This window comes from Cupressus sempervirens, chromosome 11, assembly GCF_028749045.1.
Source record: "Cupressus sempervirens isolate cs-2001-9-10 chromosome 11, ASM2874904v1, whole genome shotgun sequence".
NCBI lineage: Eukaryota > Viridiplantae > Streptophyta > Pinopsida > Cupressales > Cupressaceae > Cupressus > Cupressus sempervirens.
Window position 1 is genome coordinate 646,315,496 of NC_143128.1, and position 72,089 is coordinate 646,387,584.

General features: G+C 33.0%; 1 pseudogene; it reads left to right on the plus strand.

The window, feature by feature from the left end:
- The first annotated feature begins 31,251 nt into the window (after positions 1-31,251).
- LOC149531420 (protein ABIL1-like) lies at positions 31,252-32,806 on the plus strand (annotated as a pseudogene).
- Positions 32,807-72,089: the final 39,283 nt, after the last annotated feature.

Consider the following 72,089-nt stretch of genomic DNA (forward strand, 5'->3'; position numbering starts at 1 on the left):
CATTGAATCTTACCTAATCCAAGCTAACCCTAAAATGGATGATGGAGGATGAACGACAAAAGATTTTAATTTTCTATTTATAGATATGATTGGTTAGAAGAAAAGGTTTTCATGTGTGAGAACCTAAGGAAGACAAGGAGTCTAAGGTATTACTTCATTTAGTGACCTAAGAGAAGAGACTGGTATTGACAAGCAATGCAAGAAGGCTTAAGGGTATGGATGCTTGAAGGGTGAACAAGCTATCAAAGTTGAAGTGTGTGAAAGCAAACCAAAATGGAGGACTAAAAATAGAGATCTATAATCTGCAAAATGGAGTTATAAGTTGTTATCAAATCAAGCCTTACTATTACTTTCTAATCATTGTATCAGTCTAGGGTAAATCCTTTGGATTAAGGTTGACCTAATAGTCATTTGTAAATCCTTTAACTAGGTGGCATTCCAAGTGAATGATGTAAAATCATCTAACAAGGCTCACTCCTAATAGGGTGATTGAAATCCTTTAACCAGGTCACATTTAACAGTGTGCATTGTAACTTTTAACAGGGTTGGCCTTTTACAGGGCATCACTTTAGAAGAGTGAGAATGAGTAGCATGTTCATGATGGTTTTTCTCAAATTGGGTTTCCACATTAAATCATTATGTCAAATGTATTGTTGAATCTATTATGTTTCATGCTTACATTTCTACAAAGTTGATTAGACAGTAACCTACAAGTTTAAGTGATTGTATGATTTAATGGATGCATGCATGATGAAAATGCTCCATGGATATGGGATCACTAGATTGTGAAAAGTTTTATGTGTACATCTGGACCACAGATAACTGATTCACCCCCCCACCCTTCCAGTTATTCTAAAGAATTTGAACAATTGGTATTAGAGCCTAGTTGCTTAAGTGGACTAGTTTGAAGGTACTAGAAGCAAAAAGATCAAGATGTCAAAAAGATAGGTACCCAAGCTTAATAAAGATAACTTTCCTGCATGGAAAAGTCTGATGAAGCTGCACCTAGGAGGTCTTGGAGATCATGCACAATCTACCATTACTAATGAGCATGTTGATCATGTTGGATCCCTAACTGCTAAAGATCTAAAAAAGAAGAAAGAACACAACCAAGCAATGTTGGAGATTGCATTTGTCCTAAGTTATGTCAATTTTGATGATATCAAGGGTTGTAATAGTGAAAAGAAAATGTGTGATGCTCTACACACCATCTATGGGGATGATGCAAATGTTTTGAGAGCCAAATCTGAAAGTCTTAGAGGTAAGTTCAATGATATGAGAATGCAAGAAGGTGATAAGATTGCTCAATATTTCTCTAGGATAAAAGATGTTGTCAATGCAATAAGGGCATCTATTGGTACAATAGATGATGAGACTGTACTAAGAAAAGTTTTGAGAACACTGCTACCCATTTATTCTATTAGAGTTTCCACAATACAAGAACTGAGATGTGTACCAAAATCTAATCTGACTCTTGAAGGTTTGGTAAGTAGGCTCATTGCTTTTGAGCTATCTAATTTTGATAATTTCAAACATGAAAATGTTGAATTTTCTTTCAAATCTAAGTTGTCATTGAAGGAACCTAATGAGAATAAGAAGAAAAAGGTAAAATATGTGTCCAGTGACATTGATACAAATGAGGAGGATGTAGAACAACTTGAAGCACTACTAGCAAGGAGATTTCACAGAGGAAAAGGAAAATTCAAAGGTAAAATACCTATCATGTGTTTCAATTGCAATGAGGTTGGTCATATTGCTTCTAGATGTCCAGAGAAGAAGAATTATAGAGGTTGAGAAAAGTACAAAAGTAAAAGAGATGATGACAACAAAGATTACAAAGATAAAGGTAAGAAGTCTTGCTACATTGTTGAAGATGAAACAAAAAATAGATTTGATGATCATGATGGTGAAGTGGTGTATGTTACAATGAAAGATGAATTTGATGAGGATGAGGCAACTATGCTGGTGTCTCGTGTGAACAAGAATGATAGATGAATCATTGATAGTGGGTGTTCAAATCACATGACTGCAGAAAAAAGTGAGTTCATTACCTTGAATTATTGTGATGGAAATAGTGTAAGGTTTAGTAATGATGCATCATGTCTGATAAAAGGAAAAGGTTCTATCAAACTCATAGAAAAGATTCTATGTGACAATGCTTATTATGTTGAAGGACTTAACTATATTTTGTTGAGTGTGTCACAACTAAATAATTCAGGTTGTAAGGTTGAGTTTGAGAACAAGACTACTAAGATATATGATACTAATGGAAAACTAATTAAAAAAAGTGATCAAACTAGAGTTAATCTATTCTACCTTGATATAGAGAATGATACTTATTTAGTTGTAGAATTTGATTATGTATGGCTATGGCACAAGAGGTTATATCATGTTAATTTTGATAACTTGGTTAGTATCAATAACATGAGAAGACTAAGAGGTTTTCCTAAGTTGAAGAAACTTGATAACATAATTTGCAAACAATGTCAGCTAGGCAAAATGACAAAGTCAAGTTTTAAGAGTAAGACTCATACCTCTAAAGGAATATTAGATATTGTTCATACTAACTTGTGTGGACTGATTGATGTGCAAAGCTACAAATGAGATAAGTACATTATGCTATTTGTTGATGATTATTCTAGAGTGATGGCAGTTATGTTTCTAAAACAAAAATCTAATGCTTTTCAAATGTTTAAGTGGTACTTAGAAAGAGTTGAGAATGAAACAGGTAAAAGTCTGAAATGTTTGAGATCTGACAAAGGGGGAGAATTTACGTCAAATGAGTTTGAGATGTTTTCTAATGACAAAAGAATCAAAACATAGACATCTACTCCTAGGACCCCTCCACAAAATGGAATTGTTGAAAGGAGGAATATATTTGTATTGGAATGCGCTAGGGCACTCATGATGGAGAAGAATGTTGCTTTGAAATATTGGAGAGAAGCTGTAAGTACAATTGTCTATACCTTGAACCATGTGCAAGTCAAGAAAGATACTCATTCAACACCTTTTAAACTATGGCATGGATACTCACCCAATGTAAAATATTTTAAGGCATTTGGAAGCAAGTTTTATATTCTCAAGGATTTTAGGAATGGTAAATTAGATGCAAAAAGTGAAGAAGGTATATTCCTTAGCTATTCGACAAGAAGTAAAGCTTATAAGTGTTTAAATACTAACACTAACAAAGTTGTGGAAAATGCAAATGTGAAATTTGATGAATATACAGAAGTACATAAAGCTAAACTTATGAATGAACCAGAGGAATACAAATTATTTGTATACTTTTATGAAGGTATGCCTGCAGATGACGATGTTGTAAATCAAGTTGCAAATCAACAGCAAGTTTCAGTGACTACCAAGTTACATACTATAAAATGTCGAGTTGCATTCAGGAACCGAGCTACATTGAAGTGTTGAACTACCTAATAGAGATGTACATAGTGATTTAGAATTTTAGATACCAAATGAGGAAAACATAATAGAACCAAGATTGTCAAATTATGTCAAGAGACATCACTCTACTACGCAAATCATTGGAGATAAAGATGCAAGACCAATGACAAGGAACAAGTTGAGAAATGATACTTGTTTTCTTAGCATGCAAGAACCTAAAATAGTGAAAGATTCCTTAGAAGATGTGGACTAGAGTAAAGCCATGAAATAAGAGATTGAACAAATTGAGAAAAATAAGACATGGACTCTAGTTCCTAAACCAGAAGATAAGAATGTGATTGGTACAAAGTGGGTATATAGAAAAAAGTTAGATGGAAATGGTGAAGTCACAAGAAACAAGGCAAGATTTTTTTGTAAAGGATATGCACAAGAAGAAGGGATAGACTATGGAGAAAAATTATCTCCTATTGCAAGATTGGAAGGAGTAAGAACTCTACTTGCTTACTCTATATACAAAGGTTTCAAATTTTATCAAATGGATGTTAAGTCTGCATTTTTGAATGGTATATTGGAGGAAGAAGTTTATATAGAACATCTAGAAGGATTTATTGATGCTGACAAAAAAAACATGGTATGTAGACTACACAAAGCTTTATATGGTTTGAAGCAAGCACCAAGAGCATGGTATGAAGGGCTTCATAATTATCTTGTCAAAATTGGATTTGAGAGGACTGGTGATAATAGCAAATCTATAATTGAAGACAGAGAAAGGCAAATGTATTTTACTATCTGAAATTTTTATTGATGATATCATATTTGGAGGTCAAGATACTTTATGTAAATCTTTTGAAAATGAAAGGAAGAAAGAATTTGAAATGTTTATGTTTGGAAGGATCAAGTTCTTTGTGGGTTTGCAAGTACATCAGATGAAATATGGTATATACATCACTCAATCAAAATATGTAAAGGAGCTACTAAAATTTTTTGGATTGGAAGATTCCAATCCAATAAGTACACCTATAGTGACATGACATAAATTGTCAAAGAATGATGATTCAACTAGGGTGAATCAAATATTGTATAGGTCTATGATTGACAAATTACAATATGTAGTACACATCAGACCTAATATTGCATTATTTGTTGGGATAGTTGCAAGTTTCTTTGCTAATCTTAAGGAGAATCATTTGATGTTTGTTAAGAGAATAATGAGATATCTAAAAAGAATAAAAGACTATGGTCTATACTATAAGAAAAATGAGAAATTTAAATTGAGAGCCTACATTGATGCTAATTGGGCTAGAAGTATTGATGATAGAAAGAGAACTAGTGGAGGAGCATTTTTCTTTGGCAAAAAGTCTAGTTACATGGACTAGAAAGAAATAAAGCTCAATAAATCAATCTACTATTGAAGCTCAATATGTTGTTGCTGCAATAAGTTATACAAACATTGTATGGATCAAACAATTATTCAAAGGTATGAAGGAGGAAATCATTGAACCTATGGTACTTTATTGTGATAATACAAGTGCTATAAATATATCAAAGAATCATGTAATGCATACAAAGACTAACCACATTGTAAACAAGTATCATTACTTGAGAGAGATAGTTCAAGATAAAGAGGTGAAGATGGAATATGTTAACACAAAATAGAAAATAGCTAATATCTTCACAAAAGAATTACTTAAGGATACTCATGAGCATCTAAGAGGTAAACTAGGGGTGATACCCCTATCAAAGGATATTTAAGAAGCATGAGAAGTGCCCTACATCAAACAAGATGATTGACATGAGTTACACATTGATGTAGTGGATCTTACTTTAGGAGCTTCCTAAAGTAATCAAAGAGTTGGAGCTACAAATCAGTCACAAGCTAAGTGACAGAGGGAGAAACTGAAAATCTTCATATCTGCGTATTAAGATGACAAGTCTTTGGCATTTTTGTCAAAAAGGGAGAAATCCTGATTGTAGGGAGATGAAAGAAAACATAAAAGAAACATGGAATACCTAGTAAGAGGGAGTTAATGTCAAAGGAGATATAAGAAGTGATCCAAAGGGAGTCATAAGGATGAGTTGATTGATTGTTTATTGATCAGAAAAAAATTTTGTAACCTATTCAGAAGATAAAAGTTGTTGATAGAGGGAGAGATTTCACTACAAGGAATTATTATTTTTGGTATTCTTGTTGGTTGTAGTGATTAATTTTGGTTTGCCATCAATGCCAAAGAGGGACACTAGTACATTTGACCCCATTTTAGACCAAAATTTTTGACCATCTATTAAAATGTTTTAGATTGGTTAGAATATGGAAGGAAAATGTCTTCTTCTTTTTTAAATCCATGCCCATGCTAGTCAAAATTTTGACCAACACTGAGTGGTAGTCAAAATTTCAACCAACACGAGCTTAACATGTTAAAATGAAAAAGGGTTTCAGCCTATTTCATTGTTACATTTAACACAGAGCATGCACGGGAGCTACAGAAGCACAAGAATTGGTGAATGTGATCAACTATTACTCGCAGCATGATCAACTGAACACTTTAACAATATCAAGGTAGGAGAAGAGGCAATAATTGAGGAAGAGGCCTCAATCTTGGGATTATTTTAGAATTTTTCTACATACTAATCGTGCTAAAAAAGGGTGGTCACGGTCGTCGATCAATTGCCTAACTCCTAGATCTACCTCTGCAACTGATCCCAAAGCCTCGCATCTATCGATCCTTCTCTAAAAGAAGTAGATATGAATCTTATAGGATGCTATAAAAAAAGTCACATCTTGGGCCCTCTATTCCTGTGGGATGATCAAAACCACTAGCTATTTTGGGATGATCAAAACCACCAGTAGCCCAAAAGATTAAGGGCATCCTCAACATCCTATATGCATTCTCTAGTTATTTTAATATTATGGTTTGTAATTAGATTACCTCTCATTGTCTCTAGGGTTTATGGTTTCCCCAACTTATGGCTTCTTTTGTACTTAGCACATTTTTCTGCCATTTTTGTTGTTAATTTAATGCAAGATTCACATAAAAGATATCCCACACTACCCTAGCAAAAAAATTCTTATCATATAATTACAAGTTCTTGTCAAAAATTTGATCTCACTGTTCTTCATTGTCCTCTTGTGGTTGATAAATTCCTAATTTAATCCCTTGAAATTTGTAGATTTATGATGGACTCATAATTTTTCTAACATAGTATCAACACTTTATTCAATAAAATTGCCTTCTTGATTAGAGAATTGAACATTCAACTAGAGATTGAACGTAATTTCTTTCACATAGAATTATTTTTAGATTTGACATCATTTTGACACTAAAGTTCTTTGGAATTTTAAGAAATCTCCTACATTCAATTTGTGATTTCACTCATAAAATTATCATTATTATATCTCCTCTCTTTGTATTATTCATGAAAAATTGAAATAAATACCTACCACAACTGAGGAAGTGAAAAATTTATTCATGTTCAAATACTAAAAGATACATCACTTTCCCATTGGATTTGAAGGAGCAATTGATTGTCTTACAAAGGAAGTGATATCATTGCCCATGAGCAATGATATTCTAATGTCATGCATGAATGGAAAATCACACTCAAAGAAGAATATACTCAACTATGAGCATTGATGTAGACATGCTCAAAATTCCATATATAAGGAAAAACTACATTAAGTCCTCAAAATTCTATTTATAAGGAAAAACTACATTAAGTTGTGTACCAAATATAGGCTTCTTTATTAGACAATTATGGCCAAGAAATGAATTTATTAGCTACATTAAAGAGTGCACTTAAAGATTAGACATGATTATGTACAATTTTAAATCTAGTTGTAGTAAGATCAATGCTAGATTTGTATGTTGTTTTTGGCCTTTAGAAGCACTTAAAGGTTCCATAATGTAATCTTTATGATGATTGATGTATCTATGTCAAAAATAGCCCATCTTTTGAAAGAATTCAAATCCTTTTCCATACTTCTCAGGGGTGATCTTAGTTTTCTTATCCTTTTTCCTTCATCTTCTTGCCTATAGATCCAAGCACAAATGGCTTTCTCTTCATTCTCTTTAGTAAGAGGAACAAAGGATTGTATGAATGAATGGATGGTCATTATTGATGAAGTATATTTTATAGCCTCATATTTCTTCCCATATGACTTAGGTGAAATGGGGAGAGACATTACAAAGTTTAATCTATACTTACTAATGCATGTGCTTAGTAGCTTAAGTTTATAATCATACTTTGCTAATGTATCATTGGAGTTTTTAGATTCTCTATTGTTTGGTACCAATGTGTCAGTTATCTATTGAAGATCATTGCAAGAACATGTGGTATCACCATGAATAGTAAAATCAACTCAATTGTAAGGAAACTTTATGTATTGATGATATGTTGATGGAACTACCTACATCTCATAAACCCATGGTCTACTTAGCAAGATATTATATTCTAGATGCAAGTCAAAGTGATAGACCATGTTCCTCTTGATGGGTCCCACTCTAATAGGTTATTTTATTATGAAACCTTTAGAAGATCACTCCTCTTTATTATATTCCTTGATTGTGATTTAACATCTTGGATCAACCACATGCCTAGAAAAACTAAGTTTTTGCATATATGTACACATGTTTAAAATTGCACCTCCATCTATAAAAATGAACTTGAAATGGTGTTTGTGGATGAGTACTTCAATGTGAAGGGTAAAATTATGGGGATGGTTAGACGATTCACCATAGTCTAGAATCACTTAGTGTTAATATCTTTGGGCACATTAGCTATGAGAAGTGACTATACTAGGATTTCTTGATGAGGAGGGGATATCTTCAGTAACTCAAAAATCTAGATTTGAATTGATGTTCTTTGAAACTAGTCCACAAGAATATGATTAGCTAATGAGGAAGTGGACATTTGTTTGAAATATCAATTCTTATCATTCTTGTCAAACATCAATTCTTAAGTTTGATACTATCATATAATTACAAGTTCTTGTCAAACATCAATTCTCAATTCTTATCATATAATTAGAAGTTCTAGTCAAACATAATTACATTGCCCTAGTAAAAAATTTCTTATCATATAATTACAAGTTCTTGTCAAACATTTGATTTCACTTTTCTTCATTGTCCTCTTGTGGTTGATAGATTCCTAATTTAATCCCTTGAAATTTGTAGCTTTATGATGGACTCATAAATTTTTTAACATAGTATCAACACTTTATTCAATAAAAATTATCACATTTTTCTGCCATTGTTGTTGTTAATTTAATGCAAGATTTACATAAAATATATCCCACACTACCCTAGCAAAAAAATTCTTATCATATAATTACAAGTTCTTGTCAAACATTTGATCTCACTATTCTTCATTTTCCTCTAGTGGTTGATAGATTCCTAATTTAATCCTTTGAAATTTCTCTGACACTACCCTAGCATTGGAAGAGTGGTTGCTATTGATTTCTCCTAGGTATCTCAATTTGATGCACCCTATAAAACTTGATTAGCTTATCTAGCTTGTTCATGTACTCTAATAGAGAAACTACTTTGTACTTGGCTCTTGCTATGCCATTTTGGGCCAAAAATCTTCAAGGTTATAAAGTTCCATGGTCGTATATGTAAGCTTCCACACTACTCATTCATTTTTTATTTTTAATAGATTCAAATGTGATTTCTCTTGATGACATTAAATTGGTATGTTTAGTTGTCATCCTTGTCTAGGGCTTAAAGCCCTCATTTTCCCAAGGTGATTTTTTATCAGGCTTGCATTTTGCACCTACTCACGAATATTATCAGCTTTGGTTTATTCTCTCAACTAGTTGTGTATGACATTTAAAAACTAGTATAACACCTGACCACAACCTATACACCTCTCATTGGGAACCATATCAAGTTAGCTCTTCACAAAGCTTGCATATTAGTAGGTCATTATGTTGGCTTTTTTCTTCAAAGTGCCTAAGGAATTTGTAATGGATTGATCATCCTCTATCAATGTCACCTTGAACTATACCTTTCCTCATTTAGTCATTAGAAGAATTTGATGCAACCTTTCTCTCTAGGGCTTGGAATTTTTTCATTTCTAATGTTTACCTGTTAACTCTGCATCATTTTGCAATGATATAATCTATATGCTTGTAGCCTTTTGAAAATAAATAAATTCTTTTATTGCAAAATCTGAAAATTATTTTTGTCTGTATTTTAGATTGAATTCATTATTATTACCTCTAAAAGTGTGCTTTCTTGTTCTGGCTCATACTAACTAGAAAATTATAATAAATGTGAGTTTCCTTGTAACATTTGAAATTTAAATAATTTCTACTCTTTTTAGTATTTACCTGAATGATTTCAACATGTTTAAATGGTGATTGCAAGGGGGAAGCCAAGGAATTGCCAAGATATAAAACAGTGAGGTTAGGAGGAAGCTAGTAAAAAAGTGTTAGTAGTAGGAGAGTTATTTTTATGCTAATTTTGTTTGTTGTCATTTTCTTGATTGTCAATAGTACCAAATTATTGCATAGGTGCACACACATCCCACATCATAATTATATTATGTTTGAAATATCAATTTCTAAATTTCTAAGTTTATGAGTATAAATATTATTTAATCTCATTATAATAACTTTGAGAAGGAAGCTGACATTCTATCATAAGGCCTTGTAAGATTTATGATGTTACCGAGCTATGTGGAATTTTATGATGTTACTTAGTTGTATGGAATTTTATGAGGTTACATGTATTTTAGGAATAGGTCGCGACCACTCATTTACTTATGGCTTAAAGTAAACTTCTTCTGGTCTTTGGCAGTTAAGCATTTTGTATATGTTTTTCCTCTCAGTCTCTGATATATGTGAATGCATATGCACAAAGGAATCAAAACTAGATATATTACTCAGATTTTTCCTCTATGGATAGATTAAGAAGATCGTGCTCTTTAGTGGTATATATATAATATATATATCAACTTAGATATTACAAGGGAGGAACATATATGCATTAGATTTTGTTTCTATTGCTTTAGTTTTTTTTGTAAATCCTATAGTTTCTAGTGGGTTGCTCCATAGAGGATATCCAAGCCAAGTAACACAAGGACTACATGCAACATATAGTTTCCATCATCAAAGGCAATATATTGAAACCACTAGTTCATACACATAGAACCTTCTTTCAAGAACTACATACAAATCATTCATATAAATATAAGTAAAATCTTAAAATATGCAGGCATGTAAAAAACTCTTCTTTGTTGACCTAAATGCATATGACTCTCGTCTATTCATAATTTCTTGAAACAACATATGAATCTCAATGATTGTACTTGAAATAGCATTATGGTAAATCAATAGGCATTCATCAAGTTCAATTGCCTTTGTAATCAAGTACATTATTTTGTTACTTTAGATAAAAATATTTTATGATTTTCCCTTTCACTACAATGCATTCACAAAGAGGCTTTTCATATGATTATCAAACATTTGGGCAGTGCCATCAATGATGAATGTCCTAACAGTTACAATCTACTTTTTCAAATGCTAAATTGGATGATATGCATTGCAACAATTTTACTTTTAACTTGCATGTTTATAGATGATCATAATTTATAAATTTTATTGGATATTCTTATATTCAATGTGACTAGTTTACATGAATAGTGACATTATCTTTAATAGTCCATCATCTTCTCTAAAACAAGATGATACCCCAGTTATGGATTTCCTTCTCCAGTTATGGATTTTCTTCTCTATGGATTTGATTGCTTTTCAAAATAAAGACATTTGATACAAGTGACACCTTCCATAGTATCTTCCCATAGAACAAATCCATCTGCTATAGAGCTAGGAGTAAAATTAATGAATAGGTGAGACAAAGTAAATTCATGAAAATACAAATAGAGAGTATGGTGAATTGATATATCATCCACAAGGTACTAGAAATTAGATTTCAAGATAACAAATTTTCCTTGTGTTAGAAGATATGTTGGAGGCTATGATCCAGAAGCTCCCTAGTATGGGTAGAAATCAAACCATCGAGCATGGAACATCGATATGCAACAAGGATAATGGAAAATGGTCAAAATATAGTTTTAAATAAGATTACCATATATATCTATATTTCTATGTTCAGAGTATACTTGAAATGCCCTGCTAGGGAACCCGATGTACAAATACAAGATTACATCCACTGAATATAGCAATAAATCTCCATATGATAAGAAAGGATAGAAAAATTGAAACTACGTTCTCTAGCAAGATGTTACAATACTACAGAATTCTTTGGTCACTAGTGCACTAGTATTCACATAGCATCATTTGATGTTAATTATAGTCATGAATTACATAGAGACCATGAATAGCTATAATGGTTAATCATTATCTAGCTTCATCAAAGAACTTTAGGTAAAACTAAAATATCAAATTAAAGAAAGTGTAGTAAACCTTACCTTGAGGTATAAGTCAATAGCATTGTAGAGCTGATCATGGATAGGCCCACAAGAGGATGGCACAGTTTCAAACAAATCCAGGAAAATGGCAAGCGAAACATTGGAATAGGTAGCAATTTCTATGAGATACTCATCCCACACTTTGGCCACATTACATACAAATGGATTTTTGCTAGTCGAGCTATGAGAACTAGTATTCCCTTCACTAAAAAGGGTGTAATCAGACTCTTCCCCCTCATCACTTTGTTGAGACATGAACAATGCAACTATATGTTGCATTCTCTCTACCTCCAAAATACCCTAATTTTCAATTACATCATCATCATTCTTCAATGGAAATAAGAAATATGCTATCATAACTTGATCTAACTGGCTTGAAATTATGATTTCAAGCTTAAAGGTGCACTCTTTGTCTACAAAATAATTTGCTAAATTGAAATGATCCACAAACTACTCAACTCAAAATATATGGTGCAACAAACTGAAATTTGTATGCCCAGTTTACATTTGGTTAACCTTACTTAGCCACAAAAGATTTCCTTAATCTTATTTATATATCCTAAGATATTGAATGAAGAATGCATACCATTAGTTTTGGCAGGTAATTCTTTATCAATGGGTGTGTCGGTCATCGCTTTGCATTTTGTTTGAATATCTTTTCTGATAATGGTTTCATTGTTGGTTATAAGAAGCAAAGAATAGAGGAAGAAGACAACAAAAAGTAGGAGAATGCTCCTCATGCAATGGGAATTTGGTGATTCTTAGTTCTTAGATACTCATTTTCTTATTCTCATTTGAATGATACCCCCCTTGAATCCTTGTTTCTTGGCATCAATTCTTCATAATCAATGCCATAAATGTGGTTAATTCTATGAGAACTATAGAGTTTTTCTTTTTATTAATAGTAACCCAAGAAGATAATCAAAAGCCACCAATAAAATAGCAACAAAGTTGTACAATTTGGTGACAGGTGCACTAGAGAAAAAGTAATTCGTACTAACTTTCTAGACTAGTTTTGACAGGGCCAAATAAAAGAATATACCAATACCAAAATGAATCATCTTCCTAATGTTTAGTATTTCTCTTAAGTTTCTGAGATGGGAAGTTACGGAGAATGTAACAATAACTTTTAGACCAAATTTGAGTAATGCATTTATGCATGACTTGGTTCGTCTTTGGTGCTTGGTTGCTTTAATACTTTAAGATCTTTAGTTTATCAATGTGCCATAAGTGACATAATTGGCCCATGTAGATTTTATCATATTTATATCATAAATTAAGTTCACATTAATGGAATCTTCTTAATGCACATTATGAGCACCTTGATCAAAATCAATGTGTTGAACAACAAACAGACAAATAAAAGAAGACAAAACATTATTTTAAAAAATGTATAGTAGTCAGTTTAATCTATTGTTCTACCGAGTGCATAATGTGAATGTATAAAATGGTTTGTGTTGGAGGTTGTATTTCATATGTTTAAACACAAGCAAGCATCTGACATAGACCATATTTAAATGGGAGTATTTTTTGGGCCAAGGAAGTATTGAATAGAAATATTTACCTTATCATGTATGAATTGTATATTCTAAAAAAATAGCTACCTCCATACTTTTCGAGGTAGAAGAAAAGTTTAATTTCTATTACTTAGGGAAAAAATTTTATTGCAAATGTGTCAAAACTTAATGATGAAAAAAATTGCAAAACTAGATTCTAGATTACTATGATGTTTCATTTAATTCTGTTTTCAAGATTAAAGGTGCACTCTCTGTTTGTTCTCAAAGTTCACGTGTCTTGCTATTTGATGGTAAATTTCTTCAAAAAAATTTATGTAAGTTTTTTTATCTTGCTTAGCAAATCCATCAAAGAGAAGTGTGGTTCTTAAGCTAAAGGGCCTTAAAAAAAGTATTACAATATATATAGTAAGAGTTAATGCATGTCATGGTCATTCTTGATTATATGAATTGCAGGATTGTACGCCTTCTTTGCAACCAAATCATTTGATGAAAACCAGTGAAATAAATGTTCTAACTAGTAGCGAACTATAGGCTCCATGTGTTATGAAGATGCATTCCATTAAGGCTCATGGCTATTTGAAAAGGAAACTACTAAAGGGCTCACCTGGATTAGTTAGATCATGGCCCTTGTCATACCAGCTAAGATTTTTGTAAGATAGAATGTATGCATTTGAACTCCCAAAAGATTTTGGAGTATCATGTGTCTAGTTGTGAGATAGAGCTATTAGGTGACACTCTTGTTATGTTTATGGTTGCAAGACAAAACCATTTCCATGATAGAATTTATGATTGAGGCTCTCATGCCGAAAATATTTTGGCAAATCATGTTTACTATTGCAAGATAGAACCACTACATGACACTTTAGTTATAATTGCACATATTGTTTCATCACACAATCACACATTTTGTTTGGAGTATCATGCTTATAGTTTAGTTTCAATTGGAAACCTCATGCTTACAGCTGATTTTTAGCATTGACAAATATATATTCTCTGGGATTGCTTTCACATTGGCATTCTATTTTTAAATAGATTTCTCATTTAGCGATATCAGATTTCCACAATTCATATCAATGAATTATTATTTCTAGGTTTGATTGTACAATGGTAATGTTTTAGATGACACTATATGATCCAAAATATGACAATGTGCATTTTGACTAATGGTAAAATTAAAGTTTATCATTTTTAATAGGACTTGAACTAAGCATTTTATTTTATTTTTGACATTGACAAATATATTCTCTAGGATTGCTTTGTCATAAGGCATTTGTTTGGCATCCCATTCTTATATAATATTGAAATATGACTGATAGTTTGGCTAATAGTATTTGACATAGTTTGGCTAATAGTATTTGACAATTTACCAATTTAATTAGTAATTGAAATGACTATAGTGGTAGATGAAACCCTCCAAAAAAACAATTCTGCACAAAAACTAGCAATGGAGTCAACTATGAAATAAGGATGCTAAGATGGCATGCCTAGGCTACACATGATCTTATATAGGAATAGTTATATTATGGGTTGTGCCATAGTCATTAAGTGATCTAATTGCAAACTTCAGCTTTATGTACTAGAGTGCCAAAGATGGTTTCAAAGCATCACATAGTGTACCACAATAGAGAATTATTAAGGTATGAAGTATATCATGTTCTTGGTTACTCAAGTTTGTCTCTCATGTTTCGATTAGCATGATATATTCTTTGCAATAACAGTACTAGGGAGACTTAATATATATGTGAAAGAAGTTATCCAATAGACCACAAAATGGAAGATTAGCAATTTTCCAAAAATTTAGACTATTGGTAAAATTAAATCTTGTTCATTTGAAAAAATTTGCACAGATAAATTTGCGGCAAATGCAAATGCTTGAGGAAGCATCTAGTTCAAGAAAACTCCAGGCTTAGCAGCAATGATGGTAGATTGTTCCAACAATTTGAATATAGGCTTTGAAATTTTGTTTGGTATAAACAAGAGAACTGCAATTGATAAAAGTATCAAAATAGATTGTTATATGTAAATGCCAAGCATATTGAATTGTCTCCTTCCAAAAGCTTGTCGACAAAATGTTCCTAGAGTAGTTCCTATTCCTAGCTAGCCTGCTGGGATTGGTAAAACCATAGACAATGAAATCTTTGATTACACTTAGTATGTTATCCTTAGGATAATAATCTTTAGCAACAATGATAAATGTCTCTTACTCTAGTCTCAAATTGTACAAACCTCTTAATAAATTGATGAAAATATGATGCCCTTGTTGAATGATTTTCAAAAGGTAATGTTCATCTACTTGGAGCACACATAGATCACATCTAATTCATATTTCCTTTTATATCTTATTGAAGAGGATATATTTCCTCAAGAAAAACATTGCTATACATTAATATGTTTTGATCTTTTAGTCATCTTAATTAGTTGATGCATTAATCACATTAGTCATTGCTATCATGATTAGTCAAGGCATGTTGCTAATAGTACCCAAGTAACTTTCACCTTGTGACATCTCTTTGAGGCATTTTGCAAATAATTAAGATACTTTGACTATAACTCTAGATTTTGCAAACATCTAGGCCTTCTAGAAATTATAGGATCATTTTAGTTACATTTGAAAATATTAATCAACAATTTCCATATGTGCAGATATAAACATTAACTACAACATATCCAATTTATTTATAGATATATTTTCCTGTGAAGAAGACCATGCCTAAAAATATGACCCTAGAACAAAATAATGAGACAATGGCTGCATTGTGGTCTCAGTTCTAAAGAAAACTTGATAAATGTTATTGTCTTTGCAATAAGTGTAAGGGCTTAAAAAATTGAAGAGTTCTAATCACAACAGCCCAGATTCATTATAGGCAACATGGTCACGTTAAAGGGGGCCATGATTTTTGTCCATTGCTGAATGTGCATTTCCTACTAGAGGAACATGGAGGTGTGAATATCGAAGCTAAGGATAACACTCCCATGGAAGAAGATGATAATGTGCTAGAGGACATGATTGAAGAAGATGGTATTGGGGCAATTGATGAAGAGGCTCGCAATGATGGTACTAGTGAATTTGATAATGATGATGAAGATGGTCTTGATATACCTCTACTTGAGAAGGCACACAAGCCCTTATACGAAGGCTCCCAAATAACTCTACTCTCGAATATAGTGTTTTTGGTGAACTTAAAGGTTATGAATGGTATATCCAATGTAGCAATGTCATGTATACTAAGGTATGCCATTTTTGTCATCTTCAATGTTAGCATACAATTACTATTCATTATATTAACAATTCATATTTTTTGTTGTAGGTTGATAGATGAGTTTTTGTTACCACCATCAAACATTTTGCCTCATTCGTACTGAGAATTATCTACCAATATAAATCAGATTGGAATGAAGTATCAAACAATACATGCATGTCCCAATGATCACATTCTATATCATAAACAACATAAATTTGCAACAGAATGCCCTAATTGTCATATTAGTTGATATTGGTTAGATCAAATAATAAAAAAGGTGTCTCACAAGGTGTTCGGTCCATTCTCATTATTCCACGTCTTCAACAATTATTCAGGTGCCCCAGCTTGGCACAATTTATGGATTATCATGCATGCAAAGAAATCAAGATGAAATTATGTGAATGCTTTCTGATGGTTATGTATTTAAAGAGATAGAAGAAACATGGTCACACTTTAAAGAAGAACCTCATTATCTAAAGCTTTCATTGGTAGCGGACGGTGTCAATCCATATGGAGATATGACATCTATTTACTTAGTGTGGCTTATTTTTGTTTTAACAATAACATTCCTCCTTGGATGTCCATAAAGAGGGAGCACATAATGTTGTCAATGATTGTGCCAGGTATTTTTTCATTTTATAGTTATCTAAATTAATTTATAAACAATGCATGAAAATGGTCATAATAATTATGTAATGTTTATGTTCATTCAATTACTAGGTAAATACCAACTTAAAGATATGAACATGTATATTGAGCCCCTAATTGCAAAGTTGTTGAAGTTATAGAATGGTGTCACTATGTATGACATCTCTAGACCGATAGGACATTAATAATTTCAATTCCATGCAATGCTTGTATTGACAATACATGATGCTCTTGGGCCAAGATCACATATTTTTGGTATGTTATAGTACATTACTATCATATGCTTAAGTTGTGCATGATAATTGTACATGATCCAATTGTACATGATCTTTTAGGTCTTCAAACAAAGGAAAAATTCACATGTCCAGTTTGTGGTCCGAAGATGAAATCTCATCATTCAAGAAGTTTAGGAAAGTAGGTGTTCGATGAGTTTAGGTACTTTCTCCACAATCATTATAGGTATCAAATTGCTGGAAAACATATTTTCAATGGGAAAGAAGAGACATCATCAAGGCCACAAAGAATGACACCTCATCTATGGAAGTTGGAATACAATCAACTAAATCATTGAGGTAATGTCCAATTTGTCATCCGAAGTTTAAAATTTGTATTTTGATATTGTCTTATATTTACTAATGCTATAATTGGTGCTCATGAAAGTTGGCAAGGTATCAATGACCAACTTTCTAGAGGAATGAAAAGTTATCCTACTCAATTGAGTAGGTTACCGTACTACAAGGATCTCCCAATCATGCATTTGTTTGATGCTATGCATATTGGAAAGAATGTAACAGAGACACTATGGAAAATGTTGGATGGAAGGTGTGATAGAAAAAAAATTGCCAAAATTTGTACTAACATTCATGAATCCAATCATACACTAAAAGATTTCATTGAATCATATAGCAATGGAGACCGCATAAATAAAAGTGCCCTTCCTTGGTTATTAATAGAGCAACAAAGTGATGCATTAAAAGAATTCATAAAAAAACAAAATTTCCAATAGGATTTGCTACAAATATAAGCACTCTTCTATCAAAGAAAGGTGATTTTGGGCTAGGGTTGAACACACATGATTGGCATACCTTTGTCAAGATAAGTCATCTTCTCTATTTACAGTATATTTGTAAAATTGAATGTACTACCTATTGCATTATTTAATAATATATTGAAATGATTATTTTTTAATGATTGCAGTACGTCCTACCTCTATCTCTTCCATACTAGTTTGACAACAGTATTAAACAAGTTATATATGATCTTGGAAAATACATGAGGTTACAAGTGTTTTTTCTTAAATTTGTAGCTTTTTATCTGAAATCTATTGTATAATTTTATTTGAAATCTTATTTATATGTTTTTGTGTGTTGAATCTCTTTTAGGTGGTTATCATTCAAATAAATTGATAAAAAAAAAATATAGAATATTGGAAGAGAAAAATTCCACAGCTTATGTGTGAAATGCAAAAGTGTTTACCTCTAACCTTTTTCAATGCTCAAGAACACTACCTCATATATCAAGTTGAGGAGATTGAATTGTGTGGACCTATACAAACTAGGTCAATGTGGATGGTTGAGAGACATTTGAAATTTATGAAGGGCTTGGTTCGACAAAGAGCACATCTTGAGGGTTCTATAGTAGAGGGATATATGGTATACTAGACCATGGTGTACATTAGTGAATATCTTTCAAAGTTTGCAGCAAATATTCATGTAGATCGCATTTGGGATCCCAACTCCCAACTCTAATGACAAATTCGAAGGGGAGTACCTCATGAGGAAAGGTAGATTGAGAAGAGTGAGAGGAAATTGTAAGTTTTTTTTGTAGTTTAATAATTATTATCTATCATCAATATATATAAGTTGTTTCTAATTGGTGTAAGTGTCTTCTTTATAGTTGGTTGTGAGTGGGATACACTACATTTGTATATTGCAAACAATCTTTGATTGAATGACAGTATGGATTGAATAGTCTCAAGAAAGTCATCACTCATTAACATGGTATGGTGTTGCATCATTGGTTAAAGAAGCTCATTGTAATGGAGATCCCAATGTTATGCCAATGGTACTTGATCTAGTATATGGCTTAAGAGATACAAAGGTACGCATAAGATTACTAATCATGAGACATAAGTTTAATATCAACTCATAGATTGATGCAAATAATCTTGACATGTTTGAATAATTGTAGGTGAAACACCACAAAGCTATGTACTATCATGGCTATAAATTTTGCACAAAACATTCAAAGAAAATGAAGAAAATTTGTGATTCTAGGATAAGTGTTGTCTTCGTGGTCACTAATATTTCATCTAGAACTGACATACATCCTCAACAATTTGAAAAGCAATACTGTGGAATTTTGGATGATATACTTGAGTTTGACTTTAATTCATTCAAAATAGTTATATTTGTTGTCAAATGGTACAAGCTACAGCTAAATCAAAATGGTCCTAATAGGACTATTATTGAACATAGTAGTGGATTTACTATGATTAATACAAGGTCATTTTAGCTAGTCAAAGATGAGCCCTATGTTTTTCCAAGCCAATGTGAGAAAATGTTTTACTTTGGTGTTCCACACAAACTAGGTTGGTCATTTGTTGTTAGACATGACCCAAGAGGAAGGCCAGTAAAGTATAATGTGATGGAAGAAGAAGATATTGAAGAAGCACAAGACAAAGTAAATGATATCAGGAATGACAATTACCTAGGGATGAAGAAGAAGAAGATGGTGATGATTTTGGTCATGCTGACAATAATGGTGATAATGATGATGATGATGCTGATGATGATCATGATCATGGTGATGAAGATGGTGATGATCGTGGCGATGATGGTTATGATGATGATGGTGATGAAGATGGTGGTGGTGACGACGATGATAAAAGTGACAATTACAATAATGGTGGTGATGATGATGATGACATGGATGAAGATCATAATGATCAATGAAATGTCCAGGTATGATCAATGTCAACTATGATGGGGTTATGTACGACCAAATTTTTCTTTCCAAACCATATGTGCAAATATAAACATTAAATAGAACATGTCAAATATTTTTTTAGATATAAACATTAGTTACACCAAATTTTTGGATAACATAAGAAAAATGATTTACATATACAATCTACTTTATTACTTTTTATTTTTTTGGTAAGTCTATTACATTAATTTCACTGCTGATTTCTAAGACTTACGAATCTTTTTCATAGGGTGACATGGATGCACCATCTCACACACCTTCAATGGATGTAAATATTAATTATTGTAATTTTTAATGTTAATATAGAAATAAATGTCATATTATTATTTTCTTTTCTTTATGGATTTGGAGTTATTTTGATGAAATTTTATTGATATTTTATGTCACAAATGATAGGAAAAAGCTAGAATGACAGCTGATCAAATGTGATATGAAATATGGGCATCATTTCTACATGACATCGCCCTTAGTTCTGACCCCATGTTCATGGCCTAGCAACTCAAATAAAGATAGACTAATGAAATTGTTAACATTATCATCGAGGGTGATAGAAGCGAGGAGAAAGAGGCACTGAGTAAAGAATTGGACCGTATGGTCAAACCTTTGAAGGTAAGCATTAATTTGACTAAAGTTAATAATAGAAATTCAATAGCTGTTAATATTTTATAGTATCTTATGGATCATGATCTCTAATTTTATGTGTTCTTGTATAGAAATATGTGACAGCATGGTGAACATGGTGAGGGTTTTAGCATACAACCTTCATGTAACTCTTTCTTTATTTGTTTTCATCAACATTATAACACTTACCTTTTTTTTGTGGATGCTTCTAGCTAGTATCCCATTTGATCTTTATCTGTTGCAAATATCTTTGCTAACAATATTGTATTCTTCAGCTCATGATGAAGTGTGGATGGCTCCTTCAATTGGTGGTCCAATATTGCCTTATGCATTGTCGGCAAGAAGGTCCATGTAAACATCCTCGTCTATGCCCACTACAACTGGTAAAACCTTATTTTGCTTATTTTGTAATGTGCTAATCATGCATTTTTATTTTCTAGGTGGATTTTGTACTCATGTACCTATCATACATACCAGAGTTTATCTTCATCTTTTTGTTTTATTGATACAATAGCTCTTAGTGGCTTGACGAATTATTTTTGGTATTTTTTCAAGTCATCTCAAATATATATTATGTAAGTTTTTTCTAACCAATTTGATTTTTTTATTCAATCATCAACTGTGGTTTAGCTAGCAGTAATTTTTTAATAAAACTGGTTACTGTGAATTTATTTTATGTTTACCATTTATTTAGGGTAGGACATTTAGCAGCTTCAATTGCTTAAGAAAGGCTCTATTTTTTATTGATTCATCTTCATTTTTTAAGCTGATTAACAACTTGTTTGTTTATTGGATCTTGGTTTTTGCTTATTTGTTTGCTGGGAGAGATTATAATTTTGATAAAAGTGTCTATGATGCCTATAGTGTTTATGTTGATACATCTCTACAACTTTTATACAAGTTTGGGTGAAGTGTGCATTTTCATCAATCATAAATCATGCCAAAGAGTGTGGTGGGTTTCAGATATTTGTAGCTCTTATTGGGAGAGAAGCCACCATGTGTCCCTATGCTCATTTATGCTTCATCCAAATTGTCATAATTCATATACAAGATGACTAGCAAAACTCTTGTAATAATGTAGGCATATATGTTGGCTTACAAGCTTTAGAAACTTTGAAATGCATATGTTTGGGAAGAGATGTATTCTAGTATTTGTTTTTTGAGTTTTTTATTTAAGATCCTATTTGATAGATCTACACTCTAGTTTGAAGTAAAACAATTCATATGGCAACAATTTCAATACTATGGTTGGTGGCAGTACTTTTTTATATTTTTATGTACACATTTACCAAATGAAGAAAGTGCAACTGATGGTGTCTCTTTTTCTTTCATTTCATTTGGTGTGTACTTTAATTGTCATGATGTTTCATTTACATTTAATAAACTTCATATTTTGATCCTTCTACATCAATGTTTGTGTATGTATTTTCTTGGAAGGATTAAATGTGTTTCCAGGATAACATACTTAGGAAGTCTTAACCAGAAGGTTCATTAATTTTACTAGACTGAACTAATGCATCTTAGAACTGCATTGTATCACCTTTGGGACACATTTTTGTAGTTCTCTCCATAGATAAATATGTAATCCTGACAAAGATCAGATAAACATTCAATGATTTTATTGATACATTATGGGGGAAATTTATAGGCAAAAGGCAGTTACAAGTTCAAATTATTTGCAGGTAGTTAATAGTTACCAAATGGTAGTATTACCAAACAATGTAATAAAAACACACCAACATTCCCCCCATTTATTACATTGATCCTAAAAATATTAATTTCCCACATAGGGAGCCCCCTTTCAATGGTTACATAAATTATGTCATCATAAAAAATGTTGATGACATAATTTGAATGCATATTTTTAGAAAATGTTCTTCTGAAGTAGCATTCCCCAAATCAAATAGGATCCATCAAGATTTCTTGTGACCCTTAGTAAGGTGTAGCTTTGAGCTGTGTTCTTAAATCACAAATTCAAATTATTCAACAATTATTCCTAAGAGATGCTCTAAATCTAATGCAACATTTTGAATAACATTCTCCATGAACTCACTCTATTATACAATTATAGAATCTGAGCCCTAAGAGTTTTAATCAAAATGTAATGAAAACAAAAAGATACCAAGAATATAGATTTTCACAATACCTTTGCCCCTTGATTTCATCTAAATTGACATTTTCAGCAACTGTACAAAAAATTATGCTGAAATATTATGTGTATCCCTTGAAACCACAAAAATCTGTGCAAAAATAGTTTGTATACCCCTTGAAACAATAAAAAATTGTTCAAAAACTCCATCAATTATGTCCTAAGAACACTGTAACCTTTGTTACATTTGAGCAACACAATTTGTGGCACCAATCGCTTCGGGATGACTTCCTTTCAACACTAAGCTGTAACATTAATGCAATCCCCTGGCCCATCTAAATCAACACACCCATTATGTAATGTCCCTTGCTATATCTACCCTAATTTTGTCTTTGAATCATAAATTCCATTGACTAATGATTATAAGATGGATCTAGTTATAACTGAATCCCTTGATTTTGTTTTAACAAGATAACTCTTTCCAAATTAATAACTAATAATCTTTGTTCTTTTCATCCATTTTCTTCACCCCTTATTTCCATATGAGCTATAGCTAATTAGTACTTTATCCCCTCTATAATGAAAAGTGATATTTTGTGTTGAGAACTAGTTATATTATGATTTGGTTTTCTCTCTATCCAATGTAATTCTTCTTTCTTCCTTATTAATCACGATTCACATTTTGAATGGATATACAAATGTTAATCTATCCCTTTATCTACACATTTGACTTGTTCACTACTCTATGACAAGATTCCTTATTCCCTTATATTAAAATCCAAGTTGCATATATATGTATATTGATCTATCTATCCAAGATGTGTAAAGCTTTCTTATTGCTAAGTCACCGCAGTTTGGATTTGAATTAATTGTTGATTACATTCATATCTATTGAATTGGTCTTTAGCAGTTGATTGACCATTCATTGGCAATCGGTCTTAGATTCATGGGATGTCTGATATTGGAGTTTTTCTTTGAAATTAATCACTAGATATAATGTCCATTGTTAGTTCAATAGGTATCTCTGATATTTTCTTCAGTTATCACTTTACACTGATATCATTGTGATATTAACTGAGTAAGACCACAAGATTTAGGTAATTGTGACTTCCTTTTTCCCATATCAAAGCCTTTGATCACTATAGTTATCTAATTTTTATCATCAAATGTCTACTTGTTGAATGTATACACTGTTTAGTTCTCTTTTGTCAATTATACACTATTCAATATCTACTAATCTCTATCACATCTTCTATGTCTAGGTCTTCACTGTAAATCATGCCATCTTGAATATTCTTGTCATTTCTAATGAGTGTATCCTATTATTGACTTCCCATGTGTAATTTGTTAGCATTTATCTATCTCTGTCAATGTCTTGTTATGCCTCTTGGACTCCATGTGCAAGTCTTGGAAATGATTGTAATCTACACTGAAACAAAACTTTTCTCATATCTCTTCCTAATCGCTATTGCTTGAAATTGTTGTCTTTGCTTAATATCCATCTACATACAAACAAAAATATTGCCACAACTTGCAAGAGAGGAAAGCTAGACACTGCAGAAAAAATAAAATTCCACCACTGTAGCAGAAATACACTACTATGTTTAAAATACAATATACAATTGTGATATTGCTATCAGGATTTAACTTTGTAGTTTTTTGAGTCAAACTCATTGACCCATGTTTCATGAGCAGTGATTCACATGAATCCATATCTTATGAGAATAAATGGAGAACTTAACACTCATTAGATCTAGGTAATGTTCACAGAGGTGAAGCCTTGGGATTTTCTAGGAGGTCACCAATCCCAATACTACTCCATCTTGAGCATGCTTAACTGCGGAGCTTACTCCATGGTTAAACCCACTCTACTTGCAATTTTATTTACCAAACCTTCACCAAGTGTTGTATGTTATGAACCATTCATTAGAAATCACCTTAACCTCATCAACTAATAAGGTAAGAAGACACAATCTATCAAGATTGAGAATGTTATGCCCCTTAACGATATACAGTATAGAGAAGAAGAGTAAACCTATCATCCTGTAAAGGGAGTGGGTACTATGTTCCAAATTTTTTTTGGTGTCAAAGAATGTGTTATTCAAGTCAGTGGTATTGCAACTTGAAAATATGATTTTTTTTATCAAGATGATATGTATAACCTAGGCATATTTTGGATTCTCTTTAGCTGATGTTCTCTACTGCCAATCCTTAGAGTCAATAAATGTAGTTTTCCAATAGGATCTACATGAAATAAGGCCTTTAACTCATCTATTAGGATGTTAACATACTGTATTTTATTTTCCTAAACCTACTGGGAAACATGTATTGAATGGCAAGAAAGTGACAATAACAGTCACAGGGAAGGGTTTAGATAGTCATAGGGAAGGATTTAGATAGTCACAATGATGATAAAGAGGCTTTTTCCATAGTTAAAGGGTGTGTTGGAAATGAAATTCATTCAAGGATGAGGGAAATGATATCCTTAAGATGGTGGCTGTAGTGGTTAAGGAAAGAATTTCCAAGGAGGTCGATCAACACAAAGAGTTGCAGATAATCAGTGGGACTATTATAGGAAACAATCACAAGTTAATTTTGTTTTGTTTGATTAAGAAGTTGTACTTGATGACTTGGATATACATGAAGGGTGTGGGAAAAGTTGGAGAAAAGTTTAGGAAGTGTCTATTTGCATGGGTGGAAGGCAATACAAGGATCCAGAGGTATTAAGTGGTTGTCTTATTGTTGACTGTCACTAAAATAGTGAGTAGGTTGTACTGGTCAAGAAGCAAAGTAAGGTAAGTTGTGTATGTCTTAGTCAGCCAGGATAGAGTACAAGTATCCTTCATGGTGAAAAGGAGTTTCATGTAGCCATAGTACAAGTCAAGTGTAAGGGTTTATCCAAGCAAGAATCTAGTAATGCGAGAATTAAAAAGGGTCATATGTGGATAGTCATGAGCAAGTGTGCAATCAGTGTTTCAAGGTGTTATGAGATTCAGGATTGAACTTGTAATCAAAACCAAAAGGAGTGTTTTATTTTTCTGGGGGGAGACCATAAGTTGATAGTGTGTGTCTAAAATTTAGGATTTGGGGTTGGAATCAAAAAGTGTATCGTGGACTGTCCTATTGACAACATTAAGACAATGAGGGTCCTTATCTGGTTAGTGACCCAAGGTAAGGTCATTTGTGATTGTTTGATGGTTGTGGGGATTATGTAAGAAGTTCTCCATCAATGGGATGCTAGGGGAACCATATAAAGAGTTGTTTCAAGGGCTAGGATCTAAAGACTATTGAATGCAAGTAAAGTCTATGTATGTTGTTGAGCTAATTAAGTTATATTGTGAAGACACTCACAAAAGTAGAAGAATGATGAATATAGGATCAAGGATGGATGGTGAGCTATTGATAAGACGTGGAGCTTAGTGGAAGGATAGTATTTCTTGACCATTAAGAGGTCTTGAGGTCTTGAGACTATGGGTATGGTCTAGGATGATCCAATTAAAGGAGATAATAGGTGTTGTTATAAAACAAATTAAGGAAGAGATAGTTTCATAATGGAGATTTATTCTGATCTACTAGCCTCTACATATAAAATGATTCTACTCCATTTTGAATATAATTTAAAGGTATTTCATGATCAATAATGAAATGTTGATCCATTTATTTAAAATTGTCATAAAACCCTCCAATTTAAGGGTCTCAGAGAAGATTTATTGATAACTTTCTAGAAATTTTGAAATCGTAGAAATTGGGAGGATTTTGAAGGCTCTTTTAAATTCTTTTAGTCTTTGTTTGGATTTTTTTTCCATTAGCAAAAAATAGGTGCCCTAGGTAGGCTATCTTGTGAATATTCATTGTTAGTGATAGTTTATTGTAATGTTTTGATTAACTATTGATATGTATGGAGGTACCAAAGGGCTCATGAGACTGAATTAGTATACAATAAGTTTAAAGATTCTCTCGATTATTTCTTGGCAATAAATTTGAGTTTCTTTAAATCTTTGATTTATAGAAATAGTATCCAAAATGTCACAAGAAATGATAGTTGTAGTCAGGGGGTTTTAATTTTATTAAGTGTAGAGACATCTTAGTTTGTATTCAATTACAATGCTATATAATTTTTATTATAATTTATCTTATCAATTCTAGATAAGCAAGGAATAATGTTGAGGATAAGCATTTATCCCAGTTGAGGAGTAAGTATTTTTCAGTTAGAATGTGTTTTTGACATGTTGTTTTAGTTACAAACCATACATTTTATCTTTTAAGATGTCATTTTAGCTACAAAACCATGTCATTCAATTCCACTTTAAGGGTCATTGGATGTCAATGAAGTAAAATATTTCAAATCTTCAAACTCGTCATGAGGAATGCTAGTAAAAGAATAGTATGGTTTATAAATGTTTGCCCTAATTCATTAGTGGATGTAACTAGTGATAAAAGTTATGCCAAATAGATCTTACTGTAGTCCTATTTTGTGCACTAATAGATAGACCTTTAGTTGATAGAGCAACAAAGAGTAGTACTACTGAAGCTGATCCATTTCCATGAGCAATCCGTGTGATTAGTACTGGTTCATATGTAGGGACATTATTATTGAACAAGGAAACCATGTTTTCATTAAAAGAACAAAAGCTTCCAGGCGCTTTAAAATTGTTATTATTTAAAGTGTAAATTTAGTTTACTTTTACATTACTCATTTTGGACTGATAATCCATTTATGTTTTTGTAGGTAATAATGTTTTTTTTTATCATCTTTTTGATATGACATTGAGACTATTTGGACCCACCATACGTAAAACGTACGTAGTTTCATATTGTTGCTACATAATTTTTCTTTTCTTCCATTTATTGTACTATATTAATGTTACTAATCTAACAATCTAATTTTTTTTTTAAAGGTGGAATTTACAAGCTACGGAATTAAAAAATCAGCTGATTATATCTTTTGAGGAGAAATTTGGAAAAGACATTTTTGACACTACCCTACTTCTCAAAAGAGCATCAAAGCATATAAAGGTTGTGAGGGATTAATATAGAAGGGGTCTTAAGGAGTACCCAAAGTATGACCATCCTCCCATGATTCCACTGATGGAGTGAAATGAAATAATAGAAGATGCAAAGGAGAAAAGGCTATGTGAAAATAGAGTAAATGAAGCAACATAGGGCAAAAAAAGTATGTCATGATAATATTAATACATTGTAATCATGCACTAATTAGTGATATTTGTAAATATATAATCTAAGATGTTTGAAATTGTTCATAGATTGTAGGACACATCTATGGCTACAAAAGTGAGACTACAAAAGGCCAACACAAACTTGGCTCTAGTGGCTATATGAATCTCCAATCTCAACTTGTAAGTAGGAGCAATGAAATTTCATATTTTATTTTTTATATAATGTTGCAAAAATTTTTTTTTAATGAAAGCATACATGGAAAACTGATGATATTAAGCAAAAAATACAAGGCGTAGAATTCAATGTGGACCTCATAGATGAAGATAGAAAAATTGCCTTGAAGGAAGGCTATAAAGTCATGGTTGCACACCTACGTGAAGAATCTAAAAGAATTTGCCAAGAATCTAGTGCACCAAATGATATCTCACAAGTAAATTGGTCAAATGAAAAGTAAATGAAATTGAATAGTTGAGAAGATTATTTTTTAGTGTTAGTTTTGAATGTAAATTGATTGCATAACAATGTGCATAACATTTTACTACAGCCTTCATATCCTATCAGAGAACCTACTTGTGATGAAGGCCATGATGTGCATTATAGTGGTGGAGGTGTTAATTTTCTATTTGAAATTAATTATTCAATTATGAATACAATTTAACATCTTCAATTGCAATTTGATGTGTATCCTTTTTTTTAATATTTTAGAGCATGTTGAACATCATGGTGAAGGAGTGGAGCATGTTCCAAGTGTTCAACATGTTGACATGGCAACAGATCAAAATGTCAATGCACATGATGTGACATTGTCAGGTAAGAAAAATGTATGTTATGTTGTACTAGTACTTAATTACAAGCTTGTAATAGTTAAACAAAGAAAAAGAGTATGCCAATTTATCCCATTTACTTATTCTTTCAATAGAGCCCCCTTTAGTGTAGTAGCCTCCTGCTCCTCCAAAGAGAAGGAGCCATCGTAATTTGACATTACACATGCTAGAAGAGGAGGAGAATGAGGAAGATATGGATTCTCCTATGAGCATTTTTCTTAAGAGAGCTAAGAAAAACAAAAAGAAGAAATGATGTTTTAAAAATGCTCTTTGATCAACCTTGTTGGATAATGAAAGAAATTTGTTTTAAGTAATTATCTATCAATGATGCATATTAATATTGATTTTTATTTTATGTTAATGAATATTGTTATGTCTTAATGAAGTCTTGATTAGTATTGTGTATTAATGAATTTTATATCATATTAATGAATGTTATGTGATTGTATTAATTGAATGTTATAGTTCATAAATGGATGAATGAATGAATGAAGCATGTACTTAGATGATAATGGATAATTTAGATTGATGTTGGGGGGGTGGTGAGGCAAAATGAGCTTCCACCTTCATGTGGTTGACCTTGTTAAGTAGAGAATATTGTAGTATTCTTGAAACCAAGTGAAGCTCAAACTAACATACCAAGGAATCACAAAATTGCAATGGCCTTGTGCCAAGTCCTTGTTTTGGTGTTGTATGGACTACCCCTTACCTTGTCTTCTATATTTTTATGAATTCAATCTTTGAAAATGGTGCAATAATGTTAAGGATCCTAAGCTGATATGACATATGCTCATACAAGCCAAGGATTGGTTGCCACTTACTAGAAAGGCCTTTCAGCTTGCATTTGGGAAAAACAGTTTATTTGTCTCTTCCTCTGCATAGGTTACCTTAACTATTTACTGATTTGTTTCTAACCAATACATAAACTTTTCCTCGTTGCAATTTCTTGAATTTTTTTCATATTCAAATTTGATCTATTGCATTGTAATATTTCAATTTTCTTATTGCATTTTGTTCCCAATGAATCTGATGAATACTTGGCCAGGGAGAACTCATATGCATATGTACATGTTTATATTTTCAGAATTGCTTTATAGCATAAGTTGTAGTAATTGCTTGTGATAATGTTGTTTTAAACCTTACCTTTTAGGAAGGACTTGTAGTTCCACATTTTGGTTACTACTTTTTATTTTTGATACTAGAATAGTTTAATCATTGGGTACAATCAGTTCAGCTAGATATATTCAACAAAAAAGTATCAAAATTCTAGAAGTTTCTTTAGGAACTAGATACAATAAAGGAATACATCTTATTACATATCAAGAACTTATCCCATGGAAACAAATGGGAAGTATATATAGCATGAGGAGTTAAGAGTAGCCATATAATCATTAGAGCACATCAAAACTTGATAGTATCAAACTTGATAAAGAAGTAACTAACATCCTTCATTAGGGCTCCGACCATCATTACTTTCCAGGGACTCCTAAAAGTTTGTAGCAAACAGTTCATCATTCCAGCCTGCTAGGACATATTCCTTTGGTGCATTATCATCAGGGACCATGAAATCTTCATGTTCATTCTTATCAGGGGCAGAGTTTTGGGTCATCGTAATGGAGACAAAGATAGGTTGTATGTAATAGCACTAAGGTGGACTGCACATATTCCATAAATAAGCTCATTGTTGATCATTTTGTATCATACAAACCAAATTATTTTGGGCTCTATTGTGAATCTAGTTTAAGATAAAGATGTCCCTATTTGTCATTCCTTGGTCTTTTTTATTTAAGAATTGATGACATTAGATCAAGCATTGCTCAATCCTTCAAAACTATAATCTCTCCATTTTTTACTAGTACGGTACTCTCAAAGATAATATTTATTGTTTTTGGTCATCACCAACTCTTGGGAAAGTACAATTCAATCATGGACATCATTGCACTTAATGATGGAAGAATGTATAACAAGCTCCTATTGCATGTGAACTGCCATGTACTATTATCTTTCAAAAGGCCAAATATTTAAATTTGAAATACATTGTGACAAAATTTTATAGATTGTAATGCATATTGCCAACTGAAGTATCATTTTCAAGGACCCTTGCAATAGAGCTTCATGAACTCAACTGCCCTCATAACTAAAGTGTTGTTTTCTTCCTGTGATAAGGAATTCAAAGTGTAGTAGCACATTTTAGACATGTAGTTGTTGCATTTTTAGTTCCATATGTGGTTTGTAGGAAAATGAGTTATAGATATGAACCAAAAAAAAAGAATTTGAAGAACTAGATATAAAACATAACCACCTCTTGAATTGTTTTAATGGAGCTTCATCACAATTCTTTGTGTAGAGAATTGAACAATTTAAAAGGATACGTAGTAAAGACATTAATGAATTTTGTTGATCATCTAAGCACTATTGCCTACAAACTTAATGATCTCCTCAGTCAGCAAACTTCTAACCTCTCAAACATGGAACTTCATATAGATTGCCTTGATTAGGTACTTGCATGTGTAGTAAATAGTAGCTTACCTAGTATATTCTTAATGAAGACATGAAAATATCATTCCTGGCTATTTATTTCACATTGTAGCACATTGAACCAAGACACTTCAAAATTATTTTCTATGTTTGGGTTGTATTTAAGTTATTACATCAAATGACCAATATTATTTGTTATGTTTGGGTTGCATTTATGTATTACATATTCTGACCACATCCAGTATAATACTATTTTTGCAATTTCAGAGACTTCATAGATGCCAAGAACATACTAATAAAAAGGGAATCAAGCAGTTGCAGTTGCTAGATATTGTTCCAAGATATTACAAGCACTATGTTCTCCCAACTGAGTCCAATATTCATCATTAATTGACTTGTTTATTACTTATTGTACAAAATTAATATATCTTACTTGATCCTTGTCTTTGTTTAATGTGAAAGGCCCACAAATTGGATGATTTGACCAAGATGCAGATAAATTGTCAAGCATAAATTAGGACAATGAGTAGGCAAAACCTCAAGCAGTGCCTTTTGGTATCACTCTATTTCCAATGGATAAATGATGCTATCCTCTTTCTATTTGAAGAAAGTTCCTTACTCTTCTTTCTAGGTGTGGTTAAAACTAGAATATTCCTTCTCCATCATAATAGGAACATTCTTATGTTCATAAATTATTTTGTATAAACTTAGGGTTTTCTTGTGGATGCAATTCCAAGTACAAATGTGAATAGATCTCTCTCGTGGTATTTAGCAATAGATGCTTGGAATACCTCATATGGAAATTCATATACTTCATTTAGGTATTTTCATGTAACATACAAGCAATAGGTTTTCAATACTTATATTGTTTTATAATCATTAGTTATTTCTACATTTCTTCAAATGTTATTGTGAAGACAAAAAGTAACTCTTATTGTAGAAAATATTTTACATATTGTTTGATGCAAAATATGATTTGTCTATTATTGGCAGCAATGAGTTCCATTCCACATCTTCTACTATGGCATCTAAAACATTTTACTTTCCAAGTATGATTTATAGAGCAATTCCCCTTATTATCTAGATATCAAAAAACATATTATCAAATAGTAGGAAATTTAAATATTGGTCTTGTCCATCGAGTTCAATCTATGGGTTGAGAAGATTGTTCTCATATAAAATTGTCAAGTGTGAAGGGAACTTCTCTCCTATTCATGTCATTTATGGGTCAATTTTTCAATTTCATAGCTTTTGAAATAATCATGCCCTATTACTTCTTGTTGGTTGGCTATAGAAAATGAAGTTTCTATTACATCAGTTGCTTCATCATCTCATTAGTCAGCAACTAGGACCCCTGGATCTATTACTCCTCCTAACTCATTTGGTGTTGGATGATGGGTAAGCTCAAAAGCTCTGACAAAAATAGTGTAGTTTGTACTAGACTATTCTGATTACACCAATGATCATTCCAAGAAGCCAAAGGGAATTAACTCTTGTCTTCCTTTCTAGCACTTTCATAGTCTTTATGAATACAGCCAAAGTGAACTCTTCAACAATTACATTTCTTGATAGTGATACATTCTTCTATAGTTCTTTGTATTCAATGTTCAAGAACAAATATATTTTCAATAATCTCTTTTTCTATTAGAGATGGTTTTTTTGTGGTGCATGTTGACCACAATTTTTATCCCTCAATAGCAATCCCTCTCAGTTAGCAAATGGGATGTGATGAATCCTCCTTTCCCAAAAATTTTCTTACTCTCAATAGCAATCCATATTAGTTAGCAAAAATTTTTCATTTGAGAATTTGGTAAGGGGGTTTGGTGGGTTTGGCCGGTTTGGAATGGTATTAACCCCTGCTCAGTAATTTACAATTAAGCTTTTTTCTATTTGCAATGTTCTGCACATATCTAAATTTTTCCTGCAACTCTAAAGCTACAACTTTTCATTCGAGTAACTCGTCCGTTCTATCTTGGCTCCTCAAAATTTCCATCACTATATATTGAAAAAGATTTTCCCTCTTTACTTTCGTCAAAATTTTCTCCATGATTTTTCGGTTGCAAGAATGTTAGCTTTTAGTTTTATGCCACTAAAGTGACCTATCTATATAGACATAGATAATAATCAAGAAATATTATAACAGTTAATATTTTTATGTTTTAATATTTATTCACAAACATATATAACTTGAAATCTAACCATCTGATATAACTAATAAATATAAACATACTTGTCTAATGCAAATGCTTGAATCTTGAATACTTCTTGTGTTTCTATCCCCATGGTGGCCTATTATCTAGCTCTTTGAGAATTAGACTGAAGTACTACAGTTTGCAATTGTGACATATAGATAATATTGTTGAAGTTCCAATCTACAATTTTCATGTTTTGAAGAATCTAAACTCCAAGGAACTAACTTAGTAGCCCATAGATTTACACCTCCAAGTATTTAGAACTACTGAAAACACTGTTGCATTTCTCTGAGAGAAACAAACCTTTTGTTTTCAATTCCATAAAATGATTTCTCTACCGTAGGGCTATTTGATCCCATCTATCGGCAATTCCCAAACATAGGAAACCCATCACACAAATAGTGGCACTAACTGATCACTAATTTCCTCAAGTATACACAACCAACTAAATAAGAACTTCCAAAGTTGTTGGTAACTAAAATCTCTCAACTATAGGGATTGATAGACCATAACTAAAGCAACCTCTACCAAAATGAAGGCACGGTAACTTACCTCAACACATTTGAAAGACAAAAATAAGTAGAGTCACCTTATCCTATTTTGCAACACTTCCTACTATCTAGTCTTATACTTCTACCAATAGAAATCTACTCATTTTGCAGATCAAATGGTACATTACATTATCCTCACTAGTGGCTATGAGAGGTTGTTGAAAACTAGATCATATATATTGTACACAAGATGTTCTAGATCATTAAAACCTTAGACAAGAAAGCTGCTACTTCTAGGAAGTGAAGTTTTGCATGAGGCTTATATCGTACATTGGAAATATTTAGATTTTTCATCATCTTATCTAGTTGATTTAGTTTAGTAGGATCCACCATATCTTTGTATTGATTTAGATAGTGGATAGTTTTGACATCTTCCTTGTGAATGAGAAGCATTCCATCTCAAACTAGCATCATAAACTGAGCCATAGAAATCTACAAAAATGTATGAGTTTACTTGTAAGCCCAGTAAGTCTTCTGGAGTACTTGGCTAGGGATAACTCATATGCATGTGTACATGCTTATAATTTTAGAAAGGCTTTATAGCATAAGCTGTAGCAACTGCTTGTGATATTTTTGTTTTAAACCTTACCATTTAGGAAGGACCTGTAGTTCCATGCTTTGTTGACTGCCTTTTATTTTTGTACTATATACCATTTATTAAATATCCACTCCACTTACATTGTTTTAATAATTTTTTTTTCTCTTAGATGAAGGATTGGTAGCTTCACTAATATTTCTTTCCAGTTATGTTAGCTATGCAATCTAAAATATGAAATAGTGAGAAAGAAGAATGGATTGAATAACATTGACAAGGTGATAAAGCAACAAGACCTTCAATATATGAACATAACCTTGCTATTTTCCATGGCATTGAAGCATTGAATGAATAAGGCCAGGTTTCAATTGCAAATTTTGATTTTCCTGGAAACATTTAATTAAAACCCTATTAAGATGAAGACAACAACTTTCATTTTAGCTGGAGAAATCAAAAGTGTTAACCAAATGAATAGGGCATCATTGCAGGATATGCACACAGTAGATTTTTTTGAAAGGGATTTGGAGCTTCTTTAAAATGTACAACTGTAAGGTACAAAGTGTGACTCTGTAACCTTTTCTAGCATCATCCCTATCTTAATCCTATATCAAAATAATGGAGCACATTATGTCTTTATGTAAAAATGGGAGATCTAGTAATTTTCAAAAGGTAAGAGGATTGATAAAAGATAGAGGAATAAAATAGCTACCTAGATGCAGCTGAATTGAAGGGAATGATGGGATGCCATATCTTTTTTGGTCTGAACTTGTTGCAACACAAGACAAATGGCAACCTATCTAAGGTTGTCACTTTGTCTTGATTAAATCATTTTGCTGAGCTTACTACACTGAACTGAGGATATTCAAATGAACTCAAAATCTTTTTTGTTGTCATGTGTTTGAATGGAATGTATTATATATATATATATATATATATATATATATATATATATATATATATATATATATACTTTTCTTCTAGTGCTTGAGATTGACTCCACTAGTACATACATTTGGTAAACAATTATTTTATGCATTCGTACACTAATCAATTGAAATTGTAGAAGCTACTTTGAACTTGGGAATATTTGATTAAGCTTAGTCTTTATTGTAGTCATATCCTTCTAGGCTAGAAGAAGCAACCAACAACCTATTTCCTCCTAGGGTTGTACATGTAACAGTTAAAGAGGATGCAATGCTACCCTGAATTGCTAGACATTGAGGAATTGCCCAGTCCATAGCCCTTAAATAAACAATGTTGACCAAGTTGAGATTAGAAACCTTATTCAACATGCTTTCACTTATTTTTTCCACTTTGGCTTCTACATCAACACTCACATAGGGGATAGGAGCCCACAAAAAAGATGAAGATTGTTGGTATGTGGTGCAAGTTAATCAGTGAGGAGGAGTTCTTAAATCATATTGTGTAATCAACAAATATGAAGTGCCTCACACCCTTGTAAGTATTTCAATATTCTTAGCTTCTTTGAGGCATTCTAAAAAATAACTCACATGCCTTACCTATGATTTGACATTTTGCATACATCCTGCACTCTCTCATCTAGCTGATGATGCTAAAAAACACACACAATCAAATCCAAAACAAACTTGCATTACAAATGGATTGTGGAAATCTGATATTGTTAATTTTGTGTGCATGTTTGCCAGGACAATCACAACTTAAACATATATATCTATGATATATGTTTAAGTTGTGATTGTCCTAGTAGACATGCATGCAAAATAGATATATATGTTTAAGTTGTGATTGTCTTGGTAGACATGCACACAAAATTAACAATATCATAGATATATATGTTTAAGTTGTGATTGTCCTGGTAGACATGCATGAAAAATTAACAATATCAAATTTCCACAATCCATTTGTAATGCAAGTTTGTTTTGGATTTGATTGTGTGTGTTTTTTAGCATCATCATTTTAGATCACTCTCTGTAATCCATCATCAGGATGAGAGAGTGCAAGATGCATGCAAAATTTCAAATCATAGGGAAGGCATGTGAACTATTTGATAGAATGCCTCAAAAAAAACTTGACCAATGCCTGGCAGTTTCCTACCATGCATTGGTCAAAATTTCAAAAAAATTTCACCAATGCCTGGGAGTTTCCTAGCAAGCATTGGTCAAAATTTTGACCAATGCTTGGAAGTTTTCGACCAAGCATTGGTCAAACTTTCAACCAATTCCTGGAAGGTTTTGACCAAGCATTGGTTGAACTTTTGACCAATTCCTGGAAGTTTTCAACCAATGCCTACTAGTTTCCTACCAAGCATTGGTCAAAATTTCGACCAATTCCTAGTGCACCAGGGCTCTGGGAAGTTTTCGACCAATAGATTGGTCAAAATTTTGACCAACCAGAAAGTTGGTTGAAATTTCAATGAGAAAAAATTTGGCCAATTGGTTGGTCCAATTTCAACCAACCTGAGTCAAAATTTTGACCAATATTGGTCAAAAAATGGGGTCAAATGTACTAGTGGGAGATTGTTGAAAATAGATTGATACAAGTGCAAAAATGTGTTTTAATCATTATTTTGTCACTGATGTCAAACTTTCTACTTGCTGGTCAGATAATTTCTTAGATGGTTTGAGTACTATCATTTGTTTGATTGATGAAGAGGATTTGATCAAATAGATTATAATAGAACCTAGAGGAAAGGTTGAGTTATGATATTGAAAAGGGGTACAAGGATCAGTTAAGATAGTGATATTATATTGCATTGATAATCTACTTAAGGTTGCAAATAATAGACACACCAATTAATTTCAAAAGAACAAGTTAAACAAAGTATGGCTACCAAGCTTAATAATCTACATAGTAGGTGTCGAGAAAATTAAGTGTACGACAAGCAAAAATTTGGTTGGAGCCAAGAAAAGTCAAAGTTTAGTGTATGCCAAGTGATATAGTGTAAGCTGAGTAAAGTTTAGTTGATGTCGAGCACTAGTAAACTTTAGTTCATTCTGAGTGTTTTGATAGTGGATGTCAAGCAATGCAGTATCTATTAAGCATCTGAATCAAGTTAATGTCGAGTTTCAACATTATGAGAAAGATCATGAATTTGATGAATTTGAGCTGACAAGTTTGATTTCTTGGATTGTGTGAATTGTGTGGAAGATAAGCTTGATGAGTTGGAGGCATAGAATTCAAGGTGAACCATTTTTTAGGTGAATTCAAAGAGGAATAAAGGAGAAGGTTCTAGAAGTAAATAAAATGAAATGATGGGTAGATTCATTGAATCCTACCTAATTCAACCTAACCCTAAAATGGATGATTAAGGATGAACAATAGAAGATCTTAATTTTCTATTTATAGAGATGGTTGGTTAGAAGAAAAGGTTTTCATGTGTGAGAACCTAAGGAAGACAAGGAGTCTAGGGTATTGCTTCATTCATTGACCTAAGAAGAGAGATTGTTATTGGAATGAAAAGCAAGAAGGCTTAAGGGTATGGATGCTTGAAGGGTGAACAAGCTATTAGAGTTGAAGTGTGTGAAAGCCAAGTAGAATGGAGGACTGAAAATAGAGATCTGCAATCTATAAAATGGAGTTGTAAGTTGTCATCAGATCAAGCCTTACTTTTACTTTCTAATCATTATATCAATCTAGAGTAAATCATTTGGATTAAAGTTGACCTAATAATCATTTGTAGATCCTTTAACAAGGTGACATTCCAATTGAATGATCTAAAATCCTTTAACAAGACTCACTCCTAAGAGGGTGATTGAAATCCTTTAACTAGGTCACATTTAGCAGTGTGCATTGTAACCTTTAATATTATTGGCCTTTCATAGGGCATCACTATAGAAGAGTGAGAATGAGTAGAATGTAACTAGTGGTATTTCCCAAATTGGGTTTCCATATTAAAACATTATGTCAAATGTGTTATTGAATATGTTATGCTTCATGCTTACATTTCTGCAAAGTTTATTAGACAATAACTTACAAGTTTAAGTGATTCTATGATTTAATGGATGCATGCATGATGAAAATGTTTTACAGATATGGGTTCACTAAATTGTGAAAAAAAATATTTGTACATCTAGACCTTGGATAACTGATTCACCGCCTCCCCCCTCCTCAGTTATTCTAAATAATTCCAACATACACTTGATGTGGACTTCATTCATTATGGTAGTCTTTGCGTTCTTGTGTTGTGGTTTTTTTAATGTTTTTTTTATTGCTTTAGACAATCATTGTTTCTCTACTTAGATTAGGAGGATAAAGTAATCACCCTATCATATACATTATTCTATTTGTATCTCCATCTTCTATGTGTTGTTAAATATTATGTCGTGCTTGTGCTATTGTTTGTACTAGTGATCTTGTATAGTCTTTTTGGTCACTTATGATATAGTACTAGCAATTCTTTTTGGTCTACATCTTATTGGTCCAAAAAGACTCTCCCTCGTATCTCATCTATGCCTTTTCCCACATTGTATTTTAGTTCTACCACCTTTGGGGAATGACGATATTTTCATAATTCATATAATATTACATCTTATCATATGATCTTATTGACCCCAAAGTTAGTAGATCCCTTCATTCTCTCTCTTTTTGTTATATTCTTATTTCCCTTTGATATGTTTCTCTTCTTGGGGGCATGCTATAGTGGAAACATTATTCATTGGATGCATGTACTCTATTGTTAGATTCATTTCTCCTGTTAAGGTGTTTACAATCACTTTAATATGGGCCATACACTCTGCTCATCCTTTTTCCATGGAATAGAAATACAGATTACATGTATAACTTGGAATACTTTAGGCTGTAGTGCTTGGTATGATTTATAAGGTATACCCAAATCTATGCATTGTTATTTTATGTTTACCCTCTCTCTCACACACATTTTTTTCCTTCTAGTTTTTGAGAATTATTGACAATTCATGGGGCCTTGATCTCTTTTCAGATCTCTCTAAACTATTCATAGTTTGGGAAGCTTGATCCTTGTTTTGGCTCTTCTTTTGACCACTTATAGTAGGGAATCCCGATCTTGTTTCAATCCCTTAAGGAAACACACATCCTTATGCCTAGAATGCTTTTGATTCTTCTTTTTTGGACATGGAGTTCCCTAGAAGTTGAATCCCTCAATGGACTAACTAAAATACTAAACACACTTACTAGACCATTTGGTTCATCATTGATGGCACATGCCACACACACTTACTATACCATTCAACACCATCTCTTTTTTCTTTTGAAGATAAACTTTTCCCTTTATTTTCCTTTTCTTGTGTGGTTCAAGATAAGGCACACAAACCTTATTTGGCAAGTAACTACACCACTTTTTATATCATTTATCTCTCTTATTATGATTTTGGACATGATAGAGACTCTTGTCTCTTTGGGCTTGATTATTTCTTTTCCTCCTAGATCATGATAAGATCTTCTCTTTTTCTCTTGATCTACTTTACCGTGAGTTTTAGGAAACTCATACTCACACTAATGAGGGGGATAAATGTATGATCTTAAAATGATTAGACTTTCCTTTTAAGACCTTTTAGCTCCCTCGTCATATTTCCTTCTTCAAACCATGGATATGTTTGTGCTTGATCTCTTTTTCTCTTCTCTTCTTCCTCTCTGCACCCTATTTCTTCGGGTATATTCCCTCTCTTTCTATGGCTTCCCAGACCTAATCTCTAGGACTAGGTTGACTCAGATCAACCTTTTTTGGACTAGGTCAACCTAGGTCAACCTAGTCCCTAAAAGGCATCAAGGTTTTAATTATTTTTCTTGTGCTCTCCTATTGGCTTGTATTGTTTTCCTATCCAAAAACTCATATATAAGAAGAACTGAAGGCTTTATTTCCATATTTTATTCATGCATGCACTCAAGTAATCCAAGATCTTTCTCTCAAGTGAAGATATTTTCCTTTTACATTCAAGGAGTTCAATTATTCAATATTTTCAAGCATTTAAGGAAGGAAATTTCTATCTGGTGTTGAAGGATCCTTTGTAAGCATTTCATCTTCAAGATCTAGCTTATCAGTGGTCATCAAGGGAGGAGATACACATTGAAGCATTCATCACTTTCTTCATTGATGCACTTTTATATCCATCGCACCATGATGGGATTATGATAGATCTGTTGCAAAGTGTGGATATACCCTACATTTGTAGTTCAATATGTACAATACAATTACATACAAAATCCTTAAGGGTTTCAAGAAAGATGAATCCTTACATTTATCTTGTCTTTTAGTCATTTACATTTACATTTATCATTTATGGTTGATTCCTTAACCTAGGGATTGTCCAAGGCAAGCCTTCATCAAACTCCAACCACAAAATCTCTTTTTTATGTGTTGAATTGTAGGATATCAACAAAAGGTTTGTGGATCTAAAACCTACTTTCCAGAGTTTTCTAGAGAATTCAATTTTAGGTTGTCAAGCTATGTCAACATGGTTTTGGGATGTTTTCCCAAGTCAACCTAGTCCTCCCATATCCATTTTTGAGGATATATCTAGGTTTTGTTCCTTTCATCATTTTATTCTGAGATCCATGGACAGATATTCAAAATAGTTCAGATATGTGAGTTTTGGAGCTAAAATACATCTTCTTTTATGGATTTCAAGGTGAATCTTTTATATTTTATTTCCTTTTATATCCTTACCCTAGATCTATATTTTAATTGGGCTAATTGTATTCATATATCATCTATATAAATATATTATTTAAGCAATTAGTTCAATCTCACATTCACACTGTCCTATCAAGGGCTAAATAGTACCTTTCCTTGTATTGTATTCCTCCTAATAATTCAAATTCAGTATTAGCACTCTTCTTCCTTTGGGTCCTAGCTAATCTAATTTTGATCATAAGTGGAATCATATTTAGAGATTTCCCTCTTTCCCTCATGCACATATTTGAATGGCTTAGTGGACCTTGGAATTGGGAGATCTACAACCCTCTTTAAAGTATCTCCCTTTCTCCCTTAAACAATACCCAACGCTATAGATTTGCATCTCCCTTTTTAGCAATCTTAAGTAGTTTTATCACTATATATAGCCTTCTAGAAAAATTCTTTGTACTTTCATACAAATTTCTTCCTATTCCACTTCTTTAATATATGTTTGAATATTGTTATCATACAAAGGGATATGAAGTATCTTGTCCCTACCATGTAACATAAAATTTATTTATTTTCAATTGAAATATTTTTATCATAATGACAAGCCAATTTGATTTTAACAACATACTCTACATGGTAATAAGTTTCTTCATTTATAACACTTCAAAAATACCACCCTTTTTTATAAGTAAAAATACCTAACTTTTATTCTTTGCATGTTTAGTAGTATATTTTTGCAAGTCTTTATGATGTTTGGTATCGAACCATTTGTTAGCATGTATTTACCAACATCTAGATCTTCATTAATGTTTTCCTTGTTCATTTTTGTATACTTTCACATATATTAATATATCTATTGTACACTATCATCTTTTAGATTTCTTGTATCTTCTTACTAGTGTTATACTAGTCTCACATTGCTTAATATGATTTAATGGATTTTTTTTTTAACTATTCATTCTCTTCCTCCAAAAAGGTCAATTCCTTCAACATTTATGAATACTTCTTCTAGACAAATAAATCTTTGTGATAATCATCTTTCTTATTTTGTTTCATGATAATCCACCAAGTGTCATTTGGTGAATATCCTCGAAAACTAAGAGAGGGGGGAAGTGAGGGGTGGGTGGATTAATCAATGGCATATTCATAAAAAAAAAAATTATTTAACTACTTAACCCATTCAAAGTAAACATGATTAAGTATACATACAAATCTTACACAATGAATACTAGATTATTATGTGCCAAACCCAAGAAGAAAAAAATCACAAAGAATCTAATTTGCATGAATAAAAACATTGGTTAAGGAGGAAATGGTTATAGTGATTTTAACAAAGAGAGGTACATTGTCAAAATCCTCACTAAAACTGGGCTCAAAACCTAGAAAGGTGCACAATCAATATTACAAAGGCTTTAACTATAGATGGATCATTTCCAAGATAAATAAGATATGAACTGAGAAGAATGCATCTACATATGAATGAATCAATTCCTTTTAGGCTCATATCTCCACACACCTATTTGTAAAAAATCTAGTTAGGAATCTTTAACAAATTTCTTACACCCCATATATATCAACTAGCACACTGAATTAATCACACTTGTCTTTTCCTTTATATTTTCTTACACACACTATATGTTTTGCATACATCCACACACAAACATTATATATTATTGGCATATATGTGTTGCCTCCCATGTTTATATTGTGTTCCATGGTTATTTGGACCAAGATATAATTTGATGGATTTTTTAAGTGCATTAGCATATTGAAGTGCTTTGATCATTGTATACTAAATTTTGATTACCAGTATCATTGTTTCTAGATGTGTTACTATTTAATTTGATCATATCTACATGATGATGTTAGTGATGTGAAATATGCCTTATGATGATGTCTAGTTTATTTTGTATTTAGACATGGATTATAATTTCTAAGTAATCAAGTGGATATAATGATAGAATATTCTAATGGGATGTTTTTGAAGACCTCGAACATGGCCACTCCTAACAAGGTGATATAATCCTTTATCAAGATTACATCTTACAGTGTGTTTTGTAACCTTCAATAGGGTTGGCTCTTAACTGAGCTCACTTCAAAAGAGTTTAAAAGTGGTATCATATTACTTGGTGTTTTTTTTCCAAATTAGGTTTCCACATTAAATCCTAGTGGCTAAGTGTTGATATGAATAAGTTGGATTACTAATGATTTACTATATGGATAGAGTATATTTATGAATTTGATTAAGTTTTTTGAAGTTTTAACAATTGAACTTTTAACTACTTCCTATGGAAGGGACTACTTTTTAAAAGACCATAGTTGTGTATACCTCAATGCTCCATGGGGATAAATATCATCAAGGAGAAACACCAAGGAATTTTATGAGGTCACTTTGGAAAAGCTAAAAAATTTGAACAATTATATAGGTACTATTTCTAGCCTAAAATGCATCAATATGTCAAGAAATTTGTGGAACAATATGTTATTTATAGAGGGTAAAAGGAACTTCATCCAATGTGGGATTGTATCAAAACTTAACTATACATACTAGGCCTTGGGAATGCCTTAGTATAGCTTTTGTATTGGGTTCACCTAAGACAACAAGTGGCTATGATAGTGTGTATGTAGTTGTGGATGGGTTCAGTAAAATGGCTCACTTTATCCAATGTAAGAGTGAAAATGATGCTTCTTATATTGTAAGACTATTATTTAAAGAAGTTGTGAGAATCCATATGTTGTCCTTAAGCATAGTGAGTGACATGGACACCAAATTTGTTAGTAACTTTTGGAGAACTCTCTAGAAGAAGTTAGGTACTAATTTGTCATTTTCTTTAGTCTGCCATCCTCAATTAGATGGTCAAATAGAGGTAGTGAAAAAAATCCTTGGGTAATATATTAATAACATTAATCAAACAACATTATAAAGCATGGGATTTAGTGATTGGGCAAGTTAAATATTCATACAATGACACATTGAATATAAATATAGGAAAAAGATCTCTTTGAGATTGTCTATGGCTACCATCCTAGGGGTGTGATGGAGTTGAGGGAGTTGAAAACAATAGAAAAGAGAAGTGCATTAGAAGAAACTTTTACAAAGATTATTAATGAATTTTATGAGAAAGTGAAGAATTCCTTATAGTAGAGTATCGACAAATACAAATCCCAAGATGATAGATCAAGGAGGGAAGTGAAATTAAAGGTAAGTGATCTGGTAATGGCCTATCTTAGGAAGGAAAGACTACCTAAGGGATAACCAACCAAGATTCTAATGGAAATATTGGACCTTTGAAGATAATACAAAAGTTTGGTGATAGTTCTTATGAGGTTGAATTACCTCCAAATTTAGGAATATATTAATCTGAATCATTTTGTCAATTCAGAGGATAATATCAAAATAAAGAATAGTGGTATTTTAAACACATAATAATTCATATGAAGACTTATATTTATTCATAATATTAAAGATATTATACAATTATGGAAAATATCATAAGTGAGATGTATGCATGTGAATCAATCAAATTTGGACAAACTCGTGGAGGAGTTGTATGTCTGAGTTCATAAAAGTTGGGCAATCTCGTGAATGAGATATATGCCCATGAATTCCATAGGAGATGGGAAATACTATAGATGAGATGCATGCCCATGAACTCCATATAAAAATACTGATACAATGGAAATCTCAACAAACAAGATTTATCTCCTTCTCCTTCTCCTCATTAAATCTGATTCTAACCTCTTTAAATATCTTCATGGAAGTTGAAATGTCATGCCATTTAAATCCTCATTAGAAATTGAATGGAAAATTCAAAATTGAAAATTCATTACTTATATAATATGCTAGCTTAAGTATGATAATTCCTCCCCTCTTACAAGGCAATGGGCCCCATTTCCTTATCACCTTCTAAATGATATGAAATCAATAATGATTTTTTTCACACAACACAAAAATGAGATATGTTAAGAAAAATTCATGTTTGGCAATACCCTTTGAGTTCTCACGATCTTTCAATCACTGAAAAGAAGAAATGCCTAGAGGAATGTATTTAGTAGCACCAATTTATTTGTCCTTCCACTATTGGCAGTCCATCCAATCGTGACTCTAGAAAAAATGTATCTCTAGATTATAAACCATGTCACCCTTATAAGTAGTTTTAAGATGTAAGATATTCCCCATGGACATAATAGCTTTCTTATCAACATAAATAAATAGGTTGATATACATACTCTCTGTGGTGATGAGTAACTCCTTTACTGCTTCTAATAGAAGTACTAATAGCTAAATTTGATGTCACCCCAAGTCATGAACAACTGCTATAATAAGTCCTTTTCTTGATGCACCAACTACATTGACTGATCCAATTTAAACAAATAATAAATTCACTTCTTGCGGCAAAGACACCAACGCAATTCTATTTCAATTCATTAGATATACAAATTGTCTCATCACCAGTAATTTTGAGGCAACTATGAACAAGCCACCTTGAGCCATTAACCTCATATGTTGATGATGACAATGTACATGGAAATGATTTTTCAAGTACTCATCAACTAATGTGAAGGGATAACTATGTTATAAAATGAGTTCAAATATTATGGGAAGGATAAAAATAATTATTAACCTCCATTGTCTATGGAAAAAAATTAAACTAGTACCAAATCTGCATTTTAAAGCAAATTTAAGAATTTGAATGTAGTCAATTCAAATTTCTTTTGACCAAATTAGAGTTGGGAATCCAAATTCTTTCAAAGATAATAGGTTTAAAATTGAAAACCATTCTTCCAAAAGTCGGTTCATATTCCAAAGATAGATATATTAAATATATCTATTTTAGAATCAAAATGAAACAATTCTCTAAAATTAATAGTTGTAATTCAATATCGAACTTCAGTGTCAAAAACTAGGAAGTTGTTAGCCACAAAAAACTCTAGAAAAACATAAAAATAAATTCTTGGGCCACTAATTAGCAATAGAACCAATTAACATTATTACCAAATCTTGAAAACTCTCTTTGGTTGCATATTATCTTCCTCTAAATAGATGCTTCTTCTTTGGTGACAACTATTGGACAAGTGAATAAAATGGAAGATTCTCCATATCATAATTTTCCACAAATAGTATGTTATCTTCTTATAATCAACTCATTCCAACAATATTTATATGGAAATGATCAAACTTGGCTCTAATATCATTGATCTGAATCATTTTGTCAATTCAAAGAACAATGCCAAAAGAAAGAATAGTGATATAGTAAACACATAATAATTCATATAAAGACTTCTATTTATTTATAATATTAAAATTTTATACAATTATGGAGAATCTTGTAAGTGAGATGTATGCATGTGAATCAATCAAATTTGGAAAAACTCATGAAGGAGTTCTATGTCTAAGTTCATAAAATTTGGGCAATCCCATGAATGAGATGTATGCCCATGAACTTTATAAGAGATGGGAAATCCCATGGATGAGATGCATGCCCATGAACTCCATATACAAGATATGATACAAATTGGAAATCTCAAAAAACAAGAATTATCTCTATCTCCTTCTCCTCATTAAATTTGATTTGAGCCTCTTTATATATCTTCATAGAAGTTGAAAGGTTGCACCATTTAAATGCTCATTAGAAATTGAATGGAAAATTTAAATTGAAAATTCATTACTTAATATAATAGGTCATCTTAATTAAAAATCATAAATACTATATTAAATATCAGTGACTAATATGCATACAATGGACCCACTCAAAACTCATATCATACATAGAACTATGAAAAGCACACGATGTAGATTGGGTAACAGAGATCCCTACACCTAAAACATTATAATTTTAGAGTGTATACTAGATACAAAAATAGTGAATAATACAAGGAAGGGAGCCTACAAGGAATACTTAGTAAAATGGAAAGGTCTACCTAAAGCTTAAGTAGTTTGGATGACTAAAGGAGATATTATCAAGCATGGTACAAATTAGTTTTAGACCTTACAACTCATGGAAATGGGTTTTTCTCCTACCCTAGGAGTATAGTGTAGGAGAACCTTAAAGAACTTGGATTTTTTTAATGCTTGAACTATAAGTAAGTAATAAGTCCATGTGGAAAAAAAATCTAGTGAGGACTAGCCAAAGAAAGTCAAAATTGCTGTAAAAAATCCCAAAGTTGACAGAGTGTAACTTGTTAGTCAACATGGTCAAAATATGGTCAAAGAATAGGAGAACATTTCGAAGGTCATATTTTTTGTCCAGATGACCAATATGAATTTTTGGAGTTACTAGGACAAGGTTTTAGTTAAGTTGCAAAAAAGTTGTCAATTTTGCTCAAAAGTTGCAAAGTTGCAACTTGACAAGATGTGCAACTTTTTGGCAACTTTGATATTTTGTCACCTATAGTCCAAGAATAAGTTGGATAGAATTAGAATATCCCAAGATCTTATAAGAGCCTTTGAAAACTGAATTTTTTTAGTCAGAAAGCAATCTAAACCCACATTTTAAAAGAATTCACTATTTTTCATGCATTTGTATGTACATTTTTCTAGTGTACTGGAATGGTGATTGGAAAAATCTTAATTTGTAGATAGAGTTTATAATTATCTTCCACTTTCAATTGATTTGAGGTTTCTAATTTCTTATTAGTTTATTTTTCATTATTTATAGCGTAAATAGGTTTGAAACCCTCACAAACTAGGGTTTGTGTTGAATAATGGCATTTTACCTAACATTCCACAATGGAAATCTCCCATGAATTGGTGGAATGTTAGGTTATAATACATAGTTTCATTTTTTTTTTGATTTAGGATGGTTTGGAATGGTTTTCTATTTTTAATGGGAATCCCTAGGTTGATCACTATCTAATGTTGAGCTAGGAAGGTAGTGCAAATACCCAAACAAGTGGGTTATATGGATTGAACAAGTGGATTCACACATGGATGGATGTTCTTTTATGTCTAATAGACCTATATCAATTATTGGCTTGATGTATTGAATTCCCCATGTAGTTAATGAAGAATAAGTTTTGAATCATGTTCAAGAAGGCCTAAAAGCCTAAAAAGGAGGGTTTTGTGAAAGGGTGGGTAATTGGAAGAAACTAGATACCAAATTGAGATATTATTTAGATAATCCAAATGGATGTTTGAAATGGTCAAGAGTTAATTCTCTTATTTGGAATTTTTTTTTAAATAGGTTGGAAAAACCAAGAATGGAGGCCTAATTTTATTAGGTCAATTAGACCTAGTTTGCATAGTAACTTGTGTATGGTGTAAAATCCTAGTGTGTAAAGAACATTAAAATTAATCTAACATTCAAAAATCAAAGAAATACAACAAAATTTATGAGAGGACAAAGGGGACATAGAAGAGGAATGCAAACCAAGTATGGTAAGCTCCCCAAGTGCGACCTTGATACTTAGATATGTCCATAATGATGGTTGGGTGTGTGCTTATATATGCTTCAAGCTTTAGGATGGATAACAGCTTTCAAACAAGTAAAACATGGTGTGTAGTGTGATGGGAATTATTGCATGGTAATGATGTGATTCAATGATGTGTTCTTCAAAGGGGTATTATGAGTTTGCATGAAAGTTGATTGTATAAAATGGCATTATGACTTTGGCTTCAAGGTGGATGATTTGTGAGAGGGGAAGGTTCTAACTTATAGGCCAAGAGGTTGTGGGATGGATGAATAGGTTGCAAGGATGAAGGAAGGATGAGGGAGGGCTAGGATGCAAGAAAAGGGGAGCACATGTATTCTACTTCTTCGAATCCATAGCCTTATGACAAGTGTCAAAAGGGGATTGGATGAGGGAAGAGGATCAAAATGGGTGGTCAAAGGGAGCTATAAGGGAGAAGGAGTTTGGAAGAGGGATGTAAAAGGTTTTAAAGAGCCATTAATTCTTTGTAAGAGCATTAAAGTCACTTGGATAGGAATGTAAGAAGGATAGGATAGAACTTTGACTTTGCTTTGGCTTAGGACTTCTTAATCTTTGGTTAAAGTTGTGCACATGCTTGGGGGGGATTAGGCTTGGATTAGGATGGGAATCAGGATGCAAGTGGCATGTTAGAGGGATGCAAGTGGGCTAGCACTTATGAGGTGGGTTAATTAGTTAGCTAAGTGGGGTTTGCATGAGTGAATGGGTTGGATTTAGCTAATGGTAGGGATTTAGGGATAGTTAGAGATTGGGAATTCATTTGAAATGATTTATTGAATCAAAGGGGGTTTTAGGAATTAAATCAGATAGACATTATGATTTTATTTAATTTAATAGGAGAATAGCAATTTAATTGATAATTAGACTTTTGGTTGTCTTTTGATTTCATTTATTGGGCTATAGTCAATTAACTAAATTAATTAACTAGGTGATGACATTGAATTAACTAAATATTAAATACTTAATAAATGATGCCTTAGGATATGACTAAATAGGATTACTTAAGTGATATAATCAGATTTAGGTGTATACATTTTGCCCCTTTTTGAGATAGTGTTGGAACAATACTATTTCAAAGAAGTTTGAAGATAGACAATATGAAGAACATTTTTTAAAGAAACAAAGCTTCCCCAGTCTCAAATAGAAAAAGGAGAGATTGGACTATGTGATTCCCCCTTGAGAAGGTGGCAGGTAGAGAAGATGAGGCCCAAAGGCTTCTTGAAAAGTATGAGAATCTAGGGGAAGGACGTGGATTGTCTAAGAGAGGATTAACATGGACTTGGACTCTCACTATGAGAGAATGAGACAAAGGAAAACCATGCACACAAGAATAACCATGGGTTAAGAACTTGGGTTGGGGATGGGGGAAGTGAAGTAGGAGAGGGAAAGGAGGTGGGGAACTTTGGATACTATGGGATTGATAGAGTGGCTAGATCAAGATTGTCAAACTAATTGGATGGGATGCTTGGATAGGATGTTGGATAACAACTGTAGATTTTAGGGAATGGAGGGGTGAAGGAATTCATTGAATCTTTAGTTTGGGGGTGGGGGGAGGTTCCAAATAGGAGCACCACCATGTAGTTGAGCAAAAAGGCCTTTGCACCAATATTACATAGGACTGACTTGAAACAAACATGCAAGAATTGCCCCTGTATCACACATGAATCCTAGAGGAATCAGAGTGGAAATGATACTAGGTAACCCACAAGAAAATGATATTTCTTAAGTGCATCATGTATACAAAAGTGATCACATGTTTTGAATATGAAAGGGTCACATCTAATTAACTCACAAGTAGAAGAGAAGATGAAAAAGACCTAAGCAAAACCTTGTTCTCAGATTGCCCCATTCTTAGCACACCATGATATAAAAATCATGGAAAATTTGAGGAGGGAACAACCAAAGTTCTTGGAAAAGATGAACAAGAACCAAAACTGAAATTAAATATCAAAAGAAAGAGTAAATCCATAGAAAATAACCTTTTTTCATAGAGATTGATAGGATGGGAGATGCACAGACCAAGATCAAACAAGATTAAAGCATTATCCTACAAAGATATATCAGTGGTATTCAAAGTGGTGGTGGGATTTTAGGAAAATTGAAACATTCAAGGAAACGTTGGGATGACAAAGGATATTGCATGAGGACTTTCTAAAATGCATAGCTAGGAAAATGATATATTTTGATCAGACATGAACTGACATGAAGAGGCGAGGTATGTATAGTGGTACTAAGCTAAGGACTAACACTCAAGGAATATACAAATAACATTTCAAAGTATTTACAAGGGAGTACCATACAAAATCTCAATAGGATATGATAGCAAAATTGATCTGATATAGTACAATTTGAAAAAGATCAAGCTGAGGAGATAGTGAGAATTGCTCAAGATGAGGAGATAAAGGAAAAGATCAAGATGGTGAGATAGTAGAAAAGGTTAGGATGAGGAGATAGAGGATGAAAATATTGGGATGAAGAGATAGTGGATGAAAATCTTGGGATATGGAGATAGTGGATGAAAAGCTTGGGATGAGGAGATAGTAGACAAAAAGATTGAGATAAGGAGATAGCAAATGAAAAGCTTGCGATAAGGAGATAGCAAATGAAAATCTCAGGATGAGGAGACAGTGGATGAAAAGCTCAAGATAAGGAGATAGCATATGAAAAGCTTGCGATAAGGAGATAGTTCATGAAATATATGATGATGCCTCAGTCAAGTTTGAAACAGGCAAGATGGATTAATGGTGGATGGGAAAGGATGCATCCCAATGATGATGATTGGATTGTGGCTGAGGCTTGCAACAAGGGTAGTTAGAAGTTTAAGAATACAATTGGACAAGTTGGAAGATGTGTAGTGGGATGGTGCAATTGATGGTAGATTTCTAGGAGTATTTAGGATATGAATGGATGGCATTGGGGTATGTGGGGATAGCCTAGAGCTAGATATCAATGACAAGGGATGTACCAAGTGATGGAAATATGGAGATATGGTGGGAGGTGCAAGGATAGATGAAAATAAGAATGGTGGATAAAAGGATTTGAGTAGAGGAATGTGAAAAGATAGGGATTAGGAGATGAATGGTGTTCGGGATAAATGGATGGATATGGAACTAGATTAAGGAAATGGAAAGATGGCATGACATAGTCTCCAAGGACTATAGTGCCCCCAGGTATTATATGTCATTTCATAAGGAGGTCTGTATGAGGGGTGTGATAAGTGTTGTGGTCTCATAATGCATACCCCATTTATCCTAGAAATGGAGACACACTCCATTTATCCTAGAAATGGGGACCCCCTAGTAATGTTTTTCCTATCAGGCTCCTAGTCCAAAGCTTGGATCATTTTTGGACTCCTCGAGGAGTCTAGGTCAAGCTCTAGTATCTAACTGAGGAATTCTAGAGGATAAAATTCTAGAGAAAAGTGAGTTTTTGTGCTTAAAAGTGATTTAAGTGTGCACATGCATACCTGCGCATGTGCACTCAATGTGCAAGTGTGCACTGTATCTGCTTCCAAGGATGTGTACTTGCACATGTGTGTACCTCTGGAAGGTGTGCACCCATAGAGATGCACACTGGGCTTGGGGTCTATATAAGACCCTAGACCCTGGACCCTTTGATTGTGCACTCCTCCTCTCCCAGTTTCCAATCAGCCTCCCATGTACACATCAAACACAAAGGCTAGCAACCTAAATGAAGGTGTGTACATGCACACCTCCATGAAGGTGTGTATGTACACACCTCCCAACCTTTGCAACACCTAAGACAAAACCTAACCTAAGAAAAATGAAGGTATGCACATGTGAACCTCTAGAAGATGTGTATGTGTGCACCTTCCAAAACTAAAAAAGACTCAACAAAAGCAATAAATGCAAAACTACAAAGGCATTAGAGGTGTGCACATGTGAACCTCCACAAGGTGTGCATGAATGCACCTTTGTGCCCATAAAATAAGAAAAACCTAAGTCCTCCCTCTCATTGTACTGCATAGTGTGCATGTGCATAGCTATGTGTGTGTGAACATCATGTAGGTATGTAGGTGTGAAACTACACATAAATGACTATTCAATAACCAAAATAAAACACCTACACACCTATAAGGGTGTGTTAGGTTTGCTAAACTATATTTTTGGATTTTTGGGGGATTTGATTGGTTTTGATCTTGTTTTACCTAATTCTAACCTAGTATGGAGTCAATTAGGGTTTGTTTTAGGTCAAATTTTAGCTTTCTAACTAATGTTTCCTTTCTCTTGTGCATATAAGATGGCATGATCATCTCTATCAATGACAAAGAAGATAGCTCCAAAACTAGTAGCATTTAAGTACCAAGGATAACCAAGGAAATCCAAGTTTCAAGATGGACATGTTGAGATTAGAGACACAAAACTTGAGCATATAGACTAGAATGCATTCCTCACGATCTATAACAAACTTAAATAAAGATTTGCAATGGTTTCAACACTCATCCAATCAAGACTTATCAACATAGCATCGCATCCAACATCAGTTCAATCCTTTCAACTCATTACAACCTTGTCGAACATTATGTGACTAAAGAGAAGATCATTAAGAGAGTCATAGGAGAGATAGTCCTAGACCTCTCACCTAGGAACATATAGAAGGTATTCCACCTTCCAAGATTGGATCAATATTTGAAGATAATCTATGACAGAGAAGAGAGGTAGTATCAGGAAAATGAAAAAGAAGCCAAAGAAATAGTACAATCCTCTTTCCTTATTGACCAAATGCAAGTAGGCTACAAAGTCAATAAAATTTATATGACAAGGGGGTATATGAATGATGGCATTGGATATGCAATTGTGCTTTTGAGTAGAGTTATGAGAATTCCTATAGTAGGAGACCTTCAAATATGGATGGTCATTTCCTTGAAATTGTCAAAATGGAAAATATGCTAATTGATTGGGCTACCTTCTTGAGTGACAACTTGGATGAGCAACTTGTAATTGTCAAAGCCAATCTACACTTCTACATGACATCATACATGGTGTACTTACTAGAGGCTTGAACCAAAAACTACCTAGGCCTTTACAAGAAGGGGAACATGCAAGATGCTAATGCTTGGCCCTATGTGGTATATCCACAATTGGTGAAGAAGAATCTCTCACTACAAAGTGTGTAATATAGGGTGGTGAATGACAGGTTCATATTTGCAATCATCAAGTTCATAGAGAGTGATTATGCCAAAAGAATATGTATAGAAGTAGTGGCCAAGATCAGAGAGATCAGCACTTACTAGATTTAGCTTAAAGCAGTTAGCTATCTTAGCATAGTTGGTACTCTATTATGCCCAAATAATCTCCCAAGATACCCGTCTGATAGGATAATCCTACTGGAGATTTCACACCAACTCACTTTTAAATATGACAAAGTGAGAAGACAGCATAAGAAGACATGGGTCTGGCCCATCACAATTGGTGCTTTTGAGGTGAAACAAAAGAAAGATATTATCACCTTCAGTTCTAAGTGGGATCAATATCCCTTGGAAGAATATAACTCCCCTCACCCCTACATTTACAACATTGGGATGGTACAACACTTGGCAGGAAAAGATTTTTTACATGAGGATGCATTAGAAGATCACTGGATGAACATAGTAGATGAATATGATGTCTATATAAGGGCCTATTGTAGGATGACTCTATATTTAGCAGAACATGTGAAAATTAAGATCCCTCTAAAGGCTATGGAAAAGGATACCAAAGACATCATGGATCCCTTATACAATAGGTACAAGATCTATGATCAACCAATAATGAATGCAAAAATAAGGAGAGATGAGAATGTAGATATAAATTATCGGGCCAGGCATATAGTCCAATTGAAAAATGAATGGATCAAGAAACCTTTCAGAATGGATCTAGTTCCTCAAGTTATTCCCCTACAAGCCACAACAAGGCCAATCAAAGGAAAAGGTGTGTTAGTCATAGTTTCAACCTTCCTTGCTCAATCCCTAGTAAGGCTGAAAATGGTACACCAACATGAAAGGGAGGTTGAGTACTTTAGGGCTGATTAGGGCACCAATAAGAGGCAAAGAGTACCTTCCATGGCTAGAATGCAAATAGATCAAGCCCAAGCACCTCAACAAGAACAAGTATAGCCTAAATAAGCTGAGCCTCAAGTTGATCCTAAAGCTCAAGAGCTTGTACAAGAGCCACAAGAACCTCCATAGCTAGAATAGATAGAGGAAGAGCAGGTAGAGGAAGAGTGGGTAGAGAAGAAGATGGTACCACTAGTGGCAATACAAGAGGAAATGCTTCCCCCTTGGCTCCTAAAAAGAAAAGGGTTAAATCAACTATGGTGGGAACATAGAGGAGGAGATTAAAGAAGAAAAATACTTCATCCCCACAAGTTCTTGAGACAATCCTAGAAGCAGAGGTAGAAGAAGAAGAAGAAGGGGAGAAAATTGAATTTTTTTCCTTTAAGCCAAAGGACCCACTTGGATAGGGCTACAGAGGAAGAGAGGAGAAGAAGCTCTATAATGACATCTCCATCTGATCTAAGAGAGCCTATCTAGGTATCAACATCAAAAGATGAGTAACAAAAATAGATAGATAATATGGAAGGGAAAGAAACTAATGACTTTTACTCTCTAACTTTGACTTCATGCCAGTGGGCACTAAGATGGTGGGAGATAAAATAAGAGATAATCCTAGAAGTGAGCCCTTAGGAGAGGACTAGAATCAATTCTCACATCTACCTCAAGGACCTCTAGGTATTCCACCACCACCATCTCAAGATTTGGCATTTTTGGAGAAAGGTTCGGTGACTCCACTTCCTGAGCCTACACAAGAAGTAGAACAAGAGATCAAGGAAGGGGAGCCCCAGTAGTTGCATGTTGATGAAGTATTTCATGAAGAGAAAATACTTGAAGAGCCTCAAAAAATTCCTTAGGATACAAAGGCTAGGACCAAAGCCCAACCAAACTCAAAAAAAAGATTTTTCTCAACAGGAGAAGACTCTAAAGAGGACTGATAAGGGAAAGGAGCTTGTAGTAGAACCAATCTCTTTAGCCAAGTACATGTGTCCCATTGGCACCACACTGACATGGCTAAAGAGGGAGGTTATATTTCACCAAAAGAGGTAGCTAGACCTAATAGTGGAGGAGTGAATTAAGGTGTTGGAGTTCATTCTGGTAAGGAATATTTCAAGTGGATTTAAACCTGATACCAAGAAACAAAGATAGGGACAAGCCTAAGGAGTAGCTAAATCCTATATTCAGCAAGGCTAAATCTTAGTTCTGGGCCAATGTTAATAAAGTCATCAAGACTCACTTCACTTTAGGCTTTGGAAGGCCAAGGTGGGAAAACCTTCGTGATTGATCTTATTAACTTGATATTCTTCTCTACAAGACTATCCCCTATAGAAGAAATGATTGATATTCTTCTATAATTTGCTGACAAACTTCCTAATTATAGTACCTAATTACAATAAAAAAAGTAATAGCAAATAAGTAATGACCAGCACTTAATTTCTTCATACATTAAAAATTAAATTGATTTGTTGTTGTGAATGTTCTACAATGAAATTAACCATCAGTGTAACCTTGAACTTTGGAATGGACCAATGCCTTATCCAATGGGATATAATGTCAAAGATTAGTAGATTTTGACCTTTTAAATCAAATTTTTATTAGAAGTGTCAACATTAAACTCTAAGTTTCATTCTAATTCTCATCCTTTTCACAAACCCTAAACCTTATCAATTATAGAAAGCAATTACCCAATTCTTTAGATTAGCAGCAATCAATAAGAGATATACAACCTTTTGAATTGCATTAAGTTAAAGGAAACTTGTTCATTTAGCCCCAAGGCTAAAGATATATGAAAAAGAGACAAAACCTCAAAGATAATGAAAATTAAGCATAAATCCTTCTCATTTTAAATCTTAATAATGCTAGTAAAAACTCATAATATGACACAGAGACAAAGCATTCAGTCCCAAATGTTCACTTTTTGCATTCAAGTATGCATAAAAATGAACTCATTTAGATAAATACAAAACAAATGGATGGACTACAAAATAATACATGACATATGTGAAAAATTCTATAGACAATTGACCTCTACTTCTCATCTTGGAAATCCATATACAGGATTGCAACAAGCTACATATGAGAGGAGGACATATGTCAAGATATTAATGAATACATTACTTTGGAAGAAAGGAACAAAAAAGGTATACAAAATATTCTTCCAAAATATTGATCACAAAAAGATAAGTAGCTGAGGAAGTAAAGGAACATTTACATCGAGCATCTAATCTTTTTCTTCTTTGTGCTTTATTTGTCATGTTTTCAAAATATCTCAGCTACCTCCTATCAACAAAGCTTTAATTTCTCCTAATGCTTCCTATACATATATTTCCCTCTTGGCGAGCCATTCTATAGCTTTTACTTCTTGTAAGTCCTAAGTGGTCTTAGTCCACCTCGCATCCATGAATGTTTTAGATTCAACAATGTATTTATTTAAATATATTTCTGCCTTAAACATAGAATCAGTCAATTTATTAAAATGAATATCTAAAACATCTTTAAAAATTGTATTGTAGCCTCTTGGGTCAAAATATTGTCAAATGAAGTTGATCAATACTTCCAGTCTTTCAATGTGGTAGTAGTATCCAAAATTGATGGTATATAGGAATGTATTCCCTGAGATAAAATATTCAATTTCCCCTGTTAAAATTGCAATTTTTCAGTGAAGAAACCCATCAATTCCTTCACTGGCTCTTGTCCCTCCTTTACTGTAATTATTTTGTTAGGAAAATCTAGCTTCTTAGCCATCAGTACAATTAGCCTCTCTAGGAATTGAATATATGGCCCCCAAAGATTGAATGTGGGTGATAGCCATGATAGTGCCTCATTACAAAATTTCTCAGCACTTTGTAAAGCAACATAAAAATGATGAGCCTATTGAGATTTGTTTTTCAACACTTCAATTCTACAACTCATCATATTTCTAAGGACACTTGTCCTTATATCTCCTTCCTATTGAGTAGATGGAGCATCAATGCTCATTCCTCTTGGTTATGATGCCTCCTCTTCTTCAATATCCTTTGTTTGCATTGGGGCCTTAGTAGTATCCTTGGTTGGCTATTGTCTTTCATGTTCCTCTTCTCTCTAAACTAGAACAACCCTCTACTCTACCTATGCAAGTTGCTCCTTGAGAGATGCAACCTCATTTTCAAGTTCTTGAACCTTGGCGTCAAGTTCTAGAATTCTCTCCTTATACACATGGCTCCTCCTAAGCTCATCTTCATAGAGCTTCCTAACATCAATGTAATCATGTATTTATTTGGCTAATCTTTTTTCCATCTCCTCTACCTTGGCTTCATTCATAAATGAAAAATGTTTTAATTCCTTTGAAATTTTTGTTCTAGAGGTGCCCTATAGAGTCCATACAATCATGACCTTAATAAGTACTGTGTACATCCATTAATTTTGGCTTGTTTGAGGTAGGGGCCATACTCCAGACTATTAGGGATTTGGTATCAATATTAAAACTAGTCCCTTTCTTCAATTCATCTACACCAATTTCCTCATAAGAAATAGCACTCTCCTACCTCCTTATCTGGTCAAGCATAAATGCTTGTTCCAAATCCCATCTAGGCACTAGTAACATGCCACTTCTCTGTACTAAATCCTTGGCCTCCTCTAGAGTCATTACTTCACTCTTAGGATCATAGGCCTATAGCTTCTCAATAAGTTCCATCTTCCTCTCATTAGACTCTCTCGGCTTCATCTTCAACACAAGTTCACTCTATTTTATCTTATATAAGAAACTCTTGAATTTAGTGGACTTGATGAATTCATCATCCTCTAAGAACTATTGTGCTTGGATGATCCTATCATGTAGCCTTGCTACTAATAGTTCCAAGTCTATGAGAGTATTTTCTACTACATTAACTTTGTTTTGTAAATAATTCTATCTTAAGTCAAGAAAATACTGACTACTTCTTGGTAAAATCTGTAATGTCCTTTGTTTGACCTGAGTAGGGATGTGGATAATCTTCTGCCTTTTGTTTCCCTTTTCCATCCATGATGCCTGAGGTACATTATCCTCTTCTACTTTGAGGGTTACATCTAGCTCAGGGTGGTCAGGGCAAACTCTATCTTCTCTCCTATTGGGCCCTCTAGCATTTTAACCATAATCTTAGCATGGTCCATGACCATCTTCCTAATCCTCTGAGGATAAGGGATATCCATGTAGAATCTCACAAATTGCGGATCTATTCTTTTCAATTCTTTCTCCACCCTTATAACATCATCAAGCTTTGCTAGCTTGTCAGCTGCCTCACCCTCTGCTACTATGTTTGGAATAATATCCTCATGAGGAAATTCCTTGGTGCTTGGCAATACATAATTCCTCATTTCCTTAAGGGTGACCCTCATCCAACCATCAAGGTCATACATTATATAAGGTCTAGTGCACAAACTGTAATGGTGAAGATAAGAGTGAATTTGGTCGAGGGCCTCTTTGCCAATTATAAAATCACCAATCCTAAAACACCTACATAAAAAGGTTCCTTTATGCACCTTGGGTCCTAAATATTCCCTATTGACCATGAAAAGTTGCCATATAAATTCAATTATTCCTAGCCTAGGAGGGATAAATTTTTGCAATATATGGGCTGGTTGAGGACAACCATAGACTCTCATTAAAGAAAATCTGGGAAATAGGAAAATATCTCCCCAATTGTGGTCAATTCTCTTTCCCTCAGGAAGCAAGGTTGGTCTCAAAAGGCCCTTCAACATATTAGGAGCCCTAAAGTATCTTGGATCTAACATTTTCATAACTACAACACTAAAATTATTTTAAAATGATACAGAATCAGAAAAATGATAAGTGTTGTCGCATACCCATGTCCATGGTAGGTTTCCATTTATATTAGAAGTTTGATCAATGAAATCAGAGCTTATGTACCCTATATTCTTGTATAGAATCAAGTGCATTAGTGGTGAATAATGATGGAAGGTGAAATCCTTTAATTCCCCGCTCTAAGACCTAGCAATATTTTCTTTCATTACCTCCAGAATATGATTGACATAATCATATTCCCCACCATGGTAGGAATCCTATACATCTCTTGCAATTATGAATTCTGCCCCATAGACCATATCAGACCTGTCCTTACCCACTACCTTATGGACACCATATATAGTTTTAACAAAATAATTTTTGAATTTGTCTAGTGGCATCATCTTATCAACCTTCTTCTTAGGGAAATCACCCACTTCCTCTAGGCCTATGGGAATATGTTGTAGCATTGATCTTGTAGTGTATGCCTTGGTGTTTGCTTCAAATTTCCTCTATAAATCCTTCAAATCTATAGGCTAACCCATAGCTCTATCTAATCCAAAGGCCTCAATGAATGATTCTCGATCTAGGGTGCATAGGATAGTTCCATCCCTCCTATGGAAATATTGCATGGCTAGATTGTAGCACAAAAATAGGGCCTTCATTAGGTCTACATCTACAAAGACCTTTGGAAATATCAACTTGGCAAGATTCTTCTTCCATGGGTTGCATATAGGAATTTTCTTCTCCCTGTTATGATAAAAGTATTTGAAAAGCTTTGAGCCTATAACACCAGGGCATATGGTATCTCTACATAGGGCATATGGATGAAATAAATTTTGATCATCTACAGAATTTGGATTGGAGGAACCTAGAAAAGGCTTTATCCATTCTTCAGCAAATTTTTGTGGTTTCTTCTATCTGGTTTTGCCTCCTTTAGAGGCTAAAGTTTCTGAAACTTCCATGTATGAGGCTTGAATCTCTTCTACTTCTTTGTCAGACATTTTGATATTATGCAAGTAAACACCAGATATAGAATCTACTATGTTCTCAAAAGCTCTGGAATAAAAGCTTTGGAATAACAATTTGGAATGCACTAAAAATTTTGCAACTACTCAAATTCTTTCTCTCTGCAAATGAAGAATTGTGATTGTGAAAAGGGAAGATCTTCACAAATTAATGTATGCAAATCAACATTCACTTTGCATGGATTTCAGCATGCTTGAAATATGATATCAATCCATTCTGTCAACTCAATGGAGCATCACCATTACTATCCAATGATGCACTTTTTGTACTGCATTTATCTCAAGATCGTAACAAAGAAAATATTTTCCTATGATACTCCACTAACCCCCTTTATCGTAACATCATAAAGGAAGATGTTAAAAGCAAAAAATAAAAAAACTCGCTTAATTCCAAAAACCTAGGGTTAGGGTTTAGACCAAATTCATGAAGATTTTGCAATATGAGATGAAGATCAAAACCTTGAGCACTAAACCTCACACTTGGGACAATCAACAGAAATAACTAGATTAGGAAAAAAAAATTTAGGGTTTCTTCTGTGAATGGAAACAAGATAAATGCAACCCTAACAATTAATTTAATACTTTCACCATAAATTTGAAAATTTAGCCTTAGTGAAAATAGGAGCTATTAGTGGCTCTATCTAGGGATGATGGATAATCTTTATCCATACAAGAATCTAGAATTTCTAGTTTTAGTAGACCACACACCTAATAACTTAAGGTAACAACTTTTGAATCTATACATCAGAAATACACATATATATACAAGGGTTATACACAAATGCACAGGTAATTACACAAAAAATGTACATAAGTACAACACCTAACTATTGTTCATGGAAAATAAATACCTTCAACAAAAGTATTTCTTTAGGAATTGTCCATGAACTAGCAATTCTAGAAAATTTCTTAATAATTCTATGATGAAATATGAGTCTTCACCCCAAGTTGAATCAACCAAATAAGGACCAAGCCAAATGGGATTGAATTTTCCATGTTTACTTTTATCTTCTAATCTTGCATTTCACATTAAGACAAGGTCAGCAGATTCAAATTTTCTAACCAAAGCCTTTTTATCATATAAATGTTTTGTCTGCAATTGCAATTTTATGTTCCTAATAGAGGCTTCTTTCCTTGTTTCAGCCAACCCAACTAATTAATCCATCCTCTCATGCATGTCATTAACAATAGCATCATCATACATCTAAATATAGTTATACAAACCCATCAGATTATTCTGAGGCATTCTGGCTTGAATTCCATATACAAGGTCAAAAGTTGACACCCCAATTACCTTTTTTATTGTCACTCTATTAGCCCAAATGGCTAACTACAACTTTGAATTCCAAGCCCTTTTGTTATTATTCAAGGTCCTTTTTATAATATTTAACAAACTCTTATTTGTAGATTATGCTTGTCCATTCCCTTGTGGATGATAAGGTGATGAAATTGATCTAGTGATACCATACTTTTCATAAAAATTAATGAATTCCTTAGATCCGAAGCACATAGCATTATCAGTTATTATTCTTTTAGGACACCCAAACCCTATGATAATAGTATTAAGTTAAAATTTATTTACCACTTTACTGGTAGAATTCCTAGTAGGAATTGCCTCAACCCACTTTGTAAAATAATCAGTTGCAACTAGTACCCAAGGAAAAACACTACTAGAACTAGGTGAAATTTCACCTATAAAATCTATTCCCCATTCCTAAAAGGGTGCCTAGACTTCAATTGACTTCATAGGTGTATTCCTAGAAAAAATTAATTTCCTACAAATCTCTAGCATGAATCGCATTTCCTAACCAAGGTTTGAGCATCTTTAAACAAGCTCGGCCACCAAAAACCTGCTCTCATAATGTTATGGATAGTAGTCTTTTCCATATAATTCCCACCACATACTCTTGCATGCATGTCATTCAATATCTTTTCTAATTTATCTTGATGAATGCATTTCAGCAACAAACCCTCAAAATTCCTCCACCACAAGTCTCCATTTACTACAATATATCTAACTACATACAATTTTACAATTCACTTTTCATTATCTATTAGATGAGATGGAGATTGCAAGTGTTGTAAATAATATATCACATCTTTGTACCAATCACTCTAATCCATATTCCATGTACTAAAGTTGAGGTTCTAATTTTTAGCATTTATCTAATTAGCATCTAAATTAGTCTATGACATGAGCATAGCTAGTCCCTTTCCCTTTACAAATTTGGTAATTTGTATGTCTATGTTAAATACTTGGATTATGTTAATCCATCTACATCTTCTGCCAGATACTTCTTGTTGAGAGAAAATCTCCTTTACTGCTACATTAGGCACAAAATCAATAACAATAGCACCTACTAGGTAAAACCTAAAGGCCTTTACAGCTTTAACCAAGGCATATGCCTACTTCTCATCTATGTTATATTTGATTTCTATAGGTTGCAAACACTTACTAAAGAATGCTATGGGTTGTTCATATCCATCTTCATTTTTCTAAAGTAACATAGCTGCTATAGTATGAAAAGATGCAAACGAGAAAATATGCATAGGCTTTTCATAATTAGGGGTTCTAAGGACTGGAGCATTCTTAATAGCATTTTGTATTTCTTGGAATGCAACAGTAGGCTCACCTTCCCAACTAATTGTAGCTCCTTTTTTGAGCATTTTTTGAAATTGGCCTACTAGCTTCAACAAAATTAGTCACAAATCTCCTCAAGAAATTAACTTATCCAAAGAAAGATTGTATACCTTTAATATTTTTTGGTTTCAGCACCTGGTCAATTATACCCCTTCTTTTGAAACTATATGTCCTAAAAGCTTCCCTTCTATGACCCCAAAGGTACACTTTCTAGGGTTCAAAGATACACCATATTCCAAAGCTTTGATAAAAATCTTTTCAAGATGCTCGCAATGGTCTTCGACTCTCTTAGAATAAGTAGTCAAGTCATCTTGATATACCACCATGAATTTGTCAATATATTCTTTGAAAGCTACATCCATATCCCTCTAAAAATTTGCTTCTACATTTATGAGATCAAAAGGCATTCTCACATACACATAAGTTCCCCATGGAGTGGTAAAAGTTTTCTTGAGTTGTTCTTTTTCGTCAACAAGGACCTAGTTATATCCTGAAAAACCATCCATCATTGACATTAAGTCTGAACCAATCACTTTTTGTAACATAGCCTCCATGTTAGGTAATCCATAATTATATTTTAAAGATGCAATGTTTAGATTCCTAAAATCAACACAAAGCCTAATCTCACCGTTCTTTTTTTTGATAGGTACTAGATTAGACACCCATGAAGAATGCCTAATTGACTTAATTATCCCCCCATCCCTGAGCTTCAATAATTCTTCCTACATCTTAGGAGCTAGAGTAGGATTCACAAGTCTTTGCTTCTATCTGAAAGGTTTCACATCTTCCTTAAGAGGTATAACATGTTGGAACAAATCTTGCCTATAAACCTTGAGTTCATCATAAGACCATGCAAAAACATGTCTAAATTTTCTTAGCAAATTTATCAAAGATTTCCTAATCTCAAGGGGTTAAAGTTTTACCAATGTATACTTTCTTTGGGGAATCAATTGTGCCCTAATTGATTTCCTCTAATTCTTGTGGTTTCTTATCTTTTTCATCTGAATGCACTATGTCCTAGTTATCAAAAGCACTTTCCAATACAACCAAATCTTTGGGTACCTTGTTAGCCTTTAGTTGTAAGATTTCTTGGCCAAAAATCTTTCCTTTTCCATCAACTATTTCTACCCAAGCACTACAATCAAGTTCTTATCCTCATTAAGGAGAAAATTCAAGATGTCCTTGTCATCTTTAAAAACTTGCTAAATTTGTACATTATCTAGGATTGAAGGTTTGTTCTACACTTCTATAGTAGATACACCAGCAAATGATATATCATCAAGTTTTATGGCCACATTTTCCAATAAATGAGCCATTTTATTATTACTTCTATCTATCCACATTATTTCAAAGGCATCAAAAGACTCAATCATATCCCATACAACATTCCTATATTGTTTCAATCTTTTATTCTTTGACACATACACCCCTCTAACCTAAGAAATGATCAACTCAGAATCTCCTATGACATGTATTTTCTTAATTCCATGGCTTGCTACAACTTTTAATCCTAAAAATAAGGCCTCATATTCTGCAACATTATTGGTACATGCAAAATTAAGAGAAAAGGAATATCTAAATGTATTTTTGTCAAGGGAAACAAAAACAATTCCTACTCCTAATCTTTCCTTTGAGCTTGCTCCATCAGAATACATGCTCCACAATTTTGGAGAATCCATACAACATGTGACCTCTTGTTCAATTATTGCAGGCAATTTTTTAACTTCTTGGATAATTAATCCATCTCTAAATGCATTCACATCTATGTCTATGAAACAAGTTGTATCTTTCTCAATATTTTCCTCAAAAATGTAAGTTACTCTTGGCTCTCTATTGACCTTGATAGCCTTTTCCCCTACTTGGAAAGTAGCATATGACAAATCACATTACATACTACCTCCCATTGTAGCACTCCACTTCCTTGAAAGCAACATCCCATAGTGAGGAGGAATATCTACTACAAGGACAGACATAGTTAATTCTTCATAAGATATGCATCAAGTTTGAAAGGTAAAGCATTAATAGTACAAATGACAAGTACTTCTCTAGCATCCATTTCCCTACACCTACCTTGCCTAGTATCAACCCCTAGACCCAAGGCCTTCATAACCTTAAAAGACATTATATTATTTGAAGCACCAAAATCAATCATATAGTTCTTTAAAGTTTTAACTTTTATGATCAAGCTCAAGAAAAAGGGGTCAATGTCTTGTAAGTATGCAACTGATGAATTTTCCAAATACATTTGAGGTATTTGAGACATGACTCCATTCTCTTCATTTTTTTTTTTCTAGGACTAGGATCTATTGTATAATTGTTGGTTCTTGTGTGACAACATTATTATTATTCCCTGTTGCCCCTAACCAAGACAAAGATTTTTTCTTATGTTCTTCTATCCTAAACATTTTTGACAAAGGAACCTTGACAGTGCTTTGTGATAGCATTGAAATCATATCAATTGGATCATAATTGGTAGATTTAACATTAATACATGTGGACACAGAAGTTTGAAGAACAAATGATTCCTTTTGCTTAACAATATTAGATTTTGATCCTTTCTCTGATTGAGTTGGTTTGGTAGCTTTAATTTCTTGAAAATGTACCCTCTTTTCTGGTTCCCATTTCTTATTTTTATTTTCCTTGATCTTAGAAGTCTCAGGAAGATTCTTCTTATTTTTATGAGTAACCTTTCTAGTATTATCCTTGATAAAAATGCCTATTGGCTTCATAGGGGCATCATTTACAGTTCTATTGCTCAAATTATAAGTACTTTGGACCTCTACAACCATTTTGGAAGTGATCTTATCAATTTCCTCTTTGGAAGGTTTACTCAAATTGATATGATCAATTGCAACCAAAGTGTTACATATAACATTCTCATCTTGATCTTTATTATTAGAAAAAACTTGTTGATGATATGTGTGATACAAATCTCTTTGGTCTATAACATCATGTTCATATTCCTTAATATTAGATTCTCCATCACTGTCACAAAGATGAATCATATTACATTTGACATCCTCTTGATTTTCTTCTTCTACTTGTTCATCATTTTGCACTTGTAGATTTGTAGCAAAAGATTGAGCCACAGCACAAAAATCAAGGGAATGAGTTGATTGACAAGTAATACACCAAGGGACATCTTAATTCATATTCATAGAGTTTCTTTACAAACGTTTTGGTGTTCCTTTGTCCTTATTTCCTTGAGTGGGAATAGGAATTGGCTTACCATCCTTCCATTGAGTAGTATAAGGATAATTTTGCATCCTAGGTTGCCTATTAAAATTGTTATTAAAGGGAACCTTCTCTGCAACATTTTTTTTTTTCTTAGTAAGTTGGAGGAATTAATTTCTTTAGTAAGCTTAAAACTTGCCCCATTGTATCATCCTCAGATTTCCTTCCTATAATAGGCTTTTCATTATCTTTCTTACCTCTAGGATTAAATAGCTTAGGGTCATCCCTTTTCACAGGTTTACCAGCAACTCTTCTATTATTTTTAATATTTAGAGCCATTTTATAAGCATCCCTTAATGTTTTTGGATCTTTATCTCTAAGAACCTAAGCCATATTACTATCAAAAGCATTGAAGTAAGTAGTAAGACAAATATCTTCATTTAATCTCATTACTTGGAATAACTTGTACATAACCTTCTCAAATCTGACATTGAAGTCAAAAGCTAATTCATTTGGATTCTTCTTGATGTTGTTAAAGTCATTTAGCATGAAACCAACATTAGTCTTCTCACCATATTGTCCCTTGAATAATATTTCAAGATCATTCCATGATTTGATACTGTCGTCAGGCAATCCTCTGAACCAATGTCTAGCATCCTCAATCAGTGAATGAACAAAAAGTTTCATCGCTACATATTCATGTTCCACCTCATAGTCATTCAACATATCAATGAAATTTCTAAGGTGCTCCTCACCAATAATAACATTATTTCTATTAAACTTTGTGACCTTGTCCTTAAGGTCATTTGAAATAGGATGAGGAAAACCAGAGATACCTAAGAAAGACATCTGTATATATTTCTCCATATAAATTGGTTTCATTTGGGAAACTAGGACACTTGAAGTACTTGCTCCAATAGTTTGACTTTGAAAAGGAAACTAAGTTTGCTAAGTCAGTTGAACAAGGGGAATCTGGCCAGTTGTAGCAGAAGTTGAACTAGGGGCTAGTTGTGAAGAAATTTGGCCTATTATCAGATGACCAACACTAGATATAGTAGGAACAACTTGTGAAGGCCGGCCAAGCTGAACAACTAGGGCAGAATTCAACTTAATGAACTAGATTTTTCTCCTAGTCTCAGCTGCTTGAGCTTCATTCTCTACCTTCTCAAGTTCCTTCACTAGATCTTCCTTTTCTTTTCTAGCCTTCTCCAAATCTAAATCAAGTTTTGACATAACAAAAGAAATGGTTTATTAGGAGGATGGGGCTCATTGATTTTTATCCCAATAGCCTTTTGCTTTCCCTTATCCAAATATCTCATATTGGCTTTTTCCACTCTAGTCTCTAAAGCCTTGTAAGGCTAAACCTATGTAACAACAGGGGCCTCCTTCTATTTAAGAAGTCATTCCTACTTTTGAACATTAGACTTTAGAACATCCATATCTTCAAAGATGTTAGAGTGTAAATTAGAAGACCTTTCCTCCAACTTCTTGTTCTACTCTTGTAAGGAAGCCATTCTCCTAAGTAGGTTATCTCTTTTAATAATGATATTCAAAATAATTTTCTCCTTTTCCTTTTCCAAGTGCATATTTCTAGCTTCCTCATCTACAACTCTCTTCCTAAGAAAGACAAGTTCTGGAAATGCTCTGCATGATATGTAGTAGTAGCTTCAGAATCCACTAGGTCAAAATCCATAAGGTTTGCTACATATGGTTCTTGTCTAGGACTAAAAGTCATATCCAAGTTTTCCCTAAAACCCCAACTATGGTTCATTTCATTTGCCATGTTTGGTCTATAAGGAATACCCCCAATAGAAGACATATTTTTATCATGAAAAACTCTTTGCGCCCTTAATGGGGTTGAGAATATTTCCCCCAACAATGTAACTTCCTCTGACTCAGTACTTTTGGAAGATGATTCCTTTTCTACCAAAAGGTGATATAATGACTAGGTTGACATATTACCTTTAGGGACCCACATAGAATTAAAATCAAACTTCTTATTTTGGTTCTTTCTTACCCTAGGAGGTAACTCAACTAACAGTGGTATCTTAGGATGGTCCTTAATAAAGGCACATGTATTTTTCTTTTTCTCAGCCATTTGGTTTAGGATTTTCTTGAACTTTATAGCACTAGCTACAAAACCTTGACTTGATTCACCACCGAATGATAAGAAAATATAAAATTAAGCTTGAGAAATGAAGAATAATACAAAGGTTTTGATAACAATGACCCTAAGACAAAACCTAATTAGAATTCTATCAAAAAGAAAAATTATAGAGTATTCCCCAGTAGAGTTGTCATTTTTTTGGAGTTCAATTCTGGTAAGGAACATATCAAGTGGATTTAAACCTGATACTAGGAAACAAAGATAGGGACAAGCCTAAGGAGTAGTTAAATCCTATATTTAGAAAGGCTAAATCTTAGTTCTAGGCCAACATTAATAGATTCATTAGGACTCACTTCACTTTAGGCTCTACAAAGCCAAGGTAGGAAAACCTTAGGTATTGATCTTATTAACTTGATACTCTTCTCTGCAAGACTATCCCCTATAGCAAAAATGGTCAATATTCTTCTATAATTTGTTGACAAACTTCCTGATTACAATAGCTAATTACAACCAAAAAGTAATAGCAAATAAGCATTGACCAGCACTTAATTTCTTGATACATTAAAAATTAAATTGATTTGTTTTTGTGAATGTTCTGCAATGAAATGAATCATCAATGTAACCTTGAACTTTGGAATGGACCAATGCCTTATCCAATGGGATATAGAGTCAAAGATTAGCAAATTTGGACCTTTTTAATCAACTTGTGATTGGAAGTGTCCACATTAAACTCTAAGTTTCATTCTAATTCTCATCCTTTTCACAAACCCTAAACCTTATCAATTATAGAAGGCAATTACCCAATTCTTTAAATTAGCAGCAATCAATAAGAGATATACAACCTTTTGAATTGCATTAAGCTAAAGGAAACTTGTTCATTCAGCCCTAAGGCTACAAATATATGAAAAAGAGACAAAACCTCAAAGATAGTGATAATTGAGGATAAATCCTTCTCATTTTAAATCTTGATAATGCTAGTAAAAACTCATAATATGACACAGAGACAAATCATTTAGTCCCAAATGTTCACTTTTTGTATTCAAGTATGCATACAAATGAACTCATTTAGATAACTATAGAACAAATGGATGGACTACAAAATAATACATGACATATGTGAAAATTTCTACAAAAAACTGACCTCTACATCTCATCTTGGAAATCCATATATAGGATTGCAACAAGCTACAGATGAGAGGAGGACACATGTCAAGATTTTAATGGATACAAAACTTTGGAAGAAGGGAACAAAAAAGGTATACAAAACATTCTTCCAAAATATTGATCAGAAAAAGATAAGTAGCTAAGGAAGTAAAGGAACATTTATATCAAGCATCTAATCATTTTCTTCTTTGTCCTTTATCTATCCTATTTTCAAAATATCTCAGCTACCTCCTACTAGTAGAGCTTTAGTTTCTCCTAATGCTTCTCATACATATATTTTCCTCTTGGTGGGCCATTCTATAGCTTTTACTCCTTGTAAGTCTTGAGTGGCCTTAGTCCACCTAACATCCATGATTTCTTTAGATTCAACAATGAATTTATTTAAATCTATTTCTATCTTAAACAGAGAACCAATCAATTTATTAAAAGGAATATTTGAAACATCTTCAAAAATTAACATTGTAGCCTCATGGATCAAAATATTGTCAAATGAAGTTGACTAGTCCTTCCAGTCTTTCAATGTGCTAGCAGTGTCCAAAATCAATGGTGTATAGGGTTGTATTCCCTGAGATAAAATATTCAACTTCCCCCGTATAACTTGCAATTTTCCAGTGAAGAAACCCATCAATTTCTTCACTAGCTCTTGTCCCTCCTTTCCTGTAATTATTTTGTTTGGAATATCTAGGTTTTTAGCCATCAGTACAATTAGCCTCTCTAGGAATTGAATATATGGCCCCCAAAGATTGAATGTGGGTGATAGCCATGACAGTGCCTCATTGTGAAATTTCTCAACACTTTTTAAAGCAACATAAAAATGATGATCCTACTGAGACATTTTTTTCAACACTTCAATTCTGTGATTCATCATATTTCTAAGGACACTTGTCCTTATATCTCCTCTGTATTGAGTAGATGGAGCATCAATGCTCATTCTTCTTGATTCTGATGCCTCCTCTTCTTCCATATCCTTTGTTTACATTGGGGCCTCAGCAATATCCTTGGTTGGTTGTTGTCTTTCATGTTCCTCTTCTCTCTGAGTGCAAGTTGCTCCTTGAGAGATGCAACCTCATTTTCAAGTTTTTGAACCTTGGCCTCAAGTTCTACAATTCTCTCCTTATACACATGGCTGATCCTAAGCTCATCTTCATAGAGATTCTTGACATTAATGTAATCATGTATGAATTTGGCTAATCTTGTTTCCATCTCCTCTACCTTTGCTTCATTCATAAATGAAAAATGTTTTAATGCCTTTAAAATTTCTATGCCAAAGGTGCCTTGTAGAGTCCATACAATCATGTTACCTTGTTTAATACTTTGTACTTCCACTAATTTTGTCTTGTTTGAGGTAGGGGCCATACTCCAGACTACTAGGGATTTGGTATCAATATTGAAACTAGTCCCTCTCTTCAATCCATTTGTACCAATTCCCTCATAAGAAATGGCACTCTCCTACACTTTATAGTTGAGTCTTCTTTTGTAATCTTGGATGGAGTGATAACACCTAGCTAACCTATTGATCAGTAGTGCAACTCAAAATGAATGTTAGTACTATTAATTAAAAATATCGATTTAGATATGCTTGAATTCCTTGTTGGAGATTCCTATGTTTCTTTCCTTAAACATTATGTCAAAGACTACTGATTAGTAGTACATTTTAAGAATGCTCTTACTTATATTCTAACTTAATATCCACCTATATTACAAACTTCATCCTAATAATGTTGATTAGTTTAAGATTTTGTCAATTAATTTGAATCCTGTTAAAATCATTTTTTTATTTAAAAGCCTTATACTTAGATCTAAGGATGTGGCTTCAATCTAATGATCAATAGTTTTCTAATAGTGAATAGAATTTTACCTTTACATTTCAATTTAAGGCCAAATCAATTAGCATATTATGAATTTGTATACTTTAGAATTGAGTCTCCGGTCTCCTATACTAACAAAAATATACTCAACATGGACAGGACAATATACATCGTACATACCTTGTCGATATAAATAGAAAACTAAAACTCATTCAAAGGACCCAGAGGCAACTAGATTTTTTTCCATCATCACCTAATGTCAACTAGATGACACTGACTAAATATGTAATAAGATTTAGCTTGGTGTCACATAATGATGATAAGAGCATGGGAGACATAGAGCCCTAAATGCATTAATAAACCTACACTTCCAAGCAATAAATTAGGAATACATATTAATAGATATGATTTACTAATTCCTAATTCATACATAGAGTTCCTTTTCTAGATGTTTGAGTTATTATCTAACTATTATAATTTTTTAAAAACCTTTCTTTTTTGATTAACTATTTTCAAGTTGCTTTTGATTCTTTCAATTTTTTGATTAGTAGCTATAAATTTCCTCCCACTATCCCTATGATAACTATATGGGTTAAATTTTCTAATGACTATAAGTTGCATTCAGCTAAATCTATAGATTTTACATATGTATATTCTTG